General features: G+C 48.8%; 1 long non-coding RNA gene across 1 annotated transcript; it reads left to right on the top strand.

The window, feature by feature from the left end:
* Positions 1–40,364: 40,364 nt before the first annotated feature.
* LOC129693603 (uncharacterized) lies at positions 40,365–66,149 on the top strand. Its single transcript, XR_008722896.1, has 5 exons — positions 40,365–40,544; positions 42,549–42,641; positions 45,977–46,069; positions 58,816–59,100; positions 65,947–66,149. It is a non-coding gene; the product is annotated as an uncharacterized LOC129693603 (long non-coding RNA).
* The last annotated feature ends 5,940 nt before the right edge of the window (positions 66,150–72,089 follow it).

The following is a 72,089-nucleotide window of genomic DNA, read 5'->3' as shown; positions in this document are numbered from 1 at the left end:
GGGCAGCGGCCCGGAGCGGAGACAGCGGGACCCGGAGCTGGGGCGGCGGATTGGAGCTGGGGCGGCAGCCCGGAGCGGAGACTGCGGGACCTGGAGCGGAGGCTGCGGGACCTGGAGCTGGGGCGGCGGCCTGGAGCTGGGACGGCGGCCCGGAGCTGGGACGGCGGCCCGGAGCGGAGACTGCGGGACCTGGAGCTGGGGCGGCGGCCTGGAGCGGAGGCTGCGGGACCTGGAGCTGGGGCGGCGGCCTGGAGCTGGGACGGCGGCCCGGAGCTGGGACGGCGGCCCGGAGCTGATGCTGTGGCGGGGGAGCGGAGACGGCGTTATGGCTTTCGGCGGCGGCGACATCACCACGAAGGTCCGCTGGACTGGAGAACGGAATCTTCGGCCTGGATCGATCGCCTCGGCGCAGAGGGAGAACAAGGAGGGAAGAGACGGAGACTAAGACGCTGCCTCCATCACAGTGATTGGTGGATTCACTGTGGTGACTGTTTAATTTGTGTTTATTGTATGTTTTGTTATTATTGATTATGTGTATGACTGCAGACAACATAATTTCGTTCAGGCCGAAGGTCAGAATGACAATAAAGGATCTATCTATCTATTTATCTAAAGCAAAAGATGAAGGTACAAATTAGCCAGAAAAAGCAGCCTACCAGAGGACTGGGAGAAATTCAGAACCAGCAGAGGAGGACAAATGGCTTAGTTAGGAAAGGGAATATAGATTATGAAAGAAAACTGGCAGGGGACATAAAAAATGACTGCAAATGTTGTTATACATATGTGAAGAGAAAAAGATTAGTTAAAACAAATGTAGGTCCCTTGCAGTCAGAAACATGTGAATTGATCATGGGGAACAAGGACCTGGCGCACCAATTGAATACATACTTTGGTTCCGTCTTCACCAAGGAAGACATAAATAATCTGCCGGAAATAGCAAGGGACCGCGGGTCAAATGAGATGGAGGAACTGAGTGAAATCCAGGTTAGCCGGGAAGTGGTGTTAGCTAAATTGAATGGATTAAAGGCCGATAAATCCCCAGGGCCAGAAAGGCTGCACCCCAGAGTACTTAAGGAAGTAGCCGCAGAAATAGTGGATGCATTAGAAATAATTTTTCAAAACTCTTTAGATTCTGGATTAGTTCCTGAGGATTGGAGGGTAGCTAAAGTAACTCCACTTTTTATTAATGAAGGGAGAGAGGAAACGGGGAATTATAGACCAGTTAGTCTAACATCGGTAGTGGGGAAACTGCTAGAGTCAGTTATTAAAGAAGGGATAGCATCACATTTGGAAAGTGGTGAAATCATTGGACAATGTCAGCATGGAATTACGAAAGGTAAATCAAGTCTGACGAATCTTATAGAGTGTTTTGATGATGTAACTAGTACAGTGGATAGGGGAGAATCAGTGGATGTGTTATAAGGCTTTCAGAAGGCTTTCGACAAGGTCCCACATAAGAGACTGGTATAAAAACTTAAAGCACACGATATTGGGGGTTCAGTATTGATGTGGATAGAGAACTGGTTGGCAAACAGGAAGCAAAGAGTAGGAGTAAACCGGTCATTTTCAGAATGGCAGGCAGTGACTAGTGGGGTACCGCAAGGCTCAGTGCTGGGACCCCAGCTATTTACAATAGATATTAATGATTTGGACGAGGGAATTGAATGCAACATCTCCAAGTTTGCGGATGACACGAAGCTAGGGGGCAGTGTTTGCTGTGAGGTGGATGCTAGGAGGCTGCAAGGAGCCTTGGATGGGCTGGGTGAGTGCAAAAATGCATGGCAGATGCAGTAAAATGTGCATACATGTGAGGTTATCCACTTTGGTGGCAAAAACAGGAAAGCTGACTATTATCTAAATGGTGGCCGATGAGGAAAGGGGGGGGGGATGCAACGAGACTTGGGTGTCATGGTACACCAGTCATTGAAAGTAGGCATGCAGGTGCAGCAGGAAGTAAATAAAGCGAATGGTATGTTAGCATTCATAGGAAAAGGATTTGAATATAGGAGCAGGGAGGTTCTGCTGCAGTTGCACAGGGTCTTGGTGAGATCACACCTGGAGTATTACGTACAGTTTTGGTCTCCAAATCTGAGGAAGGACATTATTGCCATAGAGGGAGGGCAGAGATGGTTCACCAGACTGATCCCTGGGATGTCAGGACTTTCTTATGAAGATAGACTGGATAGACTCGGATTGTACTCGCTATAATTTAGGAGATTGAGGGGGGATTTTATAGAGACTTACACGATTCTTAAGGGATTGGACAGGCTAGATGCAGGAAGATTGTTCCCGGTGTTGGGGAAGTCCAGGACAAGGGGGTCACAGCTTAAGGATAGAGGGGAAATCCTTTAGAACCGAAAAGAGAAAACTATTTTTCACACAGAGAGTGGTGATTCTCTGGAACTCTCTGCCACAGAAGGTAGTTGAGGCCAGTGCATTGGCTATATTTAAGAGGGATTTCTTACACTCCACAGACGTACAGTTAACAGGTTTATGGGGTAATTGGATTGGTAAAATTGTAAATTGTCCCCAGTGTGGTTAGGATGGTGTTAGTGTGCGGATATTGCTGGTCGAGGCGGACTCGCTGGGATGAAGAGTCTGTTTATGCGTCATATCTCTCATTGAAACATGGAGGTAAGGGGGAGTTTGCATTGGAAGCATAGATCGTTTTCGTTCAAAGAACACTTTTGCCTGAAGACAGACAAAATGCTGGAATAACTCAGCGGGACAGGCAGCATCCCCGGAGAGAATGAATGTGTGACGTTACCGGTCGAGACCCTTCTTCAGACTGGAGTCAGCTGAAAGGAAAATGAGAGATATAGATTGTGACGAGGAGGGCTATAGAACAAATTATGAGAGCTATCTTGGACAGGCTAGATGCTGGAAGATTGTTCCCGATGTTGGGGAAGTGCAGAGCAAGGAGTCACTGTATATGGATAAGGGGGAAGTCTTTTAGGACCGAGATGAGAAAAATATATTTCGCACGGAGAGCGGCGAATCTGTGGAATTCTCTGCCACAGAAGGTAGTTGAGGCCAGTTAACTGGCTATATTTAAGAGGGAGTTAAAGTGGCCCGTGTGGCTAAAGGAATCAGCGGGTATAGAGAGAAAGCTGGCACGGGATACTGGGTTGGATGATCAGCCATGATCATATTGAATGGCGGTGCAGGCTCGAAGGGCCAAATGGCCCACTGCTGCACCTAGTTTATATGTTTCTAAAAGCAAAGTTACGACGATTAAATGAAACATGCCGTCGTTAGCTACTTGCAAGATGAGAACTAAAACTTGTGCGACTAGTGTAGGGGAGGAATGGAACAAGGGAGAATGTTGAAGTTAGATACATCAGTATCTACACCACTGGGTTGTAAGCTGCCCAAACGGAATACGAGATACTGTTGCTCTAATTTGCGTTTTCCACGCTTCTCTATTTCCACCGTGACATTTCAGTGATATTCTCGTCACCTGTTTCACAACCGAATGAACATTATTGAAACTCGCGTTGCAGCACCACAATGAGCAATGACAGTCAGAATCAGACGGGTTCATGAGACGATGTAGTGCAGTTATTTTAATTCCCAATCTATTTCCATGCTGTGAGCTATCAATAAAGCTCACATCAGAAAATATAATTCTGATTAGTTTTCGATTGAAGCGCTTTACCATTTAACCAACGAGTCTTCAGTTAATATGAACGAAAGGGGGAAATATTGACAATAGCAGCAACACCAACTCATGAAAATGGCTTCAATCAGAAATTAATTATTTTTGCCGTTATATTTATGACATAGAAACATACATAGATGTGTCTGAGACGGGCCGGGAAGATCACCAAAGACCCCTCCCACCCCAACCATGGACTGTTTGCCATCCTCCCATCAGAGAGGCGGTACAGGAGCCTCAGGTCTCGTACTAGTAGGATGAGGAACAGCTTCTACAACAACACTATCACATTGCTGAATTCGGAGTCCCGCCGATAGATTTCTCCAGTCTCTCCGTCCACATTGTTTGCTTATTCTGTATTCTTATTTCTATATTGCACTATTACTACGGACTGATGCTAAACTGCATTTCGTTGTACCCATACTTGTATGTGTGCAATTACATTAAAGTTGAAGTGAATTGAAACACTACACTAGTCCCACCTGCCGGTGTTTGGTCCATATCGCCCACATCCTGTCTATCGACCTGTATAATTGTTTCTTAGACGTTGGGATAGTCCCAGCCTCAACTATCTCCTCTGGCATCTTGTTCCTTGCACCCACCACCGCGTGTGTGAAAAAGGTCCCCTCAGATCGTTTCCCCTTCACATTAAACCTGTGACATCTGGTCATCGACTCACCTACTCTGGCACGAGATACTATGCACCTACTCGATCTATTCCCTGCAATTGTTAAGGGTTTGTACAGGCTATATTCAGGAAGATTGTTCCCGATGTTGGGGAAGTCCAGAACAAGGGGTCATAGTTTAAGGATAAGGGGGAAGTATTTTAGGACCGAGATGAGAAAACATTTTTTCACACAGAGAGTGGTTAATCTGTGGGATTCTCTGCCACAGAAGGTAGTTGAGGCCAGTTCATTGGCTATATTTAAGAGGGAGTTAGATGTGACCCTGTGGTTAAAGGGGTCAGGAGGTATGGAGAGAATGCAGGTACAGGATACTGAGTTGGATGATCAGCCATGATCATATTGAATGGCGGTGCTGGCTCGAAGGGCCGAATGCGCTACTCCTGCGCCTATGTACAATCTTTCTATGTTTATATGATGCTTGTATTGGGGAGTACTAGCTAGAGGAAGAGATTAGGTAGACTTGAATCGTTGTCTGTGGAACGTCTGGGATTGCGTCAAAAAAAACGTGTCAATGTACAGTCATATAGACGCACAGATGAGGCAGGCAGAAGTTTTATTTCGGCATGGTGAAAGATCTATTACCAGAGAGCATATATTACGTTAGGAACAAACTTCAAAGGTGATATACGGGAAAGTGTATTACAAAGAGGATATTGGTTAACTGGAATACGTTTCCGGGGTCGTGAAGATGAAGATACGATGACAATTAGGAGACTTTGTGTTCAAGAAGGAACTGCAGATGCTGCAAAATCGAAGGTACACAAAAATGCTGGAAAAACTCAGCGGGTGCAGCAGCATCAATGGAGCGAAGGAAATAAGCAACGTTTCGGGCCGAAACCCTTCTTCAGAGTGATGGAGTTGGGAGGAGGTGGGGAGAAGAAAGGAAAATTGAGGAGGAGGAGCCCGAGGACTGAGGTAGGAAGGGGAGGAGACAGCAAGAGTTATCATAATTGTGAGAATTCAATGTTCATGCCACTTTGGGTGGACACGCAAAAATGTAGGAATATATATTTGGTATTGGTAGGTAAGAGCCTCCCTTTGGCTCCTATTCGGCATGGACATGGTGGGCCTAACAGAAACGTAGAGCAATAGGTGCAGGAGTAGGCTATTCGCCCCTTCGAGCCAGCACCGCCATTCAATATGATCATGGCTGGTTATCTAAAATCAGTACCCCGTTCCTGCTTGTTCCCATATCCCTTGATTCAGTTAGCCCTCAGAGTTAAATTATGCCCCTGTCCCACTTAGGAAACCTGAACGGAAACCTCTGGAGACATTGCGCCCCACCCAAGGTTTCGTGCGGTTCCAGGAGGTTTCCGGAGGTTTTTTGACAGTCTCCCTACACGCCTCCACTACCTGCAACCTCCGGCAACCACCTGCAACCCCCGGGAACCACATGGAAACATTGGGTGGGGCGCAAAGTCTCCAGATGTTTCCGGTCAGGTTTCCTAAGTGGGACAGGGGCATAATTCTTGCTTGGAAACATCTAGTGACTTAGCCTTCACTGTCTTCTGCGGCAGAGAATTGCACAAATTCACATCTCCCTGCGTGAAAAGGTTTTGCCTCAACATTTTGGAGAACATCTAGTTGGATGTATTCTGATTACCTATTGCGAGAAATTATTAATTGAACAATTGAGATCACCGGATATTTTCATTGCGATATTAAGTTGATCTCGGAACTGCGATTGAGTTACTCCATAAATAACCGCGTTTGTGCAGAAACAAAGTCAACAACATGAATGAGATTTGCTGAAATATGAACGTTGAGTCGCGGAAATATATCGTGATCGCGGTCTATTTGGGCAATGATGTAAGGCAAGAAATATATGACGTAAGCCAACCACAAAATAATGAAGTTGTCGGATACAGCGAAGAGCAAAATTACCGACTTTCTTCTGCTCTCCATTTCTGGATCGCTGCGTTTATCTTCGGTTCCCTGTCCCCGCAATTTCTTACGGATTTTACTGGCTACTAAAATGTATTTCACCGTAAGGACATTAAGCAACAGGATCAACGCGAATGGGAACAGTGGAGTTAACAATTTATCCAGCCAGTCGAATGCCACCCATCCTTGCTCAATGTAATAACCTGATTTTCTCAAACACCCGTACGGGACGCCGTTGATTAGATTCTCAGAGTCAAACGTAAAATAAACGGGAACATTTTTGCAACAGACTAAAACGCAGATTGTTGCCAGGACGGCAGTGGCGACTTGCCCGGTGCAATATTTCGTTTTCCATTTATTGCAGCAAATGGCGACGAAGCGATCGAATGAGAACGCGACCGTGAACCAAACAGAACAGTCCGTGGTGGCGAGGAAAAGTCCGGCACTTACACTGCACACCGGGGTTACCTCTAGGATGGAGCCCGGGAAATGGTAAATAACAATTCTCCATACGATTACTGCGACTATCAGGGAGAACAGATCCGCCATTGCCATGGCGACCAGGTATCGCGTAGTGCAGACGGAGAGGCCACATTTACCCCTGGACAGAATCACAATCGCCATCATGTTCACTGTTTAAAAAAATATCCATTAGATACAAAGTGCTCAAGTAACTCAACAGGATAAGCAGCATCTCAGGAGAACAAAGACGTACAGGTATGTAGGTTAACTGGATTGCTATAAATGTAAATTGTACCTAATGTGTGTAGGATAGTTCTGTGTGAGGATCAGTGGTTGGCGTGGATTCAGTCGGCCGAATGTCCTGTTTCCGCGCTGTATCTCTAAACGAAATAAACTAAACATGGATATGTGATGTTTCGAATCCAGGCCCAATTTCAGACAGACACGCGATCTTTCGTGTCGAGATCCATCTTCCGACTGTTGGAGACTAAAAACTGTCCTTCCTAAATTCTATCAACATCTGCAATGCCCCACAAGAGGTAAAAATAACTGGAGCATGTTTATAGCAACATAAAACATGGGTACAAATCATCAACCCTCCCTCATCTGGGTCAATCTGACACATCACCCTCTGTTTAACTCTAGCATGTAGACCACTCATCAATACGGTCAAAGCAGCTGATAGGGACATTCACATGTGGCCTGCGGGATATTCTGGGAAATTACAGGACTGATTTAACCGAACCGACTGGGACTAGTTTGTGGACGAGGACATTAACACCTACACCTCCACTGTGTTTTTTTACATAAAAAGCTTTGTAAATAATTTCACAAACACTAAACAAATTCCGTATCCCTCCCACCAACAAGCCACGGATGACCAAAGGCGTCCGACACCTGTTAAAGGCCCGCATTATGACTTTTCGGTCCGACAAAACAGAGTTGTATAGTGCGGCCAGATCCGACCTGAAGGTGGGCATCAGGAACGCCAAAGCTGCCTATACCCGAAGGGCGGAGAGTCACTTCAATAACTCAGACTCCCGTCGCGTATGGTAAGGCATACGGCACATCACGAACTACAAAAACAATACCAACTCATCCACGAGTAACATCGCCTCTCTGGCAGAACATCTCAACCATTCCCTTGGCCGCCATGAGAGTCATGCCAACTACTACGGCTCTAACAACCAACAGCCAGACACTCATCATACAGACTGCTGAAGCCACACATACACTCCGGAATCTTAACATACGGAAGACAGCCAGTGCTGTTGAGTTAATTGACGTAGTGACAAAAAATCTCTCCCTGGCACAATGCATACAAGATACAAGATACATTTAATTGTCATTTGGACCCCTTGAGGTCCAAACGAAATGCCGTTTCTGCAGCCATACATTACAAACACATAGACCCAAGACACAACATAATTTACATAAACATCCATCACATCGCTGTGATGGAAGGCCAAATAAACTTATCTCTCCCCTGCACTCTTCCCCCCCCCCCCCCCCCCCCCCCCCCCCCCCCCCCCCCCCGTGTCAGAGTCAAAGTCAAAGCCCCCGGATGGCGATGGCGATTGTCCCGCGGCCATTAAAGCCACGCCGGGTGATGCAAGGTCGCACACCGGTAAAAACCGGAAAAAAGCATGGTCCCCACATGCCTAAAAACATCGGAAATAGTGCCAGTTCCGAAGCAGAGAGCCATAACTTGCATAAACGACTACAGGGTGGTTGCAGTAACACCAATAATCATGAAGTGCCTGGAGAGATTGGTCCTTAAGCGCATCAAGGCCGCTCTCCCTTCAACCATGGATCCAAACCAATATACGTACAGAACAAACAGATCTACAGGTGACGCCATTGCCACTGCCCTCCGTACTGTACAGATCCACCTCGAACAACGGGGAGCATACGCACGACTGCTATTCTGCATTCAACATAATCATACCCAGTAGACTGGTCTTCAAGCTATCCGACCTAGGCTTCGAAAAAGTATTCAACTTCAATTTTGTAATAACAGCATACGGCGAACACTGATTTCAATATTAACAACGCCCAATACCATTTCTAATATATCGGATATTTCTGATCAAAGTTTCTGAAACCAAGATGAGGGTCACAGGGAAACAATATCTGCAAATCAAAAATTCACACGCAGCACATAACGAGATCTGAAATGAAATTCATGACTTTGGAATGCGAAATGAATGGCAAATATTGCTGGAAACATTCCCAAAGTCAGTGCGGGTGCTGAGCGAAACATAAAAGAACCAGATAGGAATTGTTTGGGGTACTATGTCAACGAGTCATAGAGTGATATCGTGTGGAAACAACCACTTCGGCCCAACTTGCCTAAACTGGCCCACATGTCCCATCTACACTAGTGCCACCTGTCCACGTTCGGACAATATCCCTCCAAACATGTCATATCAATGTACCTGTCAAACAGTTTCTGGGATGTTCGGATAGTCCCAGCCTCAACTATGCCCTCTGGCAGTTTGCTCCACACACCCACCAACCTTTGTGTGAAAACTGTTTACCCCTCAGATTCCTAGAACATATTTTCCGCTTTACCTTAATCATACGTCTTCTGGTCCTCGATTCATCTACTCTGGGCAAGAGACACTGCGCATCTACCCGATGTATTCATCTCATGAGTGTGTGTACCTCTGTACAATCACCCCTTATCCTCCTGCGCTCCAAGGAGTAGAGTCACAGCTTACTCAACCACGCTCTAGACCTCAGACCCACTAGTCCTGGCAACATCCTCGTAAACCTTAACCATATAACCATATAACAATTACAGCACGGAAACAGGCCACCTCGACCCTTCTAGTCCGTGCCGAACACATATCCTCCCCTAGTCCCATATACCTGCGCTTAGACCATCACCTTCCATTCCGTTCCCGTCCATATAACTATCCAATTTATACTTCTCTGTACCCTTTCCACCCTTTGGACTACGGACCACAGTGAAGCATCCGATAAGAGCAGCTGCTTGTCGGCATGAACAAGATAGTCGCTGAGCCCATCCGCTGCTGCACAACTCTGTGTCTGCATAATATTTGGACGGATTTGGAGAGGAAGATATACATGGTCACAAAGTGAAGGAGTTATGAAAATGAATAATTTCTTTGAGACATTGTTATGAGCGGTAGGGGGCTTGTATTCGATGCAGTTTAGATGGATGAGAGGGAATCTTATAGAAACATATACAATCCTTGTGGGATTGGACAGGCCAGGTGCAGGAAAAAAATCCACAGTTTGGGAGCGTCTATAAGTAGCGGTCAAAGTCTAAGTATAAGCGGTAGGCTATTTAGGACTGGGATGAGGAGCACGTTTTCACCCAGAGTTGTGAATGTGGAATGTTCTGCCACAGAATGTAGTGGATGCCAAATCACTGGACTTTTCAAGAGAGCGTAAGATGTAGCTCTTAGGGCCAGAGGAATAAAGGGATATGGGGGAAGAGCAGGAACGGGGTACTGATTGTGTGACGATCAGCCATGATCATATTGAATGGCGATGCTGGCTCAAACTGTTGAATGGCCTACTCCTGCACATATTTTCTATGTTTCTGTGTCAGTTTGGCTTTTCACTCATACCCTTCCACCTGACAGCATCTGGGGCAGTGGCCGAAAAGAAAACACACATAGTTAGGAAAATAAAAACATTGGTAACTCAAGAAAGAGCAGCAGCGCAGGTTAAACATCTCAGCCGCCTCGGGAAGTCGGTTTGATTTGATCTAGCCTTCGGACACGTCTCAAAACCCCCGAGTCATTTGCAGTATAAAGCCAACACCCATCTTTGAAATGAGGAGAGGAGTATAGAAAGGGGAACAGGTATTCCGGCCCACAACGTTTGCCTGACCGCCATGACAATCTAAACGAATACCATCACACTCCTTGACGTCTATAACGGACCTGCCCTTCTATCCCCTGCTTGTCAAGATGTCCAAATGCATTTCAAAATGATATTATCGTATCTGTTTCCACCAGTTACACTGGCAGCGGAAAACAAGGTCGCCTCGTCATTTTCCACTGGCCGTTTTCCTTCGGAAATATATCAATTGAGGACTGCTGGGCAGCTGAGAATTTTAAGCAACCATAGACGCGTTGACATACTGAGCACCGTCTTCTGCAAAACATTTCACGAAATGTGAATGTGTCCTTTGCAGACATTGGGGCGAATCACTCCTATTTCGTTGGAGGAAGCTGGGCCCTACGTAGGAAATAAATACGCTCTCACTGCAGTAGGGAAAACAAAGGCACGTTAACTTACCAGGAACACCAACGATGGAAAGGAAAACGTAATAGATTTTCTCAATCAATTCAAATGTTTCGCTCATTTTCCTTCGAAGCCGCTGCTCGCCACTCCGTGGACAATCACTCTAAATAAATGTTTCTTAAGATCCACTCCTCTCGCCTTAATTTAAAGCATACGTTTATATCCGTTGGGACAGGGTGGTTGCAACATATATTCCAGTAGCTTTGCAAAAACACAAATTACGACATCAGTATTACATTCCTTAATTAGAATGAATGAATACGTTTATTGGCCAAGTATTCATATACACGGAAGATATAAACAAAATGCTGGAGAAACTCAGCGGGTGCAGCAGCATCTATGGAGCGAAGGAGATAGCAACGTTTCGGGCCGAACCCCTTCTGGAATTTGCCTTGGTGCTCCGCCCGCAAGTGACAGCATGACATACAGTGACAGCGGCAGATGCAGTATAATGTGGATAAATGTGAGGTTAGCCACTTTGGTGGCAAAAATAGGAAAGTCTCTGAATGGTGGCCGATTCGGAGAAGGGGAGATGCAACGAGACCTGGGTGTCATGGCACACCAGTCATTGAAAGTAGGCATGCAGGTGCAGCATGCAGTGAAGAAAGCGAATGGTATGTTAGCATTCATTTCAAAAGGATTTGAGTATAGCAGCAGGGAGGTTCTTCTACAGTTGTACAGGGTCTCTGTGAGACCACACCTTAGTATTGCGTACAGTTTTGGTCTCCTAATCTGAGGAAAGACATTCTTGCCATAGCGGGAGTACAGAGAAGGTTCACCAGTCTGATTCATGGGATGTCAGGACTCATATGAAGAAAGACTGGATCGACTCGGCTTGTACTCGCTAGAATTTAGAAAATTGAGGGGCGATCTTATAGAAACTTACAAAATCCTTAAGGGGCTGGACAGGCTAGATGCAGGAAGATTGTTACCGTTGTTGGGGAAGTCGAGAAGAAAAGGTCACAGTTTAAGGATAAGGGGCAAATCTTTCAGGACCGAGTTGAGAAAAACATTTTTCACACAGAGAGTGGTGAATCTGGAATTCTCTGCCATAGAAGTTGAGACTAGTCCATTGGCTAATTTTAAGAGGGATTTGGATGTGGCCCTTGTGGCTAAATGGATCAGGGGGTATGGAGAGAAGGCAGGTAAAGGCTATTGAGTTGGATGATCAACCATGGTCATATTGAATGGCGGTGCAGGATCGAAGGGCCGAATGGCCTACTCCTGCACCTATTTTCTATGTTTCTATGTTGCTATGTTAAGAATGACACATAAAACATTAAACATTAACATCAAATATTATCGATTAAACGTTAATTAAATACAATACCAGAACAAAAAAGTCAACAGATTTATGGTTATTAGGTTAAGATACTATTCGTGGAAAAAAGCTGTTTTAATCTCTAGCTGTGGCTGCTTTGATAGTTCCGAGTCGCCTTCCACAGTCACGAGTGTTTTATTGTCCCAGAGAGGCCAATGATAGTCTTACTTGCTGCAGCACAACATAATATATAAACATAATACTGAACGGGAATAAAAGTTACCGGCGAGTCCGAGGAAGACGAAGAGCAGTACGATCTTCATGTTGTGTGGGGTCTGGGTCGCGGATGCCTTTGACGAGCGGCCGCACCTATGCTCTTCCAAGCCCGTGTACCGCTGGGCAAGGTCAGGCAGGGAGGGAGGGAGATGGTCGAACGTACGGGGAATGGGAGGATGGGTAGGGGGAGGCAGGAGCTTGAGGGATGAGGAGAGGGAGGAAAGGAATATAGGGAGGAAAGGAGGGAGGGAGAGAGGGACGGAGGGAGCAGCGAGAGTGGTTGGAGGGGGGGGGGGTGGAAAGAGAGGGGGGGGGGAGTGGAGGGGTTTTACAGAGAAAATGATTCAAACTGACACTCAAACTAATGTAAAACTAATATAAGCTAAACTCAAACTTTAAATTCAACACTTAAGCTAAAACTATCAGAACACTTTCGCTCAGTCCACATGGACCCACTTGATCGACCGGTTGCCAAACACTTGTCACCTCGACCACAGGTAACATTAGCCTGGTTCCCATATCATCGTTACTATCTGCATATATTGTAATCATTTGTTGTCGGTCAATATCTCTGTGAAGAACGGGGATAGATACAAAGTGCTGGAGTATCTCAGCGGGTGAGACATGCAGCATCTCTCTGTGGAGAACGTGGACAGGTACAAAGTACTGGAGTAACTCAGCGGGTCAGGCAGCATCTCTGGAAAGAACGTTATGTGTGACGTTATGGCTTGAGCGACGTTATGGACCGAGACCCATCTTCAGATCGAGATTGGGGGGGGTGGGGGGGGGGGGGGGGGGGGGGGGGGGGGGGGGGGGGGGGTGAAACTAGAGATATAGATGGTGATGTGGAGAGATGTAGAACACATTAATAAAAGATATGCAAAAAAATAACGGGGATGGGGGAAACAGGCCAATGTTAGCTGTGGTCGGGGGGACGGGTTTGGCAACCGGTAGATCAGGTTGTTACAGCTGGACTGAGCGAAGGTGTTCTGATAGCTTTAGCTTAAGTGTTGTGTTTAGAGTTTGAATTTGGATCAAATAACTTTTACTTTAGTTTGTGTTTTAGTAACTTTTTTATTTGTAGTGGGAGGGAGAGTTAAAGTGCTGAGCAACCGGGAGATCAGGTAGGCCCAGGAAGATTGAGCGGAGGTGTTCTGATCATTTTACTTTAAGGTTTGAGTTTGGAGTTTAGGTTAAGTTTAAATTAATTTTCCTTTAGTTCTGTTTTAGTTAAGTTTTGTCTCTGTAACCCCCTCCCTACCCTTCCTGTCCCTCCTCTCCGTCCCTCCCTCCACCTCCCTCTCCTACCCCCAGCCTCCCACTTCCTCCCTCCACCTACCCTCCGCTCTCTCCCTCCCTCCGCCTCCCTCCGATCTCTGCCCTCCATCCACAGCTTCACCTCGCCGCTCCCCTCCCACTCTCCCTCGCTCCCTCTCCTCATTCCCCTCTCCCTCTTAGAAACATAGAAACATAGAAATTAGGTGCAGGAGTAGGCCATTCAGCCCTTCGAGCCTGCACCGCCATTCAATATGATCATGGCTGATCATCCAACTCAGTATCCCGTACCTGCCTTCTCTCCATACCCCCTGATCCCCTTAGCCACAAGGGCCACATCTAACTCCCTCTTAAATATAGCCAATGAACTGGCCTCAACTACCCTCTGTGGCAGAGAGTTCCAGAGATTCACCACTCTCTGTGTGAAAAAAAGTTCTTCTCGTCTCGGTTTTAAAGGATTTCCCCATTATCCTTAAGCTGTGACCCCTTGTCCTGGATTTCCCTAACATCGGGAACAATCTTCCTGCATCTAGCCTGTCCAACCCCTTAAGAATTTTGTAAGTTTCTATAAGATCCCTTTTCAATCTTCTAAATTCTAGAGAGTATAAACCAAGTCTATCCAGTCTTTCTTCATAAGACAGTCCTGACATCACAGGAATCAGTCTGGTGAACCGTCTCTGCACTCCCTCTATGGCAATAATGTCCTTCCTCAGATTTGGAGACCAAAACTGTACGCAATACTCCAGGTGTGGTCTCACCAAGACCCTGTACAACTGCAGTAGAACCTCCCTGCTCCTATACTCAAATCCTTTTGCAATTAAAGCTAACATACCTTTTGCTTTCTTTACTGCCTGCTGCACCTGCATGCCTACCTTCAATGACTGGTGTACCATGACACCCAGGTCTCGCTGCATCTCCCCCTTTCCCAATCGGCCACCATTTAGATAATAGTCTGCTTTCCCGTTTTTGCCACCAAAATGGATAACCTCACATTTATCCACATTATACTGCATCTGCCAAACATTTGCCCACTCACCTAGCCTATCCAAGTCACCTTGCAGTCTCCTAGCATCCTCCTCACAGCTAACACTGCCCCCCAGCTTAGTGTCATCAGCAAACATGGAGATATTGCCTTCAATTCCCTCATCCAGATCATTAATATATATTGTAAATATCTGGGGTCCCAGCACTGAGCCTTGCGGTACCCCACTAGTCACTGCCTGCCATTGTGAAAAGGACCCGTTTACTCCTACTCTTTGCTTCCTGTTTGCCAGCCAGTTCTCTATCCACATCAATACTGAACCCCCAATGCCTTGTGCTTTAGGTTTGTATACTAATCTCTTATGTGGGACCTTGTCGAGAGCCTTCTGGAAGTCCAGATACGCCACATCCACTGGTTCTCCCCTATCCACGCTACTAGTTACATCCTCGAAAAATTCTATAAGATTCGTCAGACCTTTCGTAAATCCATGCTGACTTTGTCCAATGATTTCACCACTTTCCAAATGTGCTGCTATCCCATCTTTAATAACTGATCTAGCAGTTTCCCCACTACCGATGTTAGACTAACTGGTCTGTAATTCCCCATTTTCTCTCTCCCTCCCTTCTTAAAAAGTGGGCTTACGTTTGCTCTTTGCCACCTCCATCCCTCCGTACCGCTAAATTTATTTCTCCCTACTTTCCCCCCCCCCCCCCCCCCTCCCTCCCTCCCTCCCCTCCCCCTCCCTCCCCTTCCTCCCTCTCTCCTTCCCTTAATCCCTCCCTCTCTCCGTCCCTCCTTCACTTCCCGGCCTCGCCCAGCTGTATACACGGGCTGGAAATAGCCGCGCGTCAAAGGCATCCGCGCCCCGACCCCAAAGTTCAAAGTGCAGGGGGAAGATTTAATAGGAACCTGAGGGGCAACTTTTCCACACATGGAACGAGCTGCCGACGTTCAATAGACATTTAGACAGGTACCTTGACAGGGCTGGTTTGGAGGGCTATGCTCCAAACGCGGCCAGGTGGGACTAGTGTAGATGGAGCATGTTGCCCGGTGAGGGAAAGTTGGACCGAATGACTAATTAACCCCCTCTCACGGCTGCCCTTGTGACAGGCTGATCCTGGCGGACCAGTGGTGCGTAACGGAGTACTCCAGGGAATAGAATCTTTATATGGTTATATGGTTATATGGTGGGGATACGGGTGTGAGGTCCACGCTCGCGTCTGTCATTACGTCTACTGGATTCACAGTACGATCGCTACGAACGGAGCCGTGTCCATGGAGGCCGCGCCCTTTAGCCCACCGACATATAATGGACCATCAATTGTCCTTTCACGTTACTTATATGTTATCTCGTGTTTACGCCTATTTCTTTCACATTACCGACAATCTCCTCCAGAAACCTACATGGTGACAAGGAGAACGAGTAGTTCCCAACTCCGGGCAATTACCTGCCCATCCCCCTCCCACTACGCTTCACCACCTTGGGCGTTGTCCCACTATCTCATAAATATAAAGGTATCTCTCCTCATTGCCGGGATCCTCTCTAGTCGCCAATGGATTATCCCGTACCCGCTGGGCCTTATTGACCCTCATATCCCTTGGGCTTTTAGCTTTAACCAACACACGTGGGTGTTCGGGGTAGCGTTGGTGAATTTCAATCGTTTCCGCTAACTACCCCCACAATTCTGAATGTCCACAAGTAACTCACTTGGAGGGTAGCGATCGCATAATGCTCTACTTCTCCCCTGGGGCGAAGGTGGTTTCAATCATGCCAATCAGTGTCATGTGAGGCCGGCCGAGGTCGTCAGAATCCCCCCTTGTTTGAGCTCAATCGGTGGTATGTCCACAAGCATGGCTGGCCTCAATTCTTCTATTTACTGGGATGTTTCCGCATGTGAACTTCTCGCGCCTGCACATCCCTTCATGGGGGAAATCCAGGGGGGCGGGGACACACGTCCCCTCCATGTTTTGAGAGGTGGGGACACCCCACCCCCCCTAGAATTTTTTGTGATCAGAATTTTGAAATTCGGAGAAAAAAACTATACAAATCTCCGTTTTCCGATTGATTCAGATTCAAATTTATTGTCATTGTGCAGTGTACAGTACAGAGACAACGAAATGCAGTTAACATCTCCCTAGAAGAGCGACATAGAATATGAGTAATACATTAATATATTTACGTTCATGCAGTCATAGTAGTGCAATTATTTTTTCCTCTTGGAAGGAGTGGGGGGGGGGGGGGGTTGGCAATCACCGTGGTACAGTGTTGAGTAGTGTAACAGCCGCGGGGAAGAAGCTGTTCCTGGACCTGCTGGTCGGGCAACGAGCGGAAGTAAAGGTGTGAGACTGACGATAGTAGAGGATGAAGGCGTCCTGGTAGAGCAAAGATCAGAGATCGGAGCTTGAATCGGCCCGATCGCGGGGCATTTCATGGCCCGGAGCGGCGCGGCTTAAAATCGGCCGCGGGATCTTCCATCAACTCGCTGTAAAATTGCTGCTTCCCGACGTTGAAGGAGGATGGAAGCCCCGCTGCCGATTTTAAGCCGCGCCGGGTGATGACAGGCCCCGCGAACGGGTCGATTGAAGCCCCACGATTCTGAGTGGACTAAGCTGCATTGGTGAACAATAGACAATAGACAATAGGTGGAGGAACAGGCCATTTGGCCCTTCGAGCTAGCACCGCCATTCAATGTGGTCATGGCTGATCATCCCCAATCAGTATCCCGTTCCTGCCTTCTCCCCATATCCCCTGACTCCGCTGTTTTAAGAGCGCTATCTAGCTCTCTCTTGAAAGCATCCAGAGATCCTGCCTTCACCGCCCTCAGAGGCAGATAATTCCATAGACTCACAACTCTCTGTGAGAAAAAGGGGTGTCCTCGTCTGCGTTCTAAATGGCTTACTCCTTATTCTTAAACTTTGCTCCCTGGTTCTGAACTTACCCCAACACCGGGAACATGTTTCCTGCATTTCGTGGGTCCAAGCCATTAACAATCTTACATGTTTAAATGAGAATCTCCCTCATCTTTCTATACTCCAGAGTGTACAAGCCCAGCTGCTCCATTCTCTCAGCATATTACAGTCCGCCATCCAGGGAATTAAGCTTGTAAACATACGCGGCACTCCCTCAATAGCAAGGAAGTCCTTCCTAACATTAGGAAACCAAAACTGCACACAGTACTCCAGGTGTGGTCTCAATAGGGTTCTGTAAAACTGCAGCAGGTCCTCTTTGCACCTATATACGATTCATCTTGTTATAAAGGCCAACATGCCAAACGCTTTATTCACTGCCTGCTCTCCCTGCATGCTTACTTTCATGGACTGATGCTGTTCTGGTTCTAAGGGCCAAATGGCTTCTCCTGCACCTATTTGCTATGTTTCTCCGACCCATTCATTCTATGTTCGCTTTTACTTCTAGAGAAAAGCTGAGTAATTTTCCCCAACCCTACCTGTCAAAGCAACGTCGAAGCCCCCATTACATTCCAGTTTATTTTTACATTCCCTCCAATATTCCCATGTATACGTCAAGAGTTTCGTTCATTAACATTTCTAACGCCTGACATATGGTATTGTCGGGAGTTTTAACTATTACTAGACCAAGTATAGAACCGTTGGGTCTGCTCTCCCGCGCACCCGTTCCTCACCCGTAGCCGGCACAGGAGGCGTGGTCCCCAAACTCAAGCCGTTCCCGAAGCTAAGCTTCCAGCACTCCCCATTCCTCCCTCAGCAGTGCTCTTAAAAAAAATCCAATTCCACTTGCCCTGCGTGTTGCAATAGCAATCTTCCCTCCCCCTGCTAGTCTATCCATCGTGACGTCATCAGTTGAGCTGCCGTTGTGACGTCATCAGTTGAAGCTGCCATTGTGACGTCATCCGTCGAATCCGTTGAAATTCAAGGTATTTTGATGTATTTTTATTTTAAACAGCAATGTCGATAAATAAAGCATAAATGGTTTTGTGAAAGTGATCTCTGCCTCGAGGGGGAAACAGAACAGAAAATCTTGTGAAAGTTGGTACTTTCAAAGATTTAATCGAGATTAACGTGTCCAGTACAGGATGAAATCTTCAATCTGTGCTTGCGGAGCCATTGTGATGTAATTGGCTATATTTAAGAGGGAGTTAGATGTGGCCCTTGTGGCTAAGGGGATCAGGGGGTATGGAGTGAAGGCAGGTACAGGATGTTTCTATGTTTCCCTTCATCTTTCAACCAAAATGCTTAGTGTTGCTGAAGACATCTGGAAGAGTTCTGTCCACCGCTTCAAAGCTTTCTCTCCTAATCATTGGACATTCATCCCAAACAATGACTCATTTGCCTCATGAAATGTGCCGTCTTAGAGTTCTTCCCCATGTTGCAGAATGTATCCTCGGCCACTTGGCTGGGTATCTTGAATGGAGAATGTATAGTTGTTCCTCCAGGCAGAAATGTAGCTGCTATCCCAGAGGATACTACAGCAATAGCCACATCGCCTTGACCTCTAACTTGTCCTGACATGATGTTGTAAAAGCAGCCTAAAGACAATTTCAGTTGTTAATGAACACTGAAGATTTTGTGCAAAACATTTTTTCTGAGGTGGGGGCTCTCGGGGTGATGTGGGGGGTGGCAAATGTTGTGCAGCCAAGGGAGGGGCACGGCTTCAGGTGGGGGGTTCTTGTGAACTGATGAGAAGGGGGGGGGGGGGTTGTCGTCATGCAGGGGATGTGAGCGGCTTCAGTAGGAGGTGCATCCTATAGCCAGGCGGAGGTCACCATCTTGAGGTGGGGGATGTCAGTGGAAGGGGGGGGGGTGGGGGGGGTGAGCGATTTACTCATGACCTGTGGACTCACTCACTGCATTGGGGTTAACTCATGGCCTTTGGACTGACTCTCACAGCTTGTGGACTGAATGATGCCCAACTTCTGGAGTCACGTCCGACTTTTGTAAACTGAAAACTGTAACATCTACATTGAGGAACAGCTTCTTCCTGACAGCCATCACGCTATTAAACTTAACAAATAAGCTCTGAACTACGAAATACTATATTATTACACACACACACACACACACACACACACACACACACACACACATATATTTCACACACACAAGCACACACACACACACACACACACATATATTCATACACACACACATATTCACACACCACACACACACATATGCACACGCACATATTCACTCACACACATATTCACACACACACGTACACACACATATTCACACACACACATATGCACACGCACATATTTGTTCACACACACACAAGCACACATATTCACACACACATATTCACACATACACACACGCACAAACATTCACACACACACACATTCTCATACACATATTCACAGACTCATTCACGCACACACAAACTCAATGACACACACATTCACACAAAGACCCACACACACATAGACTCATACACACACACACACGGACTCACTCTCACACACAAGCACACACATACTCAATCACACACACATACACAGACTCTTCCCCCATCTCAAGACGCTGCCCTATGGGTGGTAAATGTCGTGCAGCCAAGGGCAGCTTCAGGCGGAGGTTGTCGTGAACTGATGAGAAGGGGGTGGTGTGTCCTCATGCAGGGGATATGGAGGGCTTCGTTAGGGGTGCGTCCTATAGCATGGCCTTTAACGCATGGCCTTTGGACTGACTCTCACAGCTTGTGGACTGACTGATGCCCGACTTCTGGAGTCACGTCCGACTTTTGTAAACTGAAAACTGTAACATCTGCATTGAGGAACAGCTTCTTCCTGACAGCCATCACGCTATTAAACATAGCAAATAAGCTCTGAACAACGAAATACTATATTATTTCACACACACATATATATTCACATACACTCACACACATATGCACACACACTCGCACACACACACACTCATATTCACACACACACACTCATATTCTCACACACACACACATATATAATCATGCACACGTACACACACACATATTGATACACACACACACACATGCATACACATATACACACGCACCTATTCACACACGCATACACACGTACACATATTCACACACACATATTCACGCATACACACAAGTATTCACACGCACACACATTCTCATACACATATTCACACACACAGACTCATTCACGCACACACAAACTCAATGACACACACATTCACACAAAGACCCACACTAACACATAGACTCATACACACACACACACACACACACACACACACACACACACACACAACACACACACACACACACACACACACACACACACACACACACACACACACACACACACACACACACACACACACACACACACACACACACACACACATATATACAAACACACACATACACACAGACACACACACAGACTCAATCACACAGACACACACATATATATATTCACACACACATATATATTTATATATTCACACACACACACACATATATTCACACACACACACAAACACACACATATATCCACGCACACACACACATATTCACACACACACATATATAGACACACGCACACATACATATATATATTCACACACACACTAACAAATATATCCACACATAAATATTCACGCACACATATACCCACGCACACGCACATATATCCACGCACACATATATTCACACACACACACGCGTATATATTCACACACACACACACATATATACACATCCTGCGGTAGAGTTTTGCTGAAACAAAATGCTGCTTTTAAATAACGTCCAACAAACACACACTTACCTTAGAAAAAGCAGCCGAATATTTGAACGAATCTTCAAATCCTGCTGAAACACAATGCTGCAACATACACACACACACACACAGATTTTGCTGAAACACAATGCTGCAACAAACACACACTCACAGCTTGTGCTGAAACACAATGCAGCAACACACACACACACACACACACACAACACACACACACACACACACACACACACACACACACACACACACACACACACACACACACACACACACACACACACACACACACACACACACACACACACACACACGCACAGCTTTTGCTGAAACACAATACTGCAACAAACACACACACATATTCACAGTTTTTGCTGAAACACAATGCTGTAACAAACACACACAGCTTTTGCTGAAACACAATGCTGCTAGAGCTTTGCCCAGTTGTCGGGGCTATGGGAGCACCTGCGGGTGAACAGCAGGCCCTTCTCCTGCTCCGACTGTGGCAACGGCTTCAAGTCGTCCAAGGACCTGAAGGTGCACAGGCGCCTGCACACCGGGGAGCGGCCCTACACCTGCAGCGACTGCGGCAAGGGCTTCACCTGGTCCAACATCCTGTTCTCCCACCAGCGCACCCACACCGGCGAGAACCCCTTCACATGCGCCCAGTGCGGCAAGGGCTTCACCAAGAGCCAACGGGACCACCAGCGGTTACACCCCGGAGAGAGACCCTTTGAGTGCGCTGAATGTGGCGAGGGTTTCACCCGCATGTCCAACCTGTAGCAGCACCCGTGCGCACACAGCGGTGAGCGTTCCTTCCCTGCCCATCCTGTGACCCTTCACCTGCCCGCTCAGTGGCAAAGCCTTTTCCCGCTCCTCCAGCCTGTTGGCACACCCCGACGTGGATAGGCACTGTTTAGGTAGGCACAATATGCTGGAGGAATGGGTAATGTTTCGTATCGAGACCCTCTTCAGTCTCGACCCCAAACAACAACAATTCCTTCTCTCACGAGATGCTGCCTGTCCCGCTGAGTTACTCCAGCATTTTGTGTTCTTTTTTGTAAACCAGCATCTGCAATTCCTTGTTTTTAAACCATTCTGGTTAACCATCTCGGCACCTTTCCCAAAGCCTCCACATCAGTCCTGTAATGGAGTGACCATAACGGTACGCAATACTTCAAATGCCACCTGACCAATGTCCCTTAAAGCTGCACATATACATTTCTCCCCTTATCTCACACTCTTGTATCTGCTTATTTTCCCTCGCCTCTGTCACTTACTCCACTCACCTGTCGGTCACCCCCTCATCTGTTAACATTGTGAGAGTCTGAAGAAGGGTCCAGACCCGAAATATCACCTATCCATGTTCTCCACAGATGCTGCCTGACCCGCTGAGTTACTCCAGCACTATGTGAAATGTCACCTATCCATGTTCTCCACAGATAGAAACATTGAAAATAGTTGCAGGGTAGGCCATTCGGCCTTTCGAGCGTGCACCGCCATTCAATATGATTATGGCTGATCATGCAACTCAGTATCCTGTGCCTTCTCTCCATACCCCCTGATCCCTTCGGACACAAGGGACACATCTAAGTCCCTCTTAAATATAGCCAATTAAATGTCCTCAACCGCCCTCTGTGGCAGTGAATGCCACATATTCGCCACTCTCGCCACAGATTCGCCACTCTGTAAAAAAACTGTGATCCCTTGTTATGGACATCCCCAACATCGGGAACAATCTTCCTGAATCTAGTCTGTTCAACCCCTTAAACATGTTGTACGTTTCTATAAGAGCCCCCCTCAACCTTCTAAATTCTAGCGAGTACAAGCCCAGTCTATCCAGTCTTTCTTCATATGAAAGTCCTGCAATCCCAGGAATCAGTCTGGTGAACCTTCTCTGTACTCCCTCTATGGCAAGAATGTATTTCCTCAGATTATGAGATTAGGATGCTACCTGTCCCGCTGAGTTACTCCAGCATTTCACCTACACTTGCGCTCGGTCCGTCAATTCCTGCTGGATCTCCCGGCTGCCAACCATATTAACTCCCCTTCCCACTCCCACACTGACCTTCCTCTCCTGGACCTCCTCCATTGCCAGAGTGAGGTGACACGCAAACTGGAGGAAGAGCAACTCACAGCTTAAAGCCCAATAACACGAAAATTGAATTCTCCAAATAAGAAGACCCCCCCCCCCCCCCCCCCCCCCCCCACACACACCACCGCTCTTCCTAATCAAGTCCTGGAGTCTGTCCCGAACCCATCAATCTTTCCAGCTTTCTCTCCCGACTCCCATCAGCCGAAAGAAGGATGCCCACCTGACACGCGCCTGTCCATTCCCCCAAAGTGCCGGTGGAACTCAGCAGGTCAGCCATCCGGTAGAACTCAGCAGGTCAGCCCTCCTTGGCCCTGTCGAGAATGCGGTTCAATTCTTTGGATGGGAAGTAAGGCCCGAGCTGGTCAGTCATCGGCAGCCATCCTGGTGGCCCACCTCTTCATCATTCCGCTGTCCGCTCGCTTGTGGAAGGCGTCAGGATCCATCCGGTTTCACCGCTTCCCGTCCACCGGCCATTGCCCCTCAACTCTGAACGGTGGGAATTCGCTCTCTGCCCCTGGACATCCGCAAAACTCCGGCTGCGGTGAACACAGACTTTGGCTCGTTAACCCGCTGGAGCCAAGTTGTATTCCAATGCAATACATGTCTTTTCAATGAAATAAGCTGAGCTGGGATTGAGGCTTGGAAGGCTGAGCTCACCACCCCACAATAAAACACAATACATGATATATAAAAGCACAGTTAATTACTTCCAAACGCACAATACATGGTTTAAGATCAAGAACGGGTGGTGTGGGCAGAGAGAGAGCGTGTGTGAGAGAGAGAAAAGGGAGACTGCACACCCACACCGGCGCGCGCCCCTTCACCTGCTCCCACTGCAGCAGGCGTTTCAAAAGTGCACGGGGTCTGTGGGAGCACCAGCGGATGCACATCGAGAGTGACCCTTTGTGTGCGCTGAGTGTGGAGAGGGTTTCACCCGCATGTCCAGCCTGTGGCAGCACCGGCGGTGAGCGTCGCTTCCCCTGCCCGTCAATAGATAATCCGTGCAGGAGGCCATTCAGCCCTTCGAGCCAGCGACGCCACTCACTGGGATCATGGCTGATCGGCCACAATCAGTACCCCGTTCCTGCCCTCTCACCATATCCCCTGACTCGCTATCTTTAAGTGCTCTATCTAACTCTCTCTCTTTAGAAAGCATCCAGAGAATTGGCCTCCACTGTCTTCTGATGCAGAGAATTCCACAAATTCACAACTCACTGGGTGAACAAGTATTTCCTCATATCCATTCTAAATGGCCTACCCCTTATTCTTAAAATGTGGCCCCTGGTTCTGGATTACCCCCAACATCGGGAACATGTTTCGTGCATCTAGCGTGTCCAATCCCTTAATAATATTGTGTTTCAATAAGATACCCTCTCATCCTTCTAAACTCCAGTGTATACAGCCCAGTCGCGTCATTCTTTCAACATATGACAGTCACGCCATCCCGAGAATTAACATCGTGAACCTACGCTGCACTTCCTCAATAGCAATAATGTCCTTCCTCAAATTTGGAGACCACAACTGCACACACTACGCCAGGTGTGGTCTCACCAGGGGCCTGTACAACTGCAGAACGACCTCTTGTCTCCTATACTCAACTCTTAGGATGGCCAGCATGCCATTCGCTTTCTTCACAGCCTGCTGTACCTGCATGCTAACTTTCAATGACTGATGTCCTGTGGTAATGGCTTCACCCGCCTTGACCACCTGTTGGAGCACCAGCAAGTCCACACTGGCCAGCGCCCCTTCCTGCCCGCGCGGTGGCAAGGCCTTTGCCCGCTCCTCCAGCCTGCTGGCTCACCGCGACGTGGATAGACACTGTTTAGGTAGACATAAAATGCTGGAAGAAATGGGTCACGTATTTCTTCTTCAGTCTCGACCCGAAATATCACCCATTCATTCTCTCACGAGATGCTGCCTGTCCCGTTGAGTTGCTCCAGCCTTTTGTGTTCTTTTCTGTAAAGAAGCATCTGCAGTTCCTTGTTTTTAAACCATTCTGGTTAACCATTTCTGCACCTTCCCCAAAGCCTCCACATCAGTCCTGTAATGGAGTGACCAGAACTGTATACAATACTCCGAATGCTACCTGATCAATGGCCCTTAAAGCTGCACATATACATTCCACTCTCCTTATCGCACACCCTTTTATCTACTTATTTTCCCTCGCCTCTGTCACTTCCTCCACTCACCAGCCGGTCACCCCCTCATCTGTTAACATTGTGTGAGTCTGAAGAAGGGTCCAGTCCCGAAATGTCACCTATCCATGTTCTCCACAGATGCTGCCTGACCCGCTGAGTTACTCCAGCAATCTGTGAAATGTCACCTATCCATGTTCTCCACAGATGCTGCCTGACCCGCTGAGTTACTCCAGCACTCTGTGAAACATCACCCATCCATGTTCTCCACAGATGCTGCCTGACCCGCCGAGTTACTGCAGCACTTGGTGTTCGAGTCATACAGTGTGGAAACAAGCCCTTCGGCCCAACTAGCCCACACCTATCACCATGTCCCAGCTAAACTAGTCCCACCTGCCTGCGTTTGGTGCATATCCCTCCAAGCTAGTCTGATCAATGTACCTGTCCAACTGTTTTTGAAACGTTAGAATAGTCCCAGCCTCAACTACGTTCTCTGGCCGCTTGCTCCATACACCCATACAAAAAGTTACCCCTCAGATTCCTATTACATCGTTTCCCCTTCACCTTGAACCCATGTCCTCTGATTCTAGATTCCCCCACTCTGGGCAAGAGATTCTGTGCAATTGTGTTCTATGCAAGATTCCGGCATCTGCAGTTTCTTGTGTCTCCTTCACCTATATCCACCTATCACTTGTGAGGAAGGGTCTCAGCCTTAAACGTCACCAATTCCTTCTCTCTGGAGATGCTGCTGCCTGTCCCGCTGAGTTACTCCAGCAGGAATCTGTCCGCAAATCACATGCCAGTCTTTTTCCTGCCCCATTTCTATTTTTCCAACTTACTCCACCCATCCTCTCCAATCAGTCTGAAGAAGGGTCCTAACTCAAAATGTTGTTTTGACTAATCTGGAAATTTTTCAAGATGTAACTAGGAAAATGTACAAGGGAGTGTCAGTGGATGTAGTGTACCTGGACTTTCAGAAAGTGTTTGATAAGGTCCCACATAGGAGATTAGTTGGCAAAATTAAGGCACTTAATTGGGGGTCGAGTGCTGACATGGATAGACAAGTGGTTGGCAGGCAGGAAACAAATAGTAGGGATTAACTGGTCCCTTTCAGAATGGCAGGCAGTGACTAGAGGGGTACCGCAAGGCTCGGTGCTGGGAACGCAGCTATTTACAATATACGTCAATAATTTGGCTGAAGGGATTCAAAGTAACATTAGCAATTTTGCAGATGACACAAACTTGGGTGGCAGTGTGAACTGTGAGGAGGATGCTATGGGAATGCAGGGTGACTTGGACAGGTTGCATGAGTGGGTGGATGCATGGGAGATGCAGTTTAATGCGGATAAATGTGATGTTAACCACTTTGGTTGCGGAAACAGGAAGGTAGATTACTATCTAAATGGCGTCAAGTTATGAAAACGGGAAGTACAACGGGATCTGGGGGTCCTTGTTCCTCAGTATTTGAAAGTAAGCATGCAGGTGCAGCAGGCAGTGAAGTAAGCAAATGACATTTGGCCTTTATAACAAGAGGAATCGAATAAAGGAGCAAAAAAGTCCTTATGTATTTGTACAGAGCCGTAGTGCGAGCACACCTGGCGTATTGTGTGCAGTTTTACTCCCCTAATTTGAGGAAGGACATTCTTGCTATTGAAGGAGCGCAGCGTAGGTTTACAAGGTTAATTCCAGGGATGGCAGGACTGTCATATGCTGAGAGAATGGAGCTTCTGGGCTTGTATACTCTGGAGTTTAGAAGGATGAGAGAGAATCTCATGGAAACATCAGATTGTTAAGGGTTTGGACACGCCAAGTCAAGTCAAGTCAAGTCACATTTATTTATATAGCACATTTAAAAACAACTCTCGTTGGCCAGAGTGCTTTACATTTGTTAGAAGAATAGCACAACAAAACAAACTACATACATATATACATGTAGCTCGCACTCAGAGGACGCCAGGAAAGGCTTGGGAGTATAGATAAGTATTTTGTCTTGACTTAAAAGAGTCGATGGAGGGGGCAGTTATGATGGGAAAGGGGATGCTGTTCCACAGTCTAGGGGCTGCAACCGCAAAGGCGCGGTTGCCCCTGAGCTTATGCCTAGACCGTGGGATATTCAGCAACCCCAAGTCGGCCGATCTGAGGGGCCTGAGAGTGGAGTGGTGGGTGAGAAGACGTTTTATTTAGGTGGGGACAAGCCCATTGAATGCGTTGTAAACATGGAGGAGGATCTTGAAGTTTATACGGAACTGCACAGGGCGCCAGTGGAGAGAGGCCAGGTTCGGGGTGATGTGGTCCCTTTTTCGGGTGCCCGCCAGGAGTCTCGCTGTGGCGTTTTGGATCAGTTGCAGGCGGTACAGGGAAGAGGGGCGGGAGGAGGGGGGAGGGTGTCCCCCTCCCATTGAAATTGTGCAATATGGTGCATACTGCAGCGAGTTTTTTAACTTAAACTTGAATACAATATATATGCTTTAAATTGGATTGGAGCGTTTTCGAAAGGGAAAGGCTGTGCGAACACTGATCACTGGCCTTGGGGGTACCCGGTGAGGGAGTGGAGCAACCGAGTGGGGAGAGCGTGTGGAAGAAGGGGGTCCCCCCTCCAAGGGTAGGAACTTTTTGAAATTTGATGTATTAAAATAATGTTTTAGTGCACTGTAGAAGTATGATTTCAATGTTTTTTCTATTAAGTATTTTTAAGAGGGAACGTTTTAAGGGGTAACTTTATCCACACAAAGGTTGATGAGTGTATGCAACAAGCTGCCAGAGGAGGTAGCTGAGACAGGGACCATCCCAAAATTTAAGAAAAAGTTAGACTGATACATGGATAGGATAGGTTTGGAGGTATGGACCAAAAGCAGGTAGCATAGCTGGGACCTGTTGGCGGGTGTGGGCAAGTTGCGCCGAAGGGCCTGTTTTCACACTGTATCACACTATGACTACATTATACCTCCACCATGCATGAATGATTCAAAAGAAAGTGTGTCCTCCATCTCAGTCCTAACTGGCCCCTTTATTCATAAACTATGACCCATGGTTCTGACATCGGGAACATTTTTCCTGCAGTAAGTGAAAATCTAGTAGTCTAGCCGGATGCTTTCTCCAACCACCCGCATTTGAAGTTCATTATCTTCCACCGTTTCTACCCAGTGTTTGGTACTTACTTCCAGCAGCCACTGGTTGCCCTCCAGGATGCACTCTCTCTCCTCTCAACCACCCTCGCTCTAAGTGTCATATTCCTGCTCCTTATTTATTCATTTATTGTTCCAAATAAACCTAATTTCCAGAGCTACCCAGATTACCAGGGCCACAGTTTAAGAATAAGGAGTAATCCCAGAACCAGGGTCCACAGTTTAAGAATAAGAAGCAAGCCCAGAACCAGGGGCCACAGTTTAAGAATAAGGAGTAAGCCATTTAGAACGGAGATGAGGAACCACTTTTTCTCACAGCCTCAGAGGGCGGTGGAGGCAGGCCTTCTGGATGCTTTCGAGAGAGAGCTAGATATGGCTCTTAAAATAGCAGAGTCAGGGGATATGGGTAGGCAGGAACGGGATACTGATTGGGGATAATCAGCCATGACCACATTAAATGGCGGTGCTGGCTCGAAGGGCCTAATGGCCTACTCCTGCACCTATTGTCTATTGTCTATTACGTGCTCTCCCATCTTATGTCCTGGAAAGATACGTTTCCATTTGCGCTGTCTCCAACGTATATTTGTTCCATTATTTTGGGGGTTTGATTTATTGATAAGACAAGCATGTATTGGAGGGACTGAATCAGTCTAAAGAAGCGTCACAACCCGAAACGCCACCCATTGAAAAAAAAAAAAAACCCTCTCTCCAGATACACTGCTTGTCCCGCTTAGTTACTCCAGCATTTTGTGTCTACTTGCGATTTAAACCAACATCTGCAGTTCTTTCCTTCACGCTTGACAGCATGTGATGTCATCAGCGAAAATGTTGTCCTGCTCCTTTGAATTGTTGTCTAATACTTGTTTTTAATCTGTATATTACAGAGCAGCGGGACGCGCGAATGGTAGTCACCATCATGGCTGATGGTGCGGATCAGGGAGGAGATCCAGTGGCCTCGACAACGTAGAATAGAATAGAATAGTGTCTTTATTGTCATTGTAACATGAACCATGTACAACGAAATTTAAAAATGTCAGCCTGTCAGTGCACCATTCAAACATTTCTAAAAGCTAACGATGCATACAAGATAAAATATTAAAAGATAAACAACTAAAATAAATATCACGAAAATAGCACGCATAAAAACCCAACCCTCCATCCTTCTGTCGATTTCACAGTGTACCACATTCCCTTAGTATGTCTCGCCCCTGCGTTCCTTGGCGGCTACATTTAGTGCTTTTATAGCAGTGGGGTAAAAACTGTTTTTTAGTCTGTTCGTCCTTGTCCTTGTAGATCTGTACCGTCTGCCTGATGGCAACAGTTCAAACAGGGAGTGTCCGGGGTGGGAAATGTCCTTTATGATACTCTGGGATTTTTTTGGTGCAGCGGGAACTGTGTAAGTCCTCCAAGGTAAGGAGAGGGCAGCCGACAATCATCTTGGCGTTGTCAATGGCCCTCTGGAGCGCTTTCCTCTGAGCCGCTGTGCAGCTGGTGTACCACACGCATACACAGTATGTTATTATGCTCTCAATGGAGCACCGATAAAAGGACAGCAGCAGTCTCTGAGTGATGTCATTCTTCCTGAGCACCCTCAGGAAGTGCAGTCTCTGCTGGACCTTTTTCAGCAGCGCAGTGGTGTTCACGCTCCACGTCAGGTCCTCCTCAATATGGTTTCCCAGGAAGCGGAAATCCGCCACCCTCTCCACACAGTCCCCTCCGATAGTCAATGGTACCATGTCCGTTTTATTCTTCCTAAAGTCTATTATTAATTCCTTTGTCTTTAAGGTGTTGAGGAGCAGGTTATTTTCTTCACACCACACTGTCAGCTGCTCCGCCTCATCCCGGTAGGCGTACTCGCCCCCCCCCCCCCCCCGGAGATGAGTCCCACCACCGTAGTGTCATCCGCAAATTTGACAATGGTGTTGCTGTGGTGGGCGGGGGTGCAGTCATGTGTGTAGATGGTGTAGAGCAGGGGGCTCAGTACGCAGCCCTGTGGAGAGCCGGTAATGAGGCTGAGGTCCGTGAATGTATGATGGCCCACTCTGACTCTCTGGCTGCGACCCGACAGGAAGCTATTTATCCACGTGCAGGTGGAGTGTGGAAGTCCCAAGTCCCCCAGTTTGTCCATCTGACGTTAATCTGCAACACCCCGTTGCCTGTCCAAACGTGGACAGACAACTGTGTGTTGCAGATTAACGTCAGATATAAATGTCCCAACAATGTGACCAGATCAGATTGCACACACGGGGAGAGGGAATAGGGGATCAACGGTAGGGCGCCAGGCCTGTGCCAGAGAGAATACAGGAATGACAGGGCAGGTCTGTCTGCATTAGGATAATTTGATGGGTATAAAGTCTCCTTGGGAGCAGTTACTAGAGGGGGACGAACATGTGATGATTAGAGGTTTTTACATCTGAGAGAACTGTTTAGACTCAGTGTGTCAGTTAGTGGAGGAAGCAAAGGAGTTATGTTTTGTGAGCCTTGGCGAACAAAGGATGTTGAAGTTCCGATGAGGGAAAATAAGTGAGCATTTTTCAAGGATGGTAAGCTATTCTCTGAGCCATTTGAGGTTTGATGGGGAAATGAGAGAAGGAAGGAATTAGCAAGGTCTAATGAGGCCCGAACCCAAAATGATTGATTGTAGTTGGGGAGAGAATAGAGAAAAAGTGGTGGGAGCCGGGCAAGTAAAGGTTGAAGGTACACAAAAAAGCTGGAGAAACTCAGCGGGTGCAGCAGCATTTATGGAGCGAAGGAAATAGGCAACGTTTCGGGCCGAAACCCTTCTTCGGACTGATCGGGGGTGGGGACAAGAAAGGAAAAAGGAGGAGGAGCCCGAAGGCTGGGGGATGGGAGGAGACAGCAGGGGGACTGAGGAAGGGGAGGAGACAGCAAGGACTAACAAAATTGGGAGAATTCGATGTTCATGCCCCCAGGATGCAGACTCCCCAAACGGATTGTGAGGTGCTGTCCCTCCAATTTCCGGTGCTGCTCGCTGTGGCCATGGAAGAGACCCAGGACAGAGAGGTCGGAGACGGAGTGGGAGGGGGAGTTGAAGTGCTGAGCCTCCGGGAGGTCAGCTTGGATATTGCGGACCGAGCGGAGGTGTTCGGCGAAACAATCGCCCAACCTCCGCTTGGTCTCACCGATATAGATCTGCTGACATCTAGAGCAGCGGATGCAATAGATGAGGTTGGAGGAGATGCAGGTAAACCTCTGTAGCACCTGGAACGATTGCTTGGGTCCTTGAACGGAGTCGAGGGGGGAGGTAAAGGGACAAGTGTTGTATCTCTTGCGGTTGCAAGGGAAAGTGCCCGGGGAGGGGGTGGTACGAGAGGGAAGGGAAGAATTGACAAGGGAGGTATAACCATATAACAATATAACCATATAACAATTTACAGCACGGAAACAGGCCATCTCGACCCTTCCAGTCCGTGCCGAACACATAATCTCCCCTAGTCCCATATACCTGCACTCAGACCATAACCTTCCATTCCCTTCCCGTCCATATAACTATCCAATTTATTTTTAAATGATAAAAACGATCCTGCCTCCACCACCTTCACTGGAAGCTCATTCCACACAGCTACCACTCTCTGAGTAAAGAAGTTCCCCCTCATGTTACCCCTAACCTTCAGTCCCTTAATTCTCAAGTCATGTCCCCTTGTTTGAATCTTCCCTACTCTCAGTGGGAAAAGCTTTTCCACGTCAACTCTGTCTATCCCTCTCATCATTTTAAAAACCTCTATCAAGTCCCCCCTTAACCTTCTGCGCTCCAAAGAATAAAGCCCTAACTTGTTCAATCTTTCTCTGTAACTTAGTTGCTGAAACCCAGGCAACATTCTAGTAAATCTCCTCTGTACTCTCTCTATTTTGTTGACATCCTTCCGATAATTAGGCGACCAAAATTGTACACCATACTCCAGAATTGGCCTCACCAATGCCTTGTAGAATTTTAACACTATACTCAATGCTCTGATTAATAAAGGCCAGCACACCAAAAGCTTTCTTTACCACCCTATCTACATGAGATTCCACTTTCAGGGAACTGTGCACAGTTATTCCCAGATCCCCTGTTCACCTACATTCTTCAATTCCCTACCATTTACCATGTACGTCCTATTTTGATTTGTCCTGCCAAGATGTAGCACCTCACACTTATCAGCATTAATCTCCATCTGCCATCTTTCAGCCCACACTTAAGCCTCACACTGGCATAAATCTCTCTGTAGACTTTGAAACTCTACTTCATTACCCGCAATAAATTATCTTAGTATCATCTGCATACTTACTAATCCAATTTACCACACCATCATCCAGATCATTGATGTACATGACAAACAACAGTGGACCCAACACAGATCCCTGTGGCACCCCACTCGTCACTGGCTTCCAACCTGACAAACAACCATCCACCATTACTCTCTGGCATCTCCCATTCAGCCACTGTTGAATCCATCTTGCTACTCCACCATTAATACCCAACCATTGAACCTTCTTAACCAACCTTCCATGAGGAACCTTGTAAAAGGCCTTACTGAAGTCCATATACACAACATCCACTGCTTTACCCTCATCAATTTCCCGAGTAACATCTTCAAAAAATTCAAGAAGATTAGTCAAACATGACCTTCCAGGCACAAATCCATGTTGACTGTTCCTAATCAGACCCTGTTTATCCAGATGCTGATATGTATTATCTCTAAGTATTCTTTCCATTAATTTGCCCACCACTGACGTCAAACTAACAGGTCTATAATTGCTAGGTTTAATCTTAGACCACTTTTTAAACAATGGAACAACATGCGCAGTTCGCCAATCCCCCGGCACCATTCCCGTTTCTAATGACACTTGAAATATTTCTGCCATAGCCCCTGCTATTTCTACACTAACTTCCTCAATGTCCTAGGGAATATCCTGTCCGGACCTGGAGGCGTATCCACTTATATATTTCTCAAAAGTGTCAGTACTTCCTCTTCTTTGAATCTCATAATTTCCATAGCTACTCTACTTGTTTCCCTTACCTCACATGATTCAATATCATTCTCCTTGGTGAATACCGAAGAAAAGAAACTGTTCAATATCTCCCCCGTCTCTTTTGGCTCTGCAGATAGTTGTCCACTCTGACTCTATAATGGACCAATTTTATCCCTCGTTATCCTTTTGCTATTAATATAGCGGTAGAAACCCTTCGGATTTACTTTTACCTTACTTGCCAAAGCAACCTCATATCTTCTTTTAGCTTTTTTAAATTTCTTTCTTAAGATTCTTTTATAGTCCTAAAGCACCTCATTTACACCATTCTGCCTATAATTATTGTAGATCCCCCTCTTTTTCCGAACCAAGTGTCCAATTTCCCTTGAAAACCATGGCTCTTTACAATTTTTACGATTTCCTTTCAACCGCACAGGGACATAAAGTTTCTGTACTCTTAAAATGTCACCTTTAAATGTACTCAATTTCTCTTCCATATCTTTCCCATAAAACAAACTGTCCTATATTACTCCTTTTAAATCCTTTCGCATCTCCTTAAAGTTAGCCTTTCTCCAATCAAAAATCTCAACCCTATGTCCAGTTCTGTCCCTCTCCATAATTATATTGAAACTAATGGTATTGTGATCACTGGACCCGAACTGTTCCCCAACGAATAGCTCTGCCACCTGACCCATCTCATTTCCTAACAGGAGGTCCAGCACCGCCCCTTCTCTAGTAGGTACTTCTATGTATTGCTGCAAAAAACTATCCTGCACACATTTTACAAACTCCAACCCATCCAGCCAATTTACAGAATGTGTTTCCCAGTCTATGTGTGGAAAATTGAAATCTCCCACAATCACTAACTTGTGCTTACTACTAATATCGGCGATCTCCTTACATATTTGCTCTTCCAATTCTCGCTCCCCATTTGGCGGTCTATAATACACCCCTATAATTGTTTCTACCCCTTTCCCATTTCTCAGTTCCACCCAAATAGCCTCCCTAGACGAGCCCTGTAATCTATCCTGCCAAAGCACTGCTGTAATATCTTCCCTGATAAGCAATGCAACACCTTCACCTCTTGCCCCTCCAATTCTATCACACCTGAAGCAACGAAATCCTGGAATATTTCGTTTCCAAACACAGCCCTCCTGCAACCATGTTTCACTGATCGCCACAACATCATACTTCCAGGTGTCAATCCAGACTCTAAGCTCATCCACCTTTCTTACAATGCTCCTAGCATTAAAATATACACATTTAAGAAACCCACCCTCTCTTATTCTCTGTTTATTGTCTTTTTCTTCTCTCTCCCCTACATTTTGGGTCAGAGTGCTACCATTCTCTGCCCCCTGCTTCACACACTGACTGCTAGCTTTCCCAATTTGAGTCCCTCCCCCCAACCATACTAGTTTAAAGTCTCCCCAGTAGCCTTTGCAAATCTCCCCGCCAGGATATTGGTCCCCCTCGAGTTGAAATGCAACCCGTCCTTTCTGTACAGGCCGCACCTTCCCCAAAAGAGGTCCCGATGATCCAGAAACTTGAATCCATACCCACTGCACCAGTCCCTCATCCACTCATTTATCCTCCTCCTCGCTCCATTCTTACTCTCACTGTCACGTGGCACAGGCAGTAATCCTGAGATTGTTACCTTTCCAGTCCTTCTCCTTAACTCTCTACCTAACTCCCTAAATTCTTCTTTCAGGACATCTTCTCTTTTTCTACGTATGTCGTTGGTACCTATATGCACCACAACCTCAGTCTCCTCTCCCTCCCATTTCAGGATTTCATGGTTATGGAGGGAGCGGTCTTTGCGGAAGGCAGATATGGGGGGAGATGGGGAGATGTAGCAAGTGGTGGGGTCACGTTGGAGGTGGCGAAACTGACGGAGGATTACCTTTTGTATGTGACGGCTGGTGGGGTGAAAGGTGAGGACTAGGGGGGGACTGCCCTTGTTGCGAGTGGAGGGATGGGGAGAGAGAGCAGTGTTGCGGGGTATGGAAGAGACCCTGGTGCGAGCCTCATTTATGGTGGAGGAGGGGAACCCCCGTTCCCTGAATGATGAGGACATTTCAGATGTCCTGGTGTGGAACGCCTCATCCGTGGAGCAGATGCGGCGTAGACGGAGGAATTGGGAGTAGGGGATGAATTCCTTACAGGAAGCAGGGTGGGAAGAAGTGTAGTCCAGATAGCCATGGGAGTCAGTGGGTATATAGTGGATGTCGGTCAGAAGTCTAGCACCTGCAATGGAGATAGTGAGGTCAAGGAATGGTAGGGAAGTGTCGGAAATGGTCCAGTTGTATTTGAGTGCCGGATGGAAGTTAGTGGTGAAGTGGATGAAGTCAGCCAGTTGTGTGCGGGTGCAGGAGGTGGCACCAACGCAGTCGTCGATGTAGCGGGGGTAGAGGTTGGGGAAGTGAAAGTTGAATATGGATTAGGTTGTGAGGGGCTGTTGATTGGCAGATGGCTAGAGATGAAATGGCGCCAAACACAGACTAAAATGTGAAAATGATTCAAAGGTCTTTTAAAGCCACAAGATGTTTGAATTATGTGAAATGTAAATCTAGTGGAGAGATTTTGGTGGAAGTGTTTTGTGGAAAATTAGTGGATGGGGAATTGATTACGCATTGGGACAAGGAAAGAAGGAAAGGGACTAAGAGGTATTGAACGAGGTTGGAGAATTCCATCTTGTAGTATACTGCAGTGCCCTTCAGCCTATGCTGTCTGTGTCGAACATGATGCCTAATGTAGAAGTGAGGTAAATAGGTCATCGGAATTCGGCGTGGAGTCGGTAAACTTAATACCCTGTTTCCATTGTATATCTTTCAAATCAATATTCCCCGCATATACACGGCCCTATTTTAAAGCTCTTCAATGCCATTATCTTACCAGCATCCACCACTATCATTGACAGGGAGATACCCTTCGGATTCTGCAAAGTTCTTCCGCTATCGACTTAATAGAGAATAAGTGCAGGAGTAGGCCATTCGGCCCTTCGAGCCAGCGCCGCCATTCAATATGATCATGAATTATATACATGACATACATTTATACAATCATTAACTGGTGTAGATCATGTATTACACGTATAACGCGTTCTTACATTCGGGAACATGGTTACCTAACTGGTGATATTATTTCCCTGTCCTAACGGCCTTTGTTTTAGCCGGTGATTATATTTATTCCATCCCTCCCTCGCAAAGAGGTGGGATTTCAATTAGAGCGCACTGGTTTGAATAGATGCAAGCGGCATATCCAGCTTCTCTCCTGGGCGTGCAATACACGAAGCCGATGAAATGACACAACTCTCACACCATATATAGACACAGAATGCTGGAGTAACTCAGCTGAAGAGGCAGCATCTCTGGAGAGAAGGAATGGGTGGCGTTTCGGGTCGAGACCCTTCAGAAGCACTCTGAAGAATGGTCTCGGCACGAAACGTCACTCATTCCTTCTCTCCAGAGATGCTGCCTGTGTTGTGCGTGGGAGCTTGGGTGCGTTCCGCAAACACCGAGACGGTAATAAATAAACTGTCTGTCCCCGCGGCCGGGGTGAATCACCCTGGTGTGGGTGTCAAAGACCGGAGGTCAGAGTCGGGAGGGGGGATCACCCTGGTGTGGAGGTTGGGGTCCGATGGCGGTGCATCCCGGTCAGTGACTGGAACGCTCCCGATGGTGGAGACGAAGGATAGAGTATGGGGGGGGGGGGGGAGAGAGGGAGGGGGTGGGGGGGGGGGGGGGGGGGGGGGGGGGGGGGGGGGTGGGGGGGGGGGGTGGGGGTGGGGGGGGGGGGGGGGGGGGGGGGGGTGGGGGGGGGGGGGGGGGGGGGGGGGGGGGGGGGTGCTGGGGGGGGGGGGGGGGGGGGGGGGGGGTGGGGGTTGGGGGGGGGGGGGGGGGGGGGGGGGGGGGGGGGGGGGGGGGGGACCTGGGGGGGGGGGGTGGGGGGGGGGTGGGGGGGGGGGGGGGGGGGGGGGGGGGGGGGGGGGGGGGGGGGGGGGGGGGGGGGGGGGGGGGGGGGGGGGGGGGGGGGGGGGGGGGGGGGGGGGGGGGGGGGGGGGGGGGGGGGGGGGGGGGGGGGGGTGGGGGGGGGGGGAGGGAGAGGGAGAGAGAGAGAGAGGGAGACAGGAGAGAGAGAGGGAAGAGAGAGAGACGAGGAAAGAGAGAGACGAGGGGAGAGAGAAGGGGGAGACGGGAGCGTGGGGTTCATTTTACCACACAAGCCATAGCAAAAGGATTTGCGTATAGGAGCAGGGAGGTTCCACTGCAGTTGTACAGGGTCTTGGTGAGACCACACCTGGAGTATTTCGTACAGTTTTGGTCTCCTAATCTGAGGAAATACATTCTTGCCATAGAGGGAGTACAGAGAAGGTTCACCAGACTGATTCATGGGATGTCAGGACTTTCATATGAAGAAAGACTGGATTGACTCGGCTTGTACTCGCAAGAATTTAGAAGATTGAGGGGGGATCTTATAGAAACTTACAAAACCCTTAAGGGGTTGGACAGGCTAGATGTAGGAAGATTGTTCCCGATGTTGGGGAAGTCCAGAACAAGGGGTCACAGTTTAAGGATAAGGGGGAAATATTTTAGGACCGAGATGAGGAAAATATTTTTCACACAGAGAGTGGTGAATCTGTTGAATTCTCTGCCACAGAGGGTAGTCGAGGCCAGTTCATTGGCTATATTTAAGAGGGAGTTAGATGTGGCCCTTGTGGCTAAAGGGATCATGGGGTATGGACAGAAGGCAGGTACAGGATACTGAGTTGGATGATCAGCCATGATCATATTGAATGGCGGTGCAGGCTCGAAGGGCCGAATGGCCTAGTCCTGCACCTATTTTATACGTTTCTATGTTTCTATAGGTGACTGGGCAATCTGAACCCAAACAACAAGTTGAAAGCGGCCAAAGGTGTGCATCGCTCGGGAAGCCCCCACTCTCCCACGGCTACCCTCCGCGGGATGCTTTGATGGGTGCTTTGAAGGGGGTGGGAACCACAGACTGACTTGTTAGCCAGAAAACCAGCTAGCTAGACAGATAGCGAGCTGGCTCGATTGCTACATGTCTTGATGACGAAATGTTTAGATAGGCAAATGCCTGGGCGGGTAGATGGTAGAGGATTATATGGGGAGGTGTCTAGCTGGCGTTCTGGCAAGATGGCTGGTCGGCTGGCTGGCAAATTGTCTAGATGACTAGATGGATCGACGGCTTGATGGATAGATAACCTGGTATGTATTTATCTAGCTACATAGACAGCTAGATAGATACAAATGCTGGAGAAGCACAGCAGACGAGGAAGCATCTATGGAGCGAAGGAATTAGTGACGTTTCGGGTCGAGACCCTTCACTGATGTGGGTATGGGGGGGGGGGGGGGGAAGAAGAAAGGAAGTGGCGGAGACAATGGGCTGTGGGGGAGCTGAGAAGGGGAGTGGAAAGAGGGAGAAAGCAAGGACTACCTGAATTTGAAGAAGTCAGAGGAGGCCCAAGTCGGATTCGGAATGTGAGGGGGAGTTGAAGTGCTGAGCCACCGGGAGATTGGTTATTGCGAACTGAGCGGAGGTGTGGGGCGAAGCGATCGCCAAGCCTACGCTTGGTCTCACCGATGTAGAGCAGCTGGCACCTAGAGCAGCGGATGCAATAGATGAGGTTGGAGGAGGTGCTGGTGAACCTCTGCCACACCTGGAAAGACTGCTTAGCTGGAGAGCCTGATAGCTAGAAAGATGCATAGCTAGATTGCTAGATTGTTTATAGCTAGAAAGAATTTATAGCAAATAGCTACCTAGTGGTGAAAATAGCTGGATATCTATAAGTTAGTGTACGGTTCCGTTCACCTCTATTCCGGTGTGGGCGTGTAGCTCAGGTTCACCACTATACCAGTGTGAGCATGTACCTCAGGTTCACAACTACCCCATTGTGGGCATGTACCTCAGGTTCACAACTATCCCAGTGTGGGCATATGCCGCAGGTTCACCACTATCCCATTGGGGGCATGTACCTCAGAGAGATGTGACCAGGGTGGATTTGAAATAAAGACAGCAATACATATTAGACACCACAATAAACTACGTGATGCTCTCGGCTACGTTTAGTCGATGTCATGACGTTTTATTCTTACAATTAATAAGCTAAGGCATTCGTGACTAATATAGATGCGGGCTGTCGTTGTGTGAGACTCAGAGCTCAGTGTTTGTGTGCAAGCTCCTGCCTGTCCACGGGATGGATTCCAAGATCGACATTCCTTAGAACAGGGAGCGGCCTTTCTGCTGAAACCAAATCCAATCGGTTCGGCAACACAGTGTTATTCAGCTGTAAGTAAAATGGTTTTAAATATGTTCTTCAACATTCCTGAAGGACTGACTTGGTGCCATTAACCACGTTTATTAGAGAGGGTAAATTTCCGATGGGCTATTTTTTAAATTTCCGCAGTAATGCGGTTCTCTGTCGTGTTACAGGTGAGGGATGTTTGAGCTGAAACTCGTACTGCGGTGGGCAGCACCATTCGCACACAGGGCGGAGCTGCCAACCTGGTATGTATTTATCTAGTGCATGGGGCGGATCGGATTCACAGCTTGGGATTCGTTGAAGTGAAACAAAAACACCAGCCCTATTGCTCCGAATGGAACAGCAAAGACAGAAGTTGTGAGATCCAAAGATCTTAGAGCTCTGCTCTAAGGTCTTTGGTGAGATCGACACGGAAATCCAGGCAGAAAAGACCTGCGATGTTGAGGTAAGATTTGTCTTTGATGTTGCTGCCGAAGTTTTCCCGTTTGGCCCACTCCCCTTCTTGATGCTTTCTGACTTGTCCTAGACCAGTGGCCCGGTCGCTCTGTGAGGATGGGTGGAACCGGGACTGTTGTAGTCCACCTTAATCTCGGGGAAGAGTAAATTCTATTTAACCCTTCCTGCTACTGGCAATGCAGGAACTGATCCGGATTTTAACACAACCCGTAGGATTTATCTCTGCGGCATCCCAGGCAACCTTCCCGGGGTCCTTCTGCCCGCTGTTCCCCTCTGTGGACAATAGTCAGCCAAGACTGGGTCTCCACCAACGCCCACAGACACATTATCGATCAGCCACTGGACACCACTGGATCACTGGAATTCAGTCCATTCTGGTCCAGCGGCATTTTCCAATTATATTGTAAAGGTTAGCTGACAAGATTGTGGTCCAGTTTCTACAGTTCCCCGAAAATGAGACGAGATCGATTTTTTCAGCCCATTGCCGGGTGAACACGTTGCGCGGGCCTATAGTCGGTCTTCATCCCACACCCGAGAAATGTGATCGGGATTACCCGACCGAAACTACCAAGACAAACGCGTTCTCCGATTCATCAGAACAGTTCATGCATGTGGCTTTAGCTGGCATCTGACGTGAACACAGAGGGAGAAGTGAACCGCGATAGATTCACGTTAATGAGATCATAAAAAATAGCAGGACGAAGATTTATGTTCGCTTAATTGTATCCATGTTGAAATAATCCCTCACGCGGGTAGACACATCTGAACTGACCTCTGGAGTGGAGAATTGTGTCACCAGACTTCACATAATAAATATCCCTAGTGAGTGACAGCGGGCAAGAGAACGACGAAGGTTTTCCAGGAATGCCGCAGACAGAATACCTACAAGTTATATTCAAATCCTATCCATGTTACTGTATTCCTACCAGCAGAAAGGGTTAACAGGAATTTTAAAATAACTTTTTTCACAGTATATATTAGTAGATTGTCAAACCGGTTGGTCGGTTTCAGCAGCGAGACCGCTCCCTGTTCTGCGGAATGTGAGGGTTGGGATCCACGCTGTTGCCAGGCAGCTGCTTGCCCGCAGATACTGAGCGCTGCATCTCACAGAACTACAGCCGCACCTCGTAAATAAATCATCACCTGACTAGCCGAATGAAGCAAAGAGGAAACAAATTTAAAACGTATCCGTGCGCAGTCAAGACATCCTTGTAGAATTTAGGCGAGTATCGCAGCTCAGAGTTATGTCTGATCTTTGTTTCCAATCAATATTTAAAATGTAAATGCCAAATATCAGCGGCCCAGGCATCAGTAGCGTGGGTTATAATTGTGCTTGCACTGGTGACATGCGCGTTGCTGCTGTCGTCTGTTACAACGGGATGATTCCCCGCACCTTTACTCTGCACTGTGGCTGGGAAAGGAGAGACGTTTACGTGGATAGGTCAATGGCAGTAAAGAACATGGTGTGTGTAGCAAAATAGGAATATTGGAATGTGTTTTGGGAGTCACGGTTCAATTATAATCATATACTCCGTCAGTTAATAATGTATCCAAACTCACTTCATTGTTCCACTTATGAAACCAACCGATAATTACATTATATTGCCATTTCCTCACAGTAACTTCCCGTTCAAGCCTAAAAACTGGATCCCTCTAACTTAACGAAAAGCAGACAGACAATGAAGAGTTTATAAAATTCTGTGAGTAATTGGCAGAGGAATTAAACATTAACTATCGGTTTTCAGAGAAAAGGATGCGATCATCTTCTAGATTTCTGAGGAGATAGCGTTTAGAATAGAAACGCGAGAATTAGTTAGTGCGTTGAAGTTGGAATTCCAGATGGCTTGGTCGGACGTTGTGTGAGCCCAGATAGTCTATGACCTTGGGAGAACGGGTTCATTAGATCAGATATTGTGTGTGTTGGTTCAACAGGTAGCATTTTCCTTCACATTCAATTGTTGCTTGATGGTTATCTTAATATTGTTGATTCCAGAGACACATAATTTTGGGACGTTTGTCATCATCATGGCTGAAGATGCTGATTGTGGAGTGGATGCAGTGACGTCTACATCAAGTAAACAGACAGGTTTGTAGAGCCTTCTGTGAAATATAAATGTTGCCCTGACAATGCGTGGAGTTGATGCAAATACTGAGGTTAACAAAATAAATGCAAATAGGGAAGGTGCTGAGCTCAGACAATTTACATCTGCATGGCCAACACAGTCACATGTGGATGGATACAGGAACTGGGTGATAAATTGCTGTATTTACAAAAGTTATGCCAGTGACCAGAATCAAGTCATACTGCACAGAAATGGACCTTTGACCCACGATGGGTCTGCCAGCAGTCAATCCCTCTACACTCCCACGAACATCTACATAGCGCCGTAGTAAGCATTTTATCGATGCATGGCGTTGTAAAAAAGAACTGCAGACGCTGGTTTAAACCGAAGATAGACAACAAAAAGCTGGAGTAACAGCAGGACAGGCAGCATCTCTGGAGAGAAGGAATGCGTGATGTTTCGGGTCGAGAAGAGGAAGGGTCTTGACCTGAAACATCACCCATTCCTTCTCTCCAGAGATGCTGCCTGTCCCGCTGAGTTACTACAGCTTTTTTTTGTCTATCTACGGTTTTGTAAGCGCTCCATTCAAGACCCCAATAAGTTGCACCGAGTTGTGAATGTAGCTAGACCATCAGGCAAACCAACATCCCTCCGATTGACTCTATCTACACTTCCCGTTGCCGTGGCAAGGCCACCGGCATTATGAAGGATGAGCCTTACGCTGATCACTCCCTCTTGTACCATCTCCCACCAGGCAAGAGATATAGGTGTGAAAACGCATGTCTCCAGATTCATTGAGAGTCCCTTCCAAACTATAATCAGGCAACTGTTATCCATCCACTCACCAGTTAGCGAATGGTTCCGTCCGCCCAATTGATGACCGTCGGACTATCATTAATCACACTTTACTGGAATTAACTTACACTGAATGCCACTCCCATTTTTCCCGTTCTGTGCCTTGTGGCTGACTAGATTGTAATGAATAGTATTTTCTCAAAATCATGAATACTTATAACAAAGCTCTCAGATTATCTCAAAATAATAAGCATTCAAATTATAATGGCAATTACTTTCTTTTCCAATGTCCTGGTCTCTGCCTCTATCTTCTCTGTCTGGTCAGTACGCGACAAGACGCTTTTCATTGTACACTGGTACACGTGACAACATTAAACTAAACTTATCTCACTTCCCAAGACTCCTAGGTTTGTTGCCAACTATCAATTAACAATTTGAATGCTTATCCAGGTGCTGCCAAAATAATGAGAGTACTGCCTCCAACACCATCTCAGTCCGTGTGTCCCAGTGTGGCCATCCTCTGGTGAAATAATTTTTTCTTGAGAGATCAGCCTGTAAACCTCATAGTCCTGAATTGCACACACTCCTCATAAGACTTCCTATAAATTTTGTAATTATAAAAAGTGCCTCCCTGAACTTGCATTCTATGCTGCAGCTAATGACACGAATGCTAAATGTTGTATTAGTGTGTGCTGCTGACTTTAGGGATCTATGGATTTGGACGGGTGTTTCTCAGTGATTTCTGGGCCCTTGTCATTCATGGTGAATATCCTGGTTTTATTTATCCTTCCAACATGCGTCAACTTGCACTCATCAGTATTAAACTTGAAATGATATTTCTCCACCTAACATCTTGACTAATCATCCACAATCATACAGTTGCGGCGGTACAAATGCTTAGTCAAGTGATCACAATGTTGGCAGATAACTGAAAGGCCAAAATCAGGAATACTTGGAACAAAATTCTCAGATTATCTTAAAATAACAAGCATTCAAGTTGAAATGGCAATTTCTTTTATTTTCCAATGTACAACTTTTCGATGCCATTACTACACCGGCAGGTAGGAGTGATCTTACGCAGATTAAAATAACGAATTGTCCACTCGTTATTTCCAGTTTAATTGATTCTTTAATGAATAAGTTGGACAAACAAAGAGATGATTCATACCAGGTACTCCTTACTCTCGTACAAACTGTAACTTTCCGTTCTTTCTCCACTGTTATTTCCCCTTTGGTAAGAACCGTGTACTCTCCGCCACCTGTGACCGATCTGATGTGGTAACTCGCTGGCGATATTATATGCAACGTCCTTCTAAGCATCAAGAGCCCGCTCCCAAGTGTTTAAATCACTGAACGAACCCCACAAGCTTCGGATGTATTCCTGTTCCCTCAATTTACCGGTTTACCTATTTACCCCTACCCCATCAATGATGTTGCACTTTCTCTAAGGAACTGCTGCGTTGCAATGCTGTGAACTACATTCTGCACTCTGTATCGACACCTTTTCTCCAGTTGTTCTTGAGTTTCAACTGATTGTATCAGTGTGTGGTATATCTGATCTGTGTGGATTACATGCAAAACCAAGCCTTTCACAATACTTCGGTACATGTGACGTTAATGCATGTACAGTTAATATGAATGCACGACTGAGGAGTTGGTGCAAGGGTCGGAGATTCAGATATTTGGACAATTTGGATCTTTTCAGGGATGGATGTGACCAGGAGACTAACATCCTTGTGGGCAGTTTTCAAAGTGCTGCAAAGGATGGTTTAATCTAGGGGACAGATTCCAAAGTTGTTTTCAGACAGTTCGAGGTGCTGAGCACCTAGGGTCCAATGACTACAATTCAATTAACTTTGTAACCCTGTATAAAATAACAGTTCTGGCCTTAATGTAAAATTCTAAATTGGGTGATTGAAGCCCTCCTTTGACAGTTTGATATAGAAGTAGTCATTGGAGTAAGTTGCATTTGGGTAAATGGATGTTTGAAAGGGGAAGTATTTAAATTGTGATTGTGAGATTTCAAAATATGCATGTTGTTAGTGAAGTACAAGTAAGGAACCCAGGATGATGAGATAAATTGAGTCTCTAGTTCTGTAGTGTACGATGAAGTAGAGTATGGTCTTAAGTAGCCAGCTTGCAGGAGTAAGAGGAATGCAAGGAAACCAGCTTGGTGGAGAAAGGATGGGAGGAAGTCAACCTGGGTGAGTAAGTGAATTCAGGAAGTCAGCTTGGGGGAGTAAGGGATGGGAGGAAGCCAGGAAAGTGAGGAATGCGAGGATGCCAGGAGAGAGGGGGTGGATGTGGAGGGTTAAGCGATGGTTCAGGAGGGTGAGGATGGGGTGTGGAGGGTGAAGAGATGGAGGGTGGGGGGTGGAGGGTAAGGCTAGGTGGTCTACTCCTACTTTTATTTTTTGCTAATTTGCAAGAGTACACCTTGTTTGGATTGGGGTGTTTTCCACATATCTGCTGCACTGTTCTGCTGTTTGTTTGGTTCACAAGGCAATGTTTTCCTTCACATTCAATTGTCACCTGATCGTTCTGTTAATATTGTTTTTTTCAGAGCTACAGAGTTTGTGATCGTCTGTCCACATCATGGCTGAAGGTGGTACCTGGGGAGGTGATTCAGTGGCCTCCACATCAAAGAAACAAAAAGGTTTGGGAATGTTGCTCTGACAGTGGGTGTGCACCTGATGCAAGAAATGAGGTTCACACAGAAGTGGGAATAGGGAAGGGGTTGAGCCCAGAGAGTTGACATCTACAGGAACATCGCTGTCACAGGTGGGCGGATGCAGGAATTGTCTGATAAATCAGCACTCTTTTTGGAAACAAATGATTCGAGTTGCTGCAAAAGTTAAGCAAGAATATCAGAGTCCAAAAACAGATTCCGCGCAGAAATGAGCCTTTGACCCATTTGCCACCTGTCAATTTATTTACACTAATCCCAATTCTGAGCACTTGGTCTGTCGTGTACTATCCATTTGCAGGTCGAATGGACATCCAGGTGCTCCTACAATGTTTCACAGAGTACCTGCCTCCAACACCACCCCAGACAGTGAGTCACTGACTGCAGCCATCACTGCTGAAAGATTCTTCCCTGAAGATCATCCTCTAAACCTCATGGTCCCCGCATTAAATGAATGCCCCTAGTGTTAACCACCTCTACTGTGGAGAAAACTATTTTTGCCTTTGACCCTATTTTTCTCAAAGTATTCTGTACTTCTGGATCACTACCTCGATGAAGACGACTTAAATCACTCCAGACTCTGCTGATAATTGAAATATTCATTTTCGAGCATATATCCTGATGTATCTCCTTTGCATCTTCACAGTTCAAAGGCATCCTTCCCACAGAATGGAGATCAGAATTGCATACACTCCTCAAACTTAAGTCTTAATTAGCTCCCTATAAATTTGTATCAAGGCCTCCATGCACTTGCATTCTATGCTGCAGCAAATGACAAGAATGTTAAATGTTAACTCTGTGACTACCCCCACTATCCTTTCTCCCTCCACACTTTCTCTCCACTCTCCCTCTCTCTCCCTCTCTTCCCCCCCCCTCCTCCCTCTCTCCCCCTCTTCCTGTCCCCCCGTACCCCCTACCCCACCTCCCCCACCCTCCCTCATCTCCCCCTCCCCCTCTCTCAACTCTTTGCCACCCCCCTTCTATCGCGCCCTCTCGCCCTCTCCTCATCCTCTCTCTCCCCCTCCTCTCTACTTTCCCGCTCTCCCCCCTCTCATCTAGCCCTCCTCTACTCCTCCCCCCTCGTCCCCCCTCCCTCTTCCTCTCCCTCCTCTCCCCCTCTCTCCCCCCTCTCCCTCTCTCGGCCCTTCTCTCCCGCCCCTCCCCCGCTCTCCGGCACCCTCTCCTCCCTCGCCTCTCTCCCTCTCAGCTCTCTCCCTCTTCCCTCTGCCTCTCTCTCATTCTCCTCCCCTCTCCCTAATCCCCTCTCCCCTCCCTCTCCCCCCCTATCTATCCCCCACTTCCCCATCTATGCTCGTCCTCCACTCTCCCTCCCACTCGCCCCGCTCCACACCCTCTCCTTTCCCTCTTCTCTCCCCTCTCCCTCTCCCCTCTCACCACTCTCTCCCCTCCTCTCTCTCCCCCCCCCCCTCTCTCCTCTCCTCCCTCCCCCCCCCTCCCTCTCCTCGCTCCCCTCTCCCTCTCCCCTCCCCTCCCCCTCCTCCCCCTCTCCCCCTCTCCCCTCATCCCTCCCTCCCTCCTCCACTCCCCTCCCTCCCCTCCCTCTCCCCCTCCCTTCCTCCCCCTCCCCCCCTCTTCCTCCCCTCTCCTCCCCTCTCTCCCCTCTCTCCTCTCCCTCTCCCCTCATCTCCCCCCCCTCTCCCTCCCCTCTCCCCCTCCCCTCCCCCCTCCCCCTCCTGCCCTCTCCCCTCCCCCAGTCCCCTCCTCCCTTCCTCCCCTCTCCCCCTCCCCCCTCCCTCTCCTCTCCCATCTCTCTCCTCTCCTTTCCCCCCCTCCCCCCTCTCCCCCTCCCCTCTCTCCTCTCCCCTCCTCTTCTCTGCACTTCCTCCTCTCCTCCTCTCCCTCCCTCTTCCCTCTCCCCCTCCTCTCCCCCTCTCTCCTCCTCTCCCCTCCCCTCTATCTATCTATATCTATTATCTATCCATCCATCCATCTATCTCCTCTCCTCCTCTCTCATCTCCTCCCCTCTCAATTTAATTTGCCTCCTCCTCTCTGTCCTCTCTCTCTCTCTATATATATATATATCCACTCTTCTCCTCCCCTCTCCTCTCCTCTCTCTCCCCTCTCCTATCCTCCCATCCCCTCTCCCTCCCCCCTCCTCTCCTCCCCTCTCCTCTCTCCTCTCCTCCCCCCTCCCCTCCCTCCTCTCCTCTCCTCTCCTCTCCTCTCCTCTCCTCTCCTCTCCTCCCCTCTCCTCCCCTCTCCTCCTCTCCCTCTCTCCCCTCCACTCTCCCTCTCTCTCCCCTCTCTCCCCTCCTCTCCTACCCCCTCTCCCCTCTCCCCTCTCTCTCCCCCCTCTCCCTCCCCCCCCCTCTCCCTCTCCCCTCCTCTCCTCCCCTCTCTCTCCCTCCTCTCCCCTCTCCCTCTCCTCCCTCTCCTCCTCTCCTCTCCTCCTCTCCTCTCCCCCTCTCCCTCCCCCCTCTCCTTCTCTCCTCTCCTCCCTCCCCCCTCTCCTCCCTCCCCTCATCTCTCTCCCCTCCCTCCCCATCCCCTCCTCTCTCTCCCCCCTCCCTCTCTCCCTCCCTCCCCTCTCCCCCCCCTCTCCCCCCTTCCCTCTCCTCTCCCTCCTCTCCTCCTCTCCCTCCCCTCTCCTCCCCCTCCTCCCCCCTCCCCCTCCTCCCCTCCTCCCTCCCCTCCCTCTCCTCTCCTCCCCCCCCTCTCCCTCCCATCCCCACCTCCCCTCCCCTCCCCTCTACCTTCCCCCGTCTGCTCCCCTCCCCTCTCCACTCCTCCCCTCTCCTCTCCCATCCTTCTCTCTTTCCTCTCCACTCCTCCCTTTTCCCCTCCCCTCCTCTCTTCTTTCATCATTCCTCCTCCCAGCCCCCTCCCTCCCTCTCTCCTCCCCCCTCCTCCCTATCCCCCCCCCCCTCTCCCCCCCTCCCTCTCTCCCCTCTCCCTCCCTCCTCCCCCTCCCTCCCCCCTCTCTCCCCCCCTCTCCCCCTCTCCTCCCCCCCCCTCCCCTCTCCCCCCCTCCCTCTCTCTCTCCCTCCCCCTGCAGCTCACCATTGCTACATCCTCTCCACACCTTCCTCCCTCTCTCTCTCTCCCTCCCCCCTCCCCTCCCCTCTCCTCCCCTCCCCTCCTTTCCCCTCCCCTCCTCCTCTCCCCTCTCTCCCCCTCCCCTCTCCCTCTCCTCTCCTCTCCCTCCCCTCCCCTCTCTCTCCCCCTCTATCTCCCCTCTCTCCCTCTCCCCCCCTCCTCCTTCTCCTCTCCTCTCCCTCCTCCCCCCCCTCCCTCTCCCCCTCTTCCTCCCCTCTCCTCTCTCCCCTCCTCTCCTCCCCTCTCCTCCTCTCCTCCCCCCTCCCTCCTCTCTCCCCTCTCCCTCCCCTCCTCCTCTCCTCCCTCTCTCCTCCCCCTCCCTCTCCTCTCTCTCCCCTCTCCTCTCCTCTCCCTCTCTCCCTCTCTCCCCTCCTCTCCTCTCTCTCTCTCTCCTCCTCTCCCCTCTCCTCCTCTCCTCTCTCCCTCTCTCCTCCTCTCCTCTCTCCTCCTCTCCTCTCTCCTCCTCTCCTCTCTCCTCCCCCCTCCTCTCCTCTCCTCTCCTCTCCTCTCTCTCCTCCCCTCCCCTCTCCTCTCCTCTCCTCTCCTCTCCTCTCCTCCCCTCCCTCCCCTCTCCTCTCTCTCCTCTCTCCTCTCCTCCTCTCTCCCTCTCTCTCCTCTCCTTCCCTCTCCTCTCTCTCCACTCTCTCTCCTCTCCTCTCCCCTCTCCTCCTCTCCTCTCCTCCCTCCTCTCCTCTCCTCTCCTCTCCTCTCCTCTCCTCCCCTCTCCCCTCCTCTCCTCCCCTCTTCCTCTCCTCTCCTCTCCCCCCCCCTCCCCCCTCCCCTCTCCTCCTCCCCCCTCCTCCCCCCCTCTCCTCCTCTCCTCTCCTCTCCTCCCCCCTCTCTCCTCTCCCCTCCCCTCCCCTCTCCTCTCCTCCCCTCCTCTCCTCTCCTCTCTCTCCTCTCCTCTCCTCTCCTCTCTCCCCCCTCTCCTCTCCTCCTCCTCCCCTCTCCTCTCTCCCCCTCCCTCTCTCCCCTCCTCCTCCTCTCCCCTCCTCTCTCCCTCCTCTCCCTCCTCCCTCCCCTCTCCTCTCTCCTCTCTCCCCCCCCTCTCTCTCTCCTCTCCTCTCTCTCCCTCCTCTCCTCTCCCCCCCTACCCCTCCCCCTCCCCCTCTCCCTCTCCTCCCTTCTCCTCTCCTCTCCCCCCCTCCTCCTCCCTCTCTCTCTCCTCTCCTCCCTCCTCTCTCCTCTCTCTCCCTCCTCTCTCCCCTCCCCCCCATTCTCTCCTCTCCTCCCCTCCTCCCTCTCCTCTCCCTCCCTCCTCCTCCTCTCTCTCCTCTCCTCCCCTTCTCCCTCCTCCTCCTCTCCCTCCTCTCCCCCTCCTCCTCCCCTCTTCCTCCCCTCCCCTCTCCCTCTCCTCTCCCCTCCCCCCTCTCCCTCCTCTCCTCTCCCCCCTCTCCCTCCCTCTTCCTCCTCTCCTCTCCTCCCCTCTCCTCTCCTCTCCTCTCTCCTCTCCCTCTTTCCCTCCCCTCCCCCTCTCCTCCTCCCCCTCTCTCCCCTCTCCTCCCTCTCCCTCCTCTCTCCCCCTTCTCTCCCCCCCCTCTCTCCTCCTCTCTCTCTCTCTCTCCCCCTCTCCTCCCTCCCTCCCCTTTCTCTCCTTCCCCTCTCTCTCCTCCCCCTCCTTCTCCTCCTCTCCTCCTCCTCTCCCCCCTCTCTCCTCCCCTCCCTCCTCCCTCTCCTCTCCTCTCCTCTCTCTCCTCCCTCTCCTCTCCCTCCCTCCTCTCCCTCTCCTCTCCTCTCCTCTCCCTCTCTCTCCTCCTCTCCTCTCCTCTCTCCTCCTCTCCTCTCTCTCCTCTCCTCCTCTCCTCCTCTCCTCTCCTCCTCCCCTCTTCTCTCACCCCTCCTCTCTCCTCCTCTCCTCTCCCCTCTCCCTCCTCCTCTCCTCTCCTCTCTCTCCTCCTCTCCTCCTCTCTCTCCCCCCTCTCCTCCCTCTCCCCCCCTTCTCCCTCTCCTCTCCCCTCCTTCTCCTCTCTCTTCCCCTCTCCTCTCCTCCCCCTCCTCTTCCCCCTCTCTCCCTCCTCTCTCTCCTCTCCTCTCCCTCTCCTCCTCCTCCACCCCTCCTCTCCTCTCCTCTCCTCCCCTCTCTTCTCCTCTCCTCCTCTCTTCTTCCTCTCCTCCCCTCTCCTCTCCTCTCTCTCTCCTCTCCTCTCCTCCCTCCTCTCCTCCCCCTCCCCCTCCCTCTCCTCCCTCCCTCTCCTCTCCTCCTCCCTCTCCCCCCTCTCTCTTCCCTCCTCCTCCCTCTCCTCTCCCTTCCCCTCTCCCCTCCTCCCTCTCTCTCCTCTCCTCTCCTCTCCTCTCCTCCTCTCCCCTCTCCCTTCCTCCCTCCTCTCCCTCCCCTCTCCTCCTCTCCTCTCCCCCTCCCTCTCCTCTCCCCTCTCCTCTCCCTCTCCTCCCTCCCCCTCCCCTCCTCTCCTCTCCTCCCCTCGCCTCCCCTCTCATCTTCTCTGCACCTCTCGTCTCCTCTCCAAATAAACTCCCTTCTTAATTCCTCTCCTCTCCTCTCCCTCATTTTTCCTCTCCTCCCCTCTTCATTCCTCTCCTCTCCTCTCCTCTCTTCTCCCCCCTCTCCCTCCTCTCCTCCTCCTCTCTCTCCCCTCTCTCTCCCCTCCTCCCCCTCCTCTCCTCTCCCTCTCTCCTCTTCTCCTCTTCCCCTCCTCCCTCTCTCCCTCCTCCTCTCCTCTCCCTCCTCTCCCTCCTCCCTTCCCCTCCTCCCCTCTCTCTCTCTCCCTCTCCTCTCTCCTCTCCTCTTCCCTCTCTTCTCCTCTCCTCTCCTCCTCCTCTCTTCTCCTCTCCTCTGCTCTTGTCTGCTCCCCTCTCCTCTCCTCTCTTCTCCTCTCTCCTCTCCTCTCCTCTCCTCTTCTCTCCTCTCCTCTCCTCTCCTCCCCTCTTCATTCCTCCCCTCTCCTCTCCTCACTTCTCCTCCCCTCTGCTCTCATGTCCTCTCCTCTCCTCTCTCTCTCCTCTTCTCTCTCTCTCTCTTCTTCTCTCCCTCTGCCTATCTCCCCTCTCTCTCTCTCTCCCTCTCCTCTTCCCTCTCTCCCCCTCTCTCTCCCTCTCTCTCTCTCTCTCTCTCTCTCTCTCTCCCTCTCCCCCTCTCTCTCTCCCCTCTCTCCTCCTCCCTCTCCTCTCCTCTCTCTCTCTCCCTCTCTCATCCCTTTCCCTCTCCTCCCCTCTCTCTAAAAGGGGGGAACACCTCTCACTTTCTCTCTCCTCTCCTCTCCTCTCTCCTCTCCTCTCCTCTCCCTCTCTCTTCTTTCTCCTCTCCTCTCTCTCCCCTCCTCTCCTCTCTCTCTTCTCCCCTCCCTCTCCTCCCTCTCCCTCCTCCCCTCCTCCCCCTCTCCTCTCCTCTCCTTCCTCTCCCCGTCCTCTCCTCTCCTCTCCTCTCCTCTCCTCTCTCCCTCATCCCTCCTCTCCTCCCTCCTCTCCTCTCTCCTCCTCTCTCCTCTCCTCCCCTCCCCCTCTCTCTCTCTCCTCCTCTCCTCTCCTCTCTCCCTCTCCTCTCTCTCTATCTCTCTATCTATCTCCCTTTCTCTCCCTCTCTCTATCTCTATATATTTCTCTCCCCCCCTCTCCTCTCTTTCTCCTCTCCTCTCTTTCTCCTCCCCTCCCTCTCTCTCCCCCTCTTCTCTCCACTCTCTCTCCTCCCCTCTCCTCTCCTGTCCTCTCCTCCCCTCCTCTCCTCTCTCCTCCTCTCCTCTCACTCCTATATCTCTCTCTCACTCTCCCTCTCCTCTCTCTCTCCTCTCCCCCCTCCCTCCTCTCCTCTCTCTCTCCTCTCCTCTTTTCCTCCTCTCCCCTCCTCTCCTCCTCTCCTCTCCTCTCTCCCTCCTCCTCTCCTCCTCTCTCTCCTCCCTCCCCTCCCTCTCCTCTCCTCCCTCTCTCCCTCCTCCTCTTCCTCTCCCCTCCTCCCTCTCCCCCCTCTTCCCTCTCCTCTCCTCTCCTCTCCTCTCCTCTCTTATTCCCTCCCTCTCCTCCTCTCTCTCTCCTCTCTCCTCTCTCTCTTCCTCTCCCTCCCCCTCCTCTCCTCTCCCCTTCCTCCTCTCCTCTCCTCTCCCTATCTCCCTCTCCCTCTCCCTCTCCCTCTCCTCTCCTCTCCCTCTCCCTCCCCCTCCTCCCCTCATCCCCTCCCACTCTCCTCTCCTCTCCTCCCCTCTCCTCTCCTCCTCCCCTCCTCCCTCTCTTCCTCCTCTCTCTCCCTCTCTCCTCTCTCCTCCCCTCCTCCTCTCCTCTCTCTTGTCCCCTCAGTTCTCTCCTCTCCTTTCCTCCTCCTCTCCTTCCCCCCCTCCTCCTTCTCCCTCCCCTCTTCCCTTCTCCTCTCCCCTTCTCTCTCTTCAATCTCCTCATCTTCCCCTCTCCCCCCTCCCTCCCCTCCTTCCTACCCTCCCCCCTCTCCTCTCTCTCCTCCTCTCTCTTCCTCTCCTCTCTCTCTCCTCTCCAACCTCTCCTCCCCCCATCTCCTCCTCATAAGACTCCCCTCCCTCTCCTCTCCCCCTCCCCCCCTCTTTCCATCCTTCTCATTCCCCTTCTTCCCCTTTTATATCAAAGCACTTCCTCCCTCCCTCTTTCTTGCCCTTTACTCCTCCTCTTTCCTCCCCCTTTTTCTTACCCCTTTCCTCTCCGTCGCCTATCCCCCCCATTCTTCTTTCCTCCTTACCTCCCTTTCCCCCATATGCCTATCCCATTGTTTCCATTATCCTTTCCCCTCCTCCTCCGAACTTCTTCTCCTTTCTTCCCTCCCAGCCTCACTTTTTTTTATTCTTCCCATACCTGCCCTTTCCCCCTTCTCCCTGACCCTTACTTTCCATTCCCTAAATTTCTTCCCTTTCTATTTTTTTTTGCCCCACACACTTGCCCCTTTACTCCTTTTCATTTCGCCCTCCTCTCCTTTTTCCTGTCTTTCCTTTCCCAGCTCCCTCGTTCCTATACCCTCTTTTTCATCACTGCGCCCCCTTATTCCAATTCTTCCTGTGTCCACCCCCCTTTTCGCCATTTTCACCGCCTACCAACATCATTCCCTCCCACACCCCTCACCTGTTATAGCTTCTTCTCTCTTTCCCCTTTAGTGGATTTAACATTTGGGCCCCCCCTACTCACTTATCCCCTACCCTTTCTTATGCTGCTTCCCGGTAGTGCGAACCATTTCCATCCACACTTTCCTGCTACCCTCCCACCTGATTGATGAACTGGAGGACGCATTGTATCATAATTTTTATTCGTCCACCTCCGAATGCTTTGTTACACTGTCGAATCGTGTACGCATGGCACCAAGCTTACCTCCTAATTTATCCCTCCACCCTAACCTCTTTTTCTCCCCACCCACAATTTTTCCCGCCCCCCTTTCATGCTTTTCTCGGCCCCGCATATCCCCTCCTCAGCCTCCCCCTCCTCTCCCCTCCTTCCTTCCTTCCCTCTCCTTCCATTACCCCTTCCCCAAACCCTCTTTCCTCCTCCTACTCCTCGTGTCTGCCATCTTCCTACTCTCTTTCTTCTCATCCCTATTACTTTCTCTCCGGCCTACCTTCTACCCCTACCCCTCCGCACTTCCCATTGACATCACCCTTCTGCGCTTTTCATCAACTCAATTTACCCTCTTTTCTTTCCATTTTCTCTCTTTCCGCATCGAACTTTTTGTAATTTCCTTCTTTGTCCTACTGCAGCGGAATCTCTTCCCCTTCCTTCCTACCTATTCCCTCCATTCAGCCCAATCACGAGCCTTTTTATTTTATTTCTGTACAGCATTGACTTCCTTTTTGTTTTTCATAAAATTACACCCTTTGAGCCCTTTCCATTACTTTCCTTCGTTCATTTCCCCCGTTCTCTTACTAATCTTTTCTTACCTGTTCTTCACTTTCTACATTCCTGCCTTTTTTATGCAGCCCTCTAGTTCTGAACAAGCATCCACGCTGCGTTCCCTTCTCTTTCCCCAACTCCTGTTACCCAACTTTCTTCCCGAAAACTCCATTCCTACACGCGTTCGGACCCCCATTATCGGTACCTTGAACTCACCCCCTCGCTCCTGTTCCTACCCCTTCCTCCGCCGCCCCCCTCCTCTTTATCATTCTTTACCCTGTATTTCCGTCTACCTCTTCCCTCACCATCCCTTTCCTTGTTGATCTCACATCTATTTCTTCCTCTTTTGTTCCTCCTATCAATTCCCTCCTTCTACCTTTCTTCTCCCCTCTTCGCCCCTCTTTTTACCTTACTTAACCCTTTATGTCCGCTTGTCGCCCCTACTTCCTCCGGTCATCATTCCTGTCTCCCTTCCTTATTCTCCCTCCTCATCTTTAACCTTACCCCCAATAAATTTTTGATCCTGATCCTATTCTCCCCACGTCCCCTTCTTTTTTCTCCTCTATATTTTCCCTTCACACTGGTTCCACCCTTTTCTCCTTCTTTCTCCCTTCTATCCCACCATTTCTACCCTCTGCCCCTCCCTCCACACCCCCTCGCATCCTCTTCCTTTCCCTCTCCCCACCCTAACTCCTCTCCCTTCCTTCTTTTCCCTCTCACCCATTCCTTCCTGACCCCTCCCCTTCCCATTCTTCTTTTTTTTTTCCTCGTCTTCACTTTCCTTTTTCCTATAGCCCTCCTTTATCCCCCCCCCCTTCTCTTGCCTTCCTCATTCCTTTACCCCCCTTCCACTTTCCCCGTCTTTCTCCACCTTCTCTTTTCCTCCTTCCTTCCTCTATTCCCCCTTACCTCCCCCTTCTTTCTCCCGCCTCCCTTTCTTTCTATTCTTTCCCTTCCCTCCTACTCCCTTCCCTCTTCTTCCTTTTCCCTTTTCCTCTCCATACCAGTCCCCCCCTTTTTCCCCTTTCATCTCTCCTCTCCCCTTTTTTTCCCCTCCCCCCCTTCCCTTCTTACCTTTTCATCCCGACCCCAATTCCCTTTTCCCTCCCGATTCCCTTCGTCAGTACCCTTTCCTCTCACCAGCCCTTCTATTCCCCATTACTGCGCACTTTCTCCCCCCTCTCCTTTTCCTTAAATTATTCACTTCGTCATTTGCTTTCTTTTTTTCAGATAATCATTCCCTTACTCATTCTGTTTTTCCAACAATCTCCCCCCCCTTCTCCTTCTTCCAACTTTTTACTCATTTTACCTACCCTTTTTCTCAACTTTCTTTTCTCTTCCTTCCTTCTTTTTTACCCTCACCATCTGTCTTGCTAATTTTCTACCTCCCCTCCTCTTTCCGTCACCCTTCTGCTCCTTGCTTCCCGAGTCCTTTCTCTCACCTTTTATTCTCTTTTTTTTTTTCCCCCCAACTCCTTTACCCTTCTTTCTCTCCTTCTTATCTTTCCCCCTTTCTTCCATGCTCAACATTCATTACTGCCCCTTCAATATGTTCTTAATTATCATTCCGATTTCATTCTTGTAAATTACGACCCATATACTTTTGAAAAGTTCTCCCCTTGCTCCCCCCCCCCCCGGTCTTTCCCCTTCACTCTTTTCCTTCTCTTTTCTCCCACTCCTCCTACTCCATGGCTCCCTCTCCCTTAAATATTTCCATTTCCATTCTTTTTTCCACCTCTTTTCATCTTATTTCCTCCCAACATCTTTTCTTTTTTTTCTTCCTCGAATTTTTCTTTGCCTTTCCCCTTTCTTAGTTATTTAGATATTTCTGTGTTCTTCGAGGGTCATCTCCCCCTCACTTCCTATCCGTAAACTTGATTATATACTTTATTTGTGTCCCATCTCATTTAATACTTGCCTTCATTCAATCACCTTACCTTTTCCCAATCTTTCTACACTTTTATCCTTCTACCCTTTTAACTCAACCCTCTTCCCTCTTATTTTTTTCCTCAGCCCCCTTTCTTATAACCCCCACAAATTTAACCCCCTTCTACTGTTACTACAATCCTCGTTTGCCCGCGGAACCTCCAATATACAAACTCCTCCCGCTCCCCTTTTCCTTTATTTCTCACATCTTCCGTGTTACCGTTGTCTTTCCCCTTTCTACCTTAATTTCCCCATCCCCTCCCTATCCCCCCTTACACCTTTCTCTTTCTCTTCTCCCCTCTCCTTTTCTTATTTTTTTTTTATCTCTACCTTTTAGTTCTTTTGCTTACTTGATTCTCTTTCCATTCTACCCTCACTCCTCTTCCCCCCTTCTTGCCTATTCTTTTACCTCTTCAGGGTCCTCTTTATTTCGCCCTTCCCCTACTTCTTCATAATTCCTCTACTCCTTATTACTTATTTCCCCTATACCCATTCCACCTCTTAACCCTCAATTTGCTATACTTTCCATAACTATTCCTTTCTCCTCCTTTATTATCCTTTGCCTATATTCTTTTACTTTCCACCATCCTTTCTCCTTTTCCTCCCGTCACGCCCCTTCTTCCTTCATTTAGAGTCTCACAACATTTCGTTCTATCCCCAAAAACTTTACATAATCCTTTTCGTTAGATTTTCCTTATCATCTGTTACCTTCATTCTACCCTTCCCATTTTTTGCCCAACTTTTTTTCTCCGTTAACTCGCTACTTCACTCTAATCCTCTTCTTTAGTGGTTGTTTCTCTCCCATTTCATACTGTCTCTCTTATGTTTCTCTCCTTTTTTTTTCCCTCCCCTCCTCTTCCCTCCATCCTTTTTTTGCGTTTCTCTTTCCCCCCTTATCTTCGTCGTGCCTCTTTTCACATATCCTCTTCTTTCGCGGCCCCCATTCTGATCCCTTCTCTTTTTTCCTCTTCTTTCTAGAGTCCCCTCCCCTTTTCTTTCGTCCCTCCCGTTCTCTTTCTTTTCTTTTTTTATTTTCATCTCCATCCCCTTTTACTTCTCCTTCTATTCCTCTTCCTTTTCCCCCCCTTCCTCTTCCAGTCTTTCCTCTTTTCTTCCTCCCCTGTCCCCCTTTCCTCCCCCCTTCTTTCCCTCCATTCCTTCCATCTTTTCTTTTCACTTTTTGTGCCTTCTCCCTATGTTTTTTCTTTCTTTCTTTGCCCTTTCTTGCCCCTTATTCCTCCTCCCTTATCTCCTCTCCCACCCCTCCTCCTCTTCTTCCGTCCCCATCCCTCCCCCTCCCCCTTTCTTCTTTTTTCTGGTTCGGTCTCTTTTCCCTCCCTTTTTCTTCCCCCTCCTCTTTTCTCCTCCCCCTCTTTTTTCCCCCCCCTCTTCCATCCGCCCTTTCTCTCCGCCTCTTCTCTCCTCTCCTCCTCCGTCTTTTCTCCCTCCCTCCCCTTTCAGATTCCAGATTTTTTTTTCCTTTTCTTCACTTCCCCCAAAAAACAAAAAAAAACCCTTAATTATTTCTCCCCCTCCCCTTTCGTGTAGGTGAACGGTTTTCGACAGAGCAGCCATTCGTTTGAGTTTGCTTTTAGGCGACCCATCCTTTTGGTTAGTAGGCGTTTCGTCTTCGTACTCTTTCGGTTTTTTGACGTTTCGACCTCGTTTCCATTCGGTTCTTTGGCTTCGACTTCTTTGCTTCGGCTTCTCGTCCGTCGGCGCCAGGTCCGCACACGAAATGCTAAAGTGTGGATTGATGGGTCTAGCTTAGATGAGGCATTTTGGTTAGGTTGAATGAACTGGCTTGTTTTCCTGCTCTGTTTCTAAGACGACATTAAATTCCACTTGGCCCTGAATGTCAGCTCAGATTGCTGCCAGATATTCCCAACCTGTGGTTTTCTCAATTTGAAATTGCTCTGTAACCAGCAAATAATATTTATGTTCAGGTGGGAAATTAACTCAAGTGGGAAAGGTCTTCAAAAGGCTTTGGACAGGCACCTCATCAAAAGAAGATGGTCAGAACACAGGAACAACGACAAAAAAGCAAAGTCGGATTGAGTGCAGAACGTCAATGGAATGTGAACCCGCCGAAGAGGAAAGGGAACAATGTCAGTCCCGAGGGCAAGGGATAGGGGACGTGGTTCACGACCCTGGAACTGACCCAAGTGGCAAAATCCATCATGACCGAGATTCATCAAACAAGGAATCATCGAGTCTCATCCAAGGAGCAGGTGAGTGAAATGGGAGGGGAGTGGATGCTGCAGAATGGTGAAGACTGTAGGGACGAGATAAAAAAAAAACAAAGGACTCAGTTAAGGCAGTCTGAGTTAAGGCAGACAAAGACTAGATTGTTTTATCTGAGTGGAGGCCTAATAGAAGTATAGAATATAAGGGGCTTAGACATTGTCAGTCTTTTTCCCAGGATGTGGATGTCTCTGACTGGGGAGAGGAATGTTTAACGGGGAACTGGCTGGACAATTTTTTTACACAGACCTTGGTCGGTTCCTGCCTGAGGAGGTGGTGGAAACGCTGTTTAGACTGAAACATGACTAACACAGTCAGGGAACAGAGGGATCCCGTCCGAGAAAGGAGAAGGGATTAGTTCAAATTGGCATGATATTGTTGGTGTAGATATTGGGGATTGAAGGGCCGGTTCCCGTGCTGCACTGTTCTATGTTCTATGTATCATTTCCGTGTTTAGCTTCATTAATCCAAATCATAAAGTCATAGACTCGTACAGCAAGGAAACATGCTCTTCGGCCCAAGATGCCCCATCTACACTGGTAGATAACATATGCCCCATTATGCCCGCCTGATTTCCACCTTTAGTATGCTCCTCAATTCCCGAATCTTCTCTGGGAATAGACTTGATCCCACGATCCTATATCGATCCCAAGCTGCCTCCATTTTCCTGACCAGAGCCTCAAATTCTCTCGTCACGCATGCGTACCTACTCACACTTGCCTTGCCATTCTCTTTAACACATTTGCACGACGACACTGAGGCCAGATATCCTCCTGGTCTCAGAGGCGACCATAAAGATCGTCTTGTTTGAAATGACTGTGCCGTGGGTGGACCGTCTGGAGGAGGCCCACGAGAGGAAGATGACCAAGTATGATGAGCTGGTCATAGACTGCCGCAAGGAGGGCTGGAAGGCAAGGTGGATGCCCATCGAGGTTGGCTGCAGAGATTTTGCAGGACAATCGCTCTACAAAGCCTTGAGTGCACTGGGTATAAACGGAGTGGCAAGGAGAAAGGCCATCAAGAACACCACAGAGGCAGCGGAGAAGACCTCGAGATGGCTCTGGATCAGGAGACGAGGTCCATGGGAAGGAGCGAATGCCACCTGAACACAAGCCGTGGTGTGATCAACCACGGCTGGGTCTCCTGGGTGAGGGTGTCTGATATTGAAAGACCCGAAACACCCAATGACCCCAGGTTACATCACTGATGATGTGATCAGGAGCATCTATCGATTTATTTGTATCAATCAAACATGAGCATGCATGTCACTTGCCCCCCCCCCCCCCCCCCCCACAACAATTTACACACCAACAAGGTGATCAGCCCTTTTTATTTAAGAGCTCCACCTATACAGACTTAGTTGAATGGACCATCAGTCATGTCATCTCGATTTACTGCTGTAACATTCTTCCTAATCAATAAAGCATCACCATGTCCTGTTTCACTCTCACCTCACTCGCTCCTGTCGCACCTATACAGGGCTCCCATTTAACTTTTTTCCCCTGTTGCCAGCCGGGCAACCTGGGCAGGTTTTTAGGTTGCCAAATGTCAATTTAGGTGGTTATTTAAGACGGTTTGCATGACGCATGCGATAATGTTCTTGGACGAGGCGCGTAGTTACCAGTCGGAATTATGCTCAATGAAGCATTCACATATTATTTCTGCTTCAAATAAAGGCAAAAACTAAACATTCACCAATCAAGACATGATATATCCCACAATGACCTGCAGCAAAATTATAAGACAGTATCTCTACTCTTTTTACACATTGCAATGAATGCAATTTCTATTAGTTCTTTCCACTTCCAAACTAAAATGTCGTTGGATTATTCAGCGTTTGATCAACCTGCGTCAATAAATCCTGGACCATGGTAACACATGTACTTAACCATGCACTATACAGATTGATGCAAGCATGTTTTCTGTGAAGGACCGAAAATTGCCATGACATGGCAATAGCATGGTCGTTATTGCTATTGATACATAAATACTCTCACTTCCCACATAATTTATCCATAACAAAATATACAGGTTGCAAGGACATTTCTAAAGGCATAATAATAATAATAATAATAATAATAATAATAATAATAATAATAATAATAATAATAATAATAATAATAATAATAATAATAATAATAATAATAATAATAATATATTTTATTGTCATTGCACATAAGCACAACGAGATTTGGTATGCAGCTTCCAAACGATGTCATAATTTAAATAACTAATGACATTTAGATTTAGATACCCCGAGAACATAGTTTGCAAAAAGAACATTACAACAGTAAAATAGTCAAAACAGTTCAAACAGACGAAATTGCAGATGTGTCTGTGCGACGTGACCATCCAAGGGAGACAGTCCAGGGGGGGTGGGGGGCACTCAGCAGGGCTGGTTCAGAGCCGCTATAGCTCTTGGAATAAAACTGTTTCTGAGTCTGGAGGTTCGGGCGTAGAAGGCCTTGTAACTTCTGCCGGAGGGAAGTAGTTCGAACAGACCGTTACAGGGGTGTGAGGAGTCTTTATTGATGCTGACGGCCTCCCTGAGGCACCGTGTGTGGTAGATGCCCTCCAAGGCTGGCAGCTGTGTCCCAATAATCCTCTGCGCTCTGTGGACGACGCGCTGAATAGCTCTCATCTACGCCTATGTGCAGCTGATATACCACACAGAGATGCCATATGTTAATATGCTCCCTGTGGTGCAGCGGTAGAAGGTTGTCAGCAGATGTTGGGCCAGTCCAGCCTTTGTAATGTTCTCAGGAAGAACAGTCGTTGTTGTGACTTCTTGACCAGCGCAGCGGTGTTGGTGGACCATGTGAAGTCCTCTGAAGTGTGAGTGCCCAGAAACTTAAAGCTGGACACTCTCTCCACACTTTCCCCGCAGATGGAGATTGGGGCGTATTTTCCATTATGGGACGTCCTGAAGTAAATAATCAGCTCCTTGGTCTTGGAGGTGTTTAGTGACAATTTGTTACGTGCGCACCAGTCCGCCAGGTTCTGCACCTCCGCTCTGTATTTTGTTTCATCACCGTTGGTGATCAGCCCAATCACTGTTGTGTTGTCTGCAAACTTCACGAAGGTGTTGGTGTCGAATGCAGGAACACAGTCGTGTGTAAAGTGGGAGTAGAGCATGGGGCTTAGTACACAGCCCTGTGGTGTGCCGGTGCTCATGGTGATAGTGGAGGACAGGTGCGGGCCCAGTCTCACTGCCTGCGGTCGCTCCGTCAGAAAATTCAGGATCCAATCGTATATTGGCGAGCTGAGGCCTAGCTGGTGGAGTTTGGTGGTGAGCTTGGTGGGGATCACCGTATTGAATGCAGAGCTATAGATGGCATGTTATGATAATAGCTGTTAAAACCGACTATACCGATCTGACAGGTTAAACATTACACTAACTGAATAGAGATGGCCAAAGGACATAACTGCAACAAATGTTCTTCTGGTAATATATTTAAAGGTATCAACACGCCACATTACCAGACATTCAGATTAGATTTACGTGTTGTGAACAGCAATGAAGATACCCAGTTTGTTGGCACCAGATTAAAAAAATATATTATTGATAAAAACACTGTTTCCATCATTGCCACTTCAGAATTAACGTTACATTTGCAACTGGAATATCTCCTGATCAAAGTTTTGATGTATATGACCGACTGTAGAAGTAAAACCTGGATAAATCCAACGTATAGTTGTGAATGTTGCTCATTAAATAACTACAGTACTGATACTCCATAATAAGAGCATTAATTTGCCGTTAAAAATGAACTCTGTAATGACGTGTCAACGGTAGCAGTGACAATCGAACACTGCGGTTTTAATGTATCGCGTGTTCACAATTGTTGAATTAATCCATCTTTATGGACTAAAACAAATAATAACATTGGGAATTAAAACACATTTGATTGCATTCCGTTGTCAAACATAGTCAATGTTCGCTCTGTAGACATTTCCAGCACAATACAGTCATGGAGCGGGGAGGAGGGGGGGGGGGGGGTGTTAACCTGCGGGTGGATAGATGGCGGGGGGGGCAGGGGGTTGTTGAGAAGGCAATCGGTGCGGAATGGATGATTTAGGCAGGTGAATTAGTACGTGTTGGTTGGAGTACGTTAAATTGTGAGGGGAGAACACGAGGTAGGTCAGTGCCGTTGAATGGGGGGGGGGGGGGGGGGTGGTGATCGGCACGGGATGGATGGAGGGGGGGGGTCAGTACAGTGTGAATGGGCGGATCAGTATAGGATGAATAGGGGTGTTCAATACAGGATGAATGTGGGTAGACAAAATGCTGGAGAAACTCAGCGGGTGCGACAACACCTATGGAGCGAAGGAAACAGGCAACGTTTCGTGTCGAGACCCTTCTTCAGACTGCCCCCCCACCCCATTCGTCATGAATGGGAGGGGTCAGTACGGGATGGATGGTGGGGGCGGGGGTCAGCGCAGGATGAAGGGCGGTATCATGTACTGGATGGATGTGGGATCATAATAGGATGGATGGGGTGGGGGGGGGGGGGGGGGGGTCAGTACATTGTGAATCGGAGGGTCTGCAGGATGAATGGACGATCACTACAGGATGAATGGGGGTTCAGTGCAGGATGAATGGGGGAATCAGTACAGGATGAATGAGGGGAATCAGTACAGGATGAATGGGGGGGGGGGGGGGGTCACTACAGGATGGATGGGGATCAGTACAGGGTGGATGGGGGAGCAGTGCAGAATGAATGTGAAAGGGGGTCAGTACAGGATGAATTGGGGGACCAGTGTAGGATGGATGGGGGGTGGCAGGAGACTCAATGCGAGGTGGATAGGGTGAACATCGCAGGATGAATAGATTGAGGGGATGTCAGTGAGGGCTGAATAGAGGCGGGAATGGGGATCAGTGCGGGATGGGGAGGAGGGATCGCAGGATAAGAGGAGTGTAGGGGGGCGTACAGAGAGAGAGGGGTGGGGGCGGGTGTGGGAAGGAAGGAATGTCAAACGCTTCTCGGACAACGTCAACCCGGCTGCCTTGTCCATTTCTGTCCACAACCAAGTGCCGCTGCCAAAAGGGGAAGCCGTTGGGATCTCCTCGCCACCGCCTCCCCTGCTCCGCCAGCCAACAGCAAGGTGTGCGGCCCAGCATACAGCTCAAAGATCCTATAGCTATAGGATCTTTGGTGCAGCTGCTTCAGACGGCGGGAGGAGGCCTCCCCCTCACTCCCTCCTCACTCCCTCGGTGTGCGAGAGGGTTTGTTTGAAAGCGGTTATCACCGTTGGCGAGGTGGCAAACAGCGCCCGCTATCGGAGCGGGCGGGGTGCGGGAGTAGGAGGTGGAGCCGTTGTCGTGGCCGCTGCTTCTGCTGCGCGGGGGCCGTCATTCGCTCCGAACCCTATTCACCTGGTATCTTTGCCAGGTCACGATCCATTTCTCCAGAGATGCTGCCTGACCCGCTGAGTTACTCCAGTTTTTTGTGTCTATCTTCGGTATGAACCAGTAGCTGCAGTGCCAAGCCGGGCAAAACGACTCGCCGTTTAGGTTGCCCGTCGGCACTTTGGGTGGTCAATGGCACCCGGGCAAACACTAATTTTGAGCCCTGTGTTAGTTTTGTCCAAAATGTCTCCCGGATGACCCCTGGGCCATCCATCTGCATCTCCAGTTCCCAAATACAGCCTGCAAGGAGCTGCTCCTGGACACATTTCCCACGTGTTTAGTCACCAGGGAGAACTGCAGTTACTCGGACATCTCCCGCATGAACGTCGCATCATTCCACCTGCCTCTTGACGGCACTGAAATAAGAACCAACAAGCTCAACAATCTCACGCAACAGGCTACACAGCTGATTCAACAGACTGGACCTTTATCTCCTGCCCCCACTCTTCTGACTCCTTACCGAAGACCCACACTTGCCCTGTACACAGCACTTTACATCCACACAGCCTATCGCCCAACAGAACTAATCCCAACAGGCCACTTCGCTGTATCTTGCATTTTTACGAGTTGCTCAATGAGCCAATGTCTTCTTCTTTCGTGTGGCGTGCACAGCCTAAAGTTGTTGGACAACTTGTTCTATTTGATCTTAATCTTTTCTTAAATGTATCTTAAAAAAAAAATTGGATAGGCATATGGAAGAGAAGGGAATGGAGGGTTATGGTATGAGTGCAGGCAGGTGGGACTAAGGTAAAAAAAGTTGTTCGGCACGGTCTTGCAGGGCCGAGATGGCCTGTTTCCGTGCTGTAATTATTATATGGTTATATGGTTATCTTCCGTTTGTGCACGTCGAGTTGATTGCATTAGTCGAAACAGGGCGGACCACGTGAAGGTTGCAATCTCCCATCCCCAGCCAATTTCGATGCTCCAAACAATCCACGCGCCATATTTTCAAGTGCCCTAAACTGTGAAGTCCTTTTATCCACGTCATGAATATAGGTTGTAAAACCGGGAGACCCAGCACTGGCCTTTGCAGCATCTGTCTAGTTATTGACATTTGTCCAAGTGAATGGGCTGCCAGGCAAGTGGTCAGTCTTATCTTGGATGGTGTAGGAGCTGCAACATCTCTTGACGTGTCCTTTGTGGTCCATGGGGAATGGTTTGAATGTGAAGAAGCGAGTCGCTCAGTGCAAGATTTCAATACTGTTACACCACCAGGCCACTGGATAGAAATGGCTGATTCAGTTTAGTTCCTGGTTCAATGTTGACATCTCATGACCCTCCCCCTCCCCCAAACCTACCCGCCCCCATCCCCAACACCGGGAGATTGATCGTAGTGGATAGTGGTTCACGGTTCACCTGGATATCTTTTCATTCTTGTCTTAATCATTGTCTAATCCCACTATTATTATTCGGGTTACTGCAGAGCAGCATAATATGGTAACACCTATCCACACCACGGCTGAAGTTGGAAACAGGACTGCAGCTCCAGAGACCTCAACAAATAGGACTGACACAGGTGTGTTGCAGAATTCTTCACGATATAAATGTTGTCGATATATGGTTTGCATCAGAGTCGTAGAGGCACACGGCATAGAACAAGGCTCTTCAGCCCACCTTGGACACGGCACACATCATGGCCGATCTACTGTAGTCCCACAAGCGTAAGACCCATGTCCCTTTAAACCTATTTACCGTAAAATCCCCGACCCCACCTGAAACCTCTGTTATTTGTTTCTCGATTCTCTTCCTCTTGGTAAAAGACTGTGTATTAATCTATGATATATATAGATAGTGTATCTACTCCTCTCCTGATCCTCGTGTATAGGAGGATGGTCACTGAACTTGTGTACAAGACAAAGTATCATTGAAGCCAGGGAGCATGAGGCCACAGAGAGTGGAGCGATGGTGATGGGTGGGACACACTTGGTTGAAGGAGAGCAATTGCAATGCGTGTCCATTATCCATGAGTAAACTGGGTGGTTCATGCATGTGGAAGATAATCCTAGGGAGATTAGCTGGCATCACCTACAGTGTTGCCTCAGGTGATAAGTGCACCTGCACCTCTTCATCAGTGCGTTTGTCTACTGTGTTTTTGCTGTGATATGTTCCCTGTCTGAACACCGGCTACGGAGATGATCACAGTCGACCAGTGCCCTCCCTTCCCGGGTCACACACTGTCCCACCCCCTGGGCCCCATGCTCCCTGGGTCACACACGGTCCCATCCCCCTGGGGCCCATGCTCCCTGGGTGCCACACACTGTCCCATCCCCCTGGGGCCCATGCCCCCTGTGTCACACACTGTCCCATCTTCCTGGGGCCCCACACTGTCCCATCCCCCTGGGGCCCATGCTCCCTGGGTCACACACTGTCCCATCCCCCTGGGGCCCATGCTCCCTGGGTCACACACACTGTCCCGTCCCCCTGGTGTCATGCACCCTGTTCAATCCTCCTAGGCCCATGCCCCCTGTGTCACACACTGTCCCATCCCCCTGGGGCCCATGCTCCCTGTGTCACACACTGACCCATCCCCCCTGGGGCCCATGCTCCCTGGGTCACACACTGTCCCATCCCCCTGGGGCCCATGCTCCCTGTGTCACACACTGTCCCATCCCCCCTGGGGCCCATGCTCCCTGGGTCACACACTGTCCCATCCCCCTGGGGCCCATGCTCCCTGTGTCACACACTGTCCCATCCCCCTGGGGCCCATGCTCCCTGGGTCACACACTGCCCCATCCCCCTGGGGCCCATGCACCCTGGGTCACACACTGTCCCATCCCCCTGGGGCCCATGCTCCCTGGGTCACACACTGTCCCATCCCCCTGGGGCCCATGCTCCCTGTGTCACACACTGTCCCACCCCCCTGGGGCCCATGCTCCCTGGGTCACACACTATCCCATCCCCCTGCGGCCCATGCTCCCTGGGTCACACACTATCCCATCCCCCTGGGGCCCATGCTCCCTGGGTCACACACACCGTCACATCCTCCTGGGTCAGACGCTATCCAACCCTCCCCTGCTCACACGCTGCCTCGGCCTCCCCGATCCTTCAGACTGATTGTCGGGGGCAGCCGTAAGCTGGCAGAGAGGAGCAGCAACACAAAGCCTGGCAAGTGAGATGGATATTATTGAGGAGGTATTTTCATAGGTAGGTGGTTGAACAAAGGCTAGAGATGAAAAATCAAGGTGTTAGGCAGAAAGATTGTGTGTTGTAGATTATGAAATTAGAAAGGAATATAGGAGGCAGGAAATGGGGAGCGGAGAAATCAGTGCTGGACAGTGGAGATAGTGGGAAGAAATAGCGCGGGTGCGTGGTTTGGATTGTTACATAAAATTGGAGAATTCAATGTTCATGCCATTGGATTGTAGGCTACCCAAGCGGAATTTGAGATGCTGTTCCTCCAGTGAGCACGTGTCCAAGGACAGAGAGGTTGCTATGGGAATGGGAAGAGAGTTACAATGGTTGGCAATTGGTGAGACAAAGCATCGACTCGGCGACTGTTTATCCGCCAAGACCTACTGGATTTTCCGTTTACTTACCATTTTTACTCCTCGCGCAGATTTCTCCCTTCCCCCCCACTTTCCACAGACATTAATTCATCCCGCTTCACAATTTGCAACTTTTCACACTGGTCTTTTCATCTCTGGCCTTTGTCCAATTATCTTATAATTTCAAAATAGACTTTATTCAGGTAATAAATATACAATACATAAATCGTGCGAAATATTCACCTGACATTCCGGAGGCTATACAAATTATTCCGTAGTCTACATACATTGCTCAAGTTTTGCAAATTTGTCCCCCACCCTTGCCACTCATGTGGCCCACTGGCTTGGAATCCCTTCCCTTTTGTCCAATTATCAGCCTATCAAAAACTCCCCTCACCTGTATCCACCTTACCTACCAGGCTTTGACCTGTCCCTCCTCTTGTCCACATTTCTCCCCACTCACAGCCACCACAATCAGCCTGAAGAAAAGTCCAGACTTGAAACGTCACCTATCCACGTTCTCCAGAGATGATGGCTGACCCACTGAGTTCCTCCAGCACATTGTCTTATTCCGATATTCTGTTTTGATCATTCTAATTAGGGGGCTGGAACAGTCAGGATTAGGGTTGCTGTTGTAGCGGGAGGCAAGGGGGCTGATTCAAATGGTATCTAGTTTCTCTCTTTGAATACACAGATCTAACGTCTACATTATCTGAGCTCCTGACACAGTGCAGCGACTACCAATTGTTCCAACTGACAAAATTCTATCGGGAGAGACTGACACCGGCGATTGAAGAAGTGGTTGGAAGTCTCGGCATCATGATGAAGCAGGAGGGATGTTTCAGTGAACAAGAACACAGGGTATGTGGAAGGAACACGGTGACTTGTTTCCTGTCACAGAACTGACGGCATTGAGGGGGGGGGGGGTGGGGGGGGGGGGGGAAGAGTTGGACCAATGTCAGTCACACACACCTCGCATTCCCTGGGTTGAACAGCGCAATGGAGACACTGATCTCTGATCAGTTTGCGTCCTGTAGATCTGGTATCAGGAATACAACCTGTGACCTGGGAATTTGTGAGAATTGGCCATTCTGACCCAGCTGTTCTTCCTACACATGCATCTTAGCACAGCGATCAGGGAGCAGTAAACTTGTAAACCAGAACCAGAAACAATAATACTTCTCAAGTGTCATCAGTTTCATCGGTCACATTTAGTTCAGTTCATGAAAACACAGAGGACATTGGGCAGAAACACAAGGAACTGCAGATCCTGGTTTGCAAAATAACACACAATGTGCTGCACAAAATAACTCTGTTTTTTTGGAGATGCTGTCTGACCTGCTGAATTATTCTAAGACATTGAACTGTTCGCTTATCATTCAATGGACAAATAAAATAAACGAAAGTACATTTGCTAAAATCTACAATATAAACAAACGTCAGTTATTTACGCATCTGTGGGAAGAGAAGCAGAGTTAATGTGCAGTGAAAGGAGGGGATGAGCTGCAGGAAATGTACAAGAGAGTGATGTCTTTGATCGGGTAAAACTGGGGTAGGTATACAAATATAAACGTTATCTGGTCAATGAGTGAATGCCGGCTCACACAGGGTAAGAATGTAGATGAAAGAACATAATAGCTTCAAAATGCAGAGCGGGAAGAAATGCAGGTTGGACTGGACACGTCCATGTGAGGCCAAAAGGAATTGGATTAATTTCACATCAATTTCAACACAGCCATCATTGGCCTGAATGGCCTGTTCCCGTGCTGTACTCTGCTGTGTTCTCGGACACTGCCAGGTGTGAAGCGAGATTCCCACTGTCAGGACTCTGGGAGTACACAGTTTGTCAGCACAGTGTCATGGGTGTATGAAGAGGCAGATCAATGCCTGTCACTATGCTCACAACTACAGGAATATCCCATCACTGAACAGCTAATTCCCTCCCCATTAGCATTGTCTCATTCACTTCTCCATATATTCATTGTTGTTCTTCACAGAATATCGCTGAGCTCGTGGTAAAGGGAAACCGCAGAGACAGTTCCACATTCTTCCTCAGTCTTGTGATGGGGAAGGGTCACCGTGCCCGGTGGGTGATGTGGGAATCCTTTGTGAAAATGCAGAATGAATTACCAAAGCTGAACAAAATACTGAAAGAAATCCAGGAGCTCGGTACGGTAAATCAACACTGAACTGAATATCACATTGAAACACTGGAGTTAACTATGTTATTCAAGTCTGGTTTAATGAATGCTCGTTGATTTGGACAGGTCCTGATCCACAAGAATACATGAACATCCTCAGAGGTTTATCAGAATTACCCTCTCATATGGAAGGTGAGTGTTTAAATGTACAGTTCACACCAATGACGTCAGATTTGATGTAATACTGAAACTGTTTAGAGATTGCAGAATCGGAAATCAGAAGATCAAAGGTTCATCAAATGTTGGACTGACACGGGAATTCACTATGGATTGGTTCTATATCTGTAGATTCAGATTAAGCTTCGTTTAGTGTAATGTCACATGTACTGAGGTACGGTGAAAAGCTTTTGTTGCGTGTTATCCAGTGAGCAGAAAGACAATTCGTGATTATAATCGAGTCATTTACAGTATAGATAAACTATGAGGGAATAACGTTTAGTGCAAGGTAAAACGATGACATTCCGATCCAGGATAGTCCGAGCGTAACCAAAGAGGCAGATAGTAGTTCCCAGATCACTCGATCTCTGACATACTCTGGAACTATTACACTGCATTATTTCAACTACTCCAAGCATTCATTGTACAAAGCTGCAATATGTCAGGTCTGGGAGAGATCTGTGGAATCCAATACACTCCCGAGAGAATGTGTGTGCGTGTCTCTCCCTCTCTCCCCCCCTATCCCTCCTCTCTCTCCCCCCTCTCCTATTTCCCCTCATCTCTCCCTCTCTCTCCCCCTCTCCCTCTCCCCCTCTCTCTCTCTCTCTCTCCCTCTCTCTCCCCTCCCCTCCTCTCTCTCCCCTCTCTCTCCCTCTCTTCTCTCTCTCCCCCTCTCTCCCCCCTCTCTCTCTCCCTCTTCTCTCTCTCCCCTCGCATCTCTCTCCCCACCTCTCCTCCCCCCCTCCCCCCCCCTCTCTCTCCCCTTTTTTCTCCCCCCCTCTCTCTCCCCTCTCCCTCCCCCCCTCTCTCTCTCTCTCTCTCTCTCTCTCTCTCTCTCTCTCTCTCTCTCTCTTTCTCTCTCTCTCTCTCTCTCTCTCTCTCTCTCTCTCTCTCTCTCTCTCTCTCTCCCCCTCTCTCTCTCCCTCCCCCTCTCTCCCCCCCTCCTCTTCGCCTCCTCTCCCTCTCCCCCTTTTTCTTTCTCTCCGTCATCCCTTTCTCCTCTCCTTCTCCTCCCCCCTCCCTCTCCTCCCCCTCCCTCCCCCCTCTTCTTCCCCTCTCTCTCCCCCCCCCCCTCTCTCCCCCCTCTCTCCTTTTTCCGTTTCGGTCTCTTCTCCCCTCCCTTCTCTTTCCTTTCGATTTCCTTTTCTCTCCTCCTTACTCTTCTTTCCCTTTTTCTTTCTTTTTTTTTCTCTTTCCTGTTTTCCTCCCCTTTTCGTCTCTTTTTTTTTTTTTTTCTTTTTTCTTTTTCCTCTCGCTCTTTCCCCCCTCTCCTCTCTTCATCTCTCCCTCTCTTTCCCCTTCTTCCCCCCCTCTCTTCTTTCTCCTTCTCTTTCCCTTCCTGCTCTCTTTCCCCCCTCTCCCTCTCTCTCCTTTCTCCCCTCCCCCTCCCTTCTTCTTCTCTTCCCTCTTTCTTCTTCTACTCCCCTCTTCTTTCTCCTCTCTTCCCCTCTCTTCCTTCCCCCTCTCTTTTCCCTCTCCCTCCTCTTTCTCCTCTCCCCCTCTCTCTTTCTCTTTAGCTTTTCTCTTCTCCCTCCCTCTCCCTCTCCCTTCTCTCTTTCTCCTCCCCCTCTCGTTTGCTCTCTCCCTTCCTCTCCGTCTCTTTTCTCTCTTTTCTCTTTCTCTTTTTGTCTCTCTCTGTCTCTGTCTGTGTCCTCTGTGTCTGTTGTGTCTCTTGTCTCTGTGTCTGTCTTTTTCTCTGTCATCTGTTCTTTGTCTTTCTCTCG

This window comes from Leucoraja erinacea, unplaced genomic scaffold (assembly GCF_028641065.1).
Source record: "Leucoraja erinacea ecotype New England unplaced genomic scaffold, Leri_hhj_1 Leri_364S, whole genome shotgun sequence".
NCBI classification, from domain to species: Eukaryota; Metazoa; Chordata; class Chondrichthyes; order Rajiformes; family Rajidae; genus Leucoraja; species Leucoraja erinaceus.
This window is presented reverse-complemented; position numbering and strand designations above follow the sequence as displayed.